The sequence below is a fragment of the Sparus aurata genome, chromosome 13 (assembly GCF_900880675.1).
Source record: "Sparus aurata chromosome 13, fSpaAur1.1, whole genome shotgun sequence".
Taxonomy (NCBI): Eukaryota; Metazoa; Chordata; class Actinopteri; order Spariformes; family Sparidae; genus Sparus; species Sparus aurata.
Window position 1 is genome coordinate 25,687,571 of NC_044199.1, and position 71,646 is coordinate 25,759,216.

Genomic DNA, 71,646 nt, shown 5'->3' on the forward strand with positions numbered 1-71,646 from the left:
TTTTTTCCAAACAAAAAATTGTAGAATAACCAGCAGGAGACCACTGATGTGTGGAGTGATTTTGGTGGCACTACACTCTGAATAATAGTGAAGTTATTGAATTTTTTGTAGTTTCTCTTTTCGGTGTTGCACTTTGGAGACGGTCCCTGTGCCCTCTTCTCACAGACGGCTGACCATACAGACCAGAGTTAATGTCCAGACGCTCGTTTTGATGAAACTACGGTTGTAGCTCGTTGTCCATCATAGTACGGTAGGAAAGAGCCGTCGTTTGTGTTTTAACAAGGTTGCACTTATGAGTTATTGATCCGGGAAGTTCGAATCTTTACCGGACTAAATCCTACCACATAAGTCAGTTACGTATCATCGTTACGCTGCGCTCGCTCGCTGTGCTGTAAGTTTCGTTCTTCTGTTTTGAGACGCTGCTGCTGTGTGAGAGGCTTTCACGTGAGATCATCGTGATGATGAGACTCCACCTGCGCGAACCGCGGACTCACTGAAGTTACTGTGAGTGACTACTGTGCACTCAGGTGGCTGTAATTAAAGGCAAGCTCGCTACGCTGACCGGGCCAGGGGCACAGAGGCCACTGTGGCGCGGGGCAACGGCGGCCATGAAATTCCCTCCCTGCATGCAGTTAATGCACTGTCTTTATACTTAAACGTCATCTGATCGGCCTGATGTGATCTATTTTGAGAACTCCGATCAAAACCGATAGGGACATTATCGGCCGATTGCGATCGGTTGCCGATGGATCGGTGCATCTCTACTTATGACCATGTGATATTTCAGTTTTTCTTTTTTAATAAATTTGCAAAAATTTCTACATTTCTGTTTTTTTCTGTCAAGATGGGGTGCTGAGTGTATATTAATGAGAAATAAAATGAACTTTTTTGATTTTAGCAAATGGCTGCAATGAAACAAAGAGTGAAAATTTTAAAGGGGTCTGAATACTTTCCGTACCCATTGTATGTTTGGGGAGTAGACATGCATCAAGCAAGGGAAGGGAGTAGGAGGCATGAAGGGCATCTCCACCAACCCTGAGCAGGTTGCAGTGTAGATCCAATGTTTCGACACCTGCTCCCATTTTTCCGAGTGGATGAGATGTACAGTGATGCTGAAGAGTTGGAAAAGACAATGAAGCCCAACAGACACAAAGAAGATGGCAGGAGTTGGACACAGAGGACCGGAGAACGCTATGGGAAAACTCTCACTCTCAGTCACCACAGAGACTGCTACCATATCATAAATGGCCAAGTGGCAGATGGAAAGGTAAATGGTCTTGCATTTTTATAGAGCTTTTCCAGTTTACCGACAGCTCAAAGCGCTTTACATGCCACATTCACCCATACACTGATGGAGGAGGCTGCTAAGGCGCCAACTGCTCAATGACACTTCAACATGCAGCTGGGGGAAGCCGGGATTCAAACCAGTGACCTTCCGATCACTAGACGACCACTCTACCTACTGAGCTACAGCCGCCCCCAGGTGAATGGTGAAGGTGAATATGCAAGATGCATTGAAGATCGGGCAGGACATGAGCACACTTTTCTCTTCATCGCTTCCTGGGGGATTTCATGCACCCATCTCAAATAAGGTGGTGACAATGAAATTCAAGACAAAAGGATTGAAGGTCAATGGGAAGATCATATGTGACCTTGTGGCATTGTTTGCTTGGCTGCTGGTGGTGGGGAGCAAGAGAAGAATGGAGCTCTCTACCCTCTTTAACTATGAACTCAGCCCGGTCCCTGCATTCATCATTGATGAGTATGGATGCCTCAGGAAAAAAAGTAACATGTCTGTGATTGTTCAGCATCTTGGAATCCTTGTTCCCAATGCCCACCTACCAGACGTTGTACTCGTTGATGCATCGCAGCTCATCTACCACGTGGTGTGGCCATCGTCAGGCGCTGTGGCTGACCTCGCAGCAAGCTTTGGGCAAATCCCCCCAGCACTGAAGACACCTACTCCTACAGAGTGCAACGTGCACCTCCATGGACGGCGTGCCCATCTACAGGTGCTGTATTGGAAAGCAGCAGACCGCCCTGATCCACCAGCAGTGGACATCACCACACCACTCGTTTGGATGGGAAAAGGTGGAAGGCGAGAAGGAAGAAAAGGAAGTCATCATGCCTGTCCTGGATTCAAGCCCTGTTGCTCCTCGTGACCTGTTGGACATTATCAGCTGTAGCTGCAAAACTGCAGGCCTGCAGGTGCAGCTGCAGAGGCAAAGGTTATGACAGTAAATGTTCCAATCTGCTCACATACTCACAACAACAAGAGCAAGACGCAAAAAATGTAGTCTGAAGAAGAAGATGAAGACACAGCAGACGATGATGTTGATGATGAAGATATGGTTACATAGTGCAGAGTAGCAGAAGTGCAAGGTGCTCTTGCTTGATGAAAGTTTTCTAGTTGTAACACGTTGTGTAACTAGTGCACATAGAGTCTTCTGCTTTTACAATTTTGGCTATACTTGTGTTTCAAAACCTGATCCTGGACTCTTGTGTTCTACCTATGACTTGTATTATACTCCTTACTCTATATTATTTAGCCATAGTCATAGTATTCTAGTTTGATATGGTACTTGCCTTTGTTATCTCCAATGTCACCTCAGAGTGTAACGTTATATGAATTTAAATGTACATATTCTGCATCATTTGGATAATTGTGTTCATAAATGAAAATGTCAGAAATGGATTCAGCATCCTCAAAAACCCCCAAACCATGCCAATATTGTCCAAATGGGCCAAGCAGTTCCTGAAATACTATTGCCCATATAGTCGATTAATGCTAATTAATACTAATAATGCTAATTATGCTAATTGCCCAACATATGCAAGTTAGCATCTGGCAGTTTCTTAATGCTGGGGACCCATACTGTACATTTCTAACATAAAACTTTGGTGTACTCAACATTTCCGGGTTCACATTCCTGGCCAAACGTCCGCTAACCTGAAATCAGCTCTCACAGCCTCAGTACGCCCATTGAAGCAAAGGTCCTCTGGCCAGGATTCCCGAACTAAAACTTTCTCGCGCAGGTGTACCGTCACCTTTCCCTGACCTCATACACAACTTTCAAAGATCAAAGTTCAAACAGTTTCAGACACAACCATCAAGGCCCTGTTTACTAACACTTCTAAATTCAGAGTGTAAACGTGCTGCAGATAACAGAATGCTCAGTTCTCCCTGTGCTGTATAAGAGAGGTCTGGGACAAGTGGGTCATGCGGCTGCTTGTTCTCCTGTAGTGGTCGTGGTCGCCCTCTCAGATTGCCTTGTCTGTTTATGTTGTTTACATTTTTGTGTGTGTGTGTGGCCTGCCAGTGACAATGGACATACGACAGATATTTAAAATGACATGCCTCTGTGTGCCTTTTGATCATACACTGTAAAAAAAATTCCGTAGAATTTACGGTAAAATACTGGCAGCTGTGGTTGCCAGAACTTTACCGTAGAAAATACGGTCACAATGTATGAGACATTACGGTATGCTGTTTTGGCAACTGTAGATTTCACAGTAGAGAACTGTTATTTGTTTACGGTAATTTGCTGTAAAAATAACAGTTATAATATAAACCTGTTTACGGTAAATTCTTTTAAAAATAACATATATACTGTAAAACCTAATTACAGTCCATCAGTGAAAAAACACGGTAAAACTGTAAGATATATTACGGTATTTTATTGCAAAGTTCAACTTTACGGTAAAATACTGGCAGCTGTGGTTGCCAGAATTTCACCGTAAAAAATACGGTACAACAAATATGGAATTACAGGTTGTTGGTGTAGATTTTACAGTCAGCAAATGCAAATGGTAAATTATAAAGGAAATAACCAATTAAGCCCATTGTAAACCAAAGTACAGACTATAATTGATAAACTTTAAGAACCTCTCTTTGCATAAACACATTCTCTTTGAAAAACAGAACTTGTCCAGTATACTCACAAGGCAGTGTTGACATCTTCAAAAGACAGTGTGTGTCCATACATATCCCTCTAAGACCCACTGTTGTAATATTACAACGTTACCTTTAGCCACTCTAAAAAACAATCTGTTATATTTTATCTTGTTTTTTACCACATTTACATAGTCATTGGGTCCTATTGTTCAGTCTCACGATGCTATTGGATAGTACATTTGTTTTTAAGTCCGGCCTCATGGCCCTGAACTCACACAACCTCTCATGGTTTCCTTCGGACAACATTGCTTTGTTTCATTGGACTAAATTCATCAGATTCAAGTAAGTAAAATGTCTTTTATATTTTTTTTTGTTGTTATTACAATGTCTAGAACATGTACATATGTAGTTTTTGTAGAATAGATTCATCAAATTTCATTTAGAGCTTGTTACATATTTGTTGCAATATTACAACGTTGGGTGAGTGTGGTAGTCAAAATAGCAGGCTTGTTGCAGTGGGAACAAACAGGTTGTATTCCCTCCACTACACCACTGTCTGAAATAGAGTGTTTTTTTATACATGGAAAGTATACATACTACCCTAGTGTTGTGTTCTGGTCAAATTTGACTGATTTAAAAGTTTTATCTCTAAAAATTGTAGTTAATTTGATCAGACTGACCTAAAATTCCACGACTTTGTCCACAAAGAGGATATCAACAGACATTCAGTTCTGGGAAAGGTGAACATTTCCTCAATGTGGATGTGCGGATGTAAGTGGGGGTATGCATGTTTTCCCTTTATGATAATTAGAGGGCATTACAAGCAGTATTGTCATGTCAAGGCAGTATTGTGTGACTTAATGGCTGGTGATTGGGATGCACATTTCTTTTAGCATGATAAGTAGAGAGCATTGGCTAAGCCATTTACATTTACATTTAGGGCATTTAGCAGATCATGCTTTTGTCCAAAGTGACTTACAATAAACAGACAGTACTGTCTGCCTGGAAAACATTGGGGAATTCACTACGTGGGAACAGCCAGACAGGTGCGCCTGCCCAACTGTGACCTTGAAGATGAGAAGAGCTTGAAGAAAAAGGGGAGAGGATAGATGACGTCAGAGTGGAGGGGAATCACAACATCTGTGCTGCCAAATGGTCTGACAACAGGGCCATCACACTTGTGTTGTCCTTTGCTGGACCTGAACCTGTGCAGAAGATTCAACGCTGGGACAAAGCCAGCCGAACCTACACTGAAGTTGAGAGGCCTTACAAGTACAAGTACATGGGAGTTGTGGATTTGTTGGACTCATTTACAGCCAAATAGAGGTCCCCCATCAAATCCTGTCGCTGGTACATGTACATTCTCTGGCACACCATCATCCTCTCTCAAGATCTCTAGCAAAGAGACAACAGGAGACAGTTTCAGGCACAGCCAGCATCCTCTCTCATCCTGGTGAACACGCTCCTAACTCCAAAGAGAGGACAACCATCTTCAGGCCAAGGGAGCCCAGCAACAGTGACATCAGGAAGCTCTCTGACTCATCAGAAGAGACCATCCAAGAGAAGTGCACACCTCCCATTGGATGTACGCAAGGACCTAGTTGCGCATTTCCCAGTGAGACAGGGAGAGGACGCTGCAGACACTGCATTAAAGGATACACTAACATGCAATGCAGCAAGTGTGATGTTCACCTTTGCTTTTCAGAGGACAAGAACTGTTTTTGGGACTTTCACTATGAATGAAAGTCAGCCATGAAAAGAAAAAAAGGAATGACGAAGTCAGTAGAAAAAGCTATTTAATTGAAAAAAATATATATATATTTCTTCATAAAAATATGAATGTGTGATTATTATTAAGGTTATATACCTGTTATGGGGCTAAGTAAGCAATCAACTCTGCAAATTAACCCTTAGTTGTTCTGAATTGTTTTTCAGAGAACATGAGTACACATACAGAAATTCTGCTCCCACCTAAGCCCAACGTTGCAATATTACAACATTTCTCTAAAAACTTACAAAAACATTTTTTTTTAAAAAAACTCTTTCATTTCTGCATCAGAGGCCTCCTACAACAACTTCTGAAGAGTCAAAAAATTTTTTTTTAGGTTTTTCTATATTTGGGTCTTACAGGGATATGAAGGATAGTCCATGGTAGAAGAAATAAACGTCATGAAAAAAGGAGCCACTTGCCCTGTGTTGATCAACACTAATGAGTCACTGAGTCCAGACTTGGCTGAAGAGGGCTCTTAACATGGACATGGTGTTCAAGAAACTGGAACTTAAAGCATTCAGCAGTCACCAGTTCTGCTTGAAGACTCATGTGTTGTCCATCTGGTGTCCACTGTAGACTGGCATGATCCTCTCTGCAGCCAGAAAAAAGAAACAAAGCAAAGGTTAGATTGATGCAGTGCCTGAGCATGATGCCTACAGAGATAAATTCAGCCTTCTGCTGTTAAACTGAGCTCCAATGAGCTATACATAGAATGAAACCAGCACTCTGGAATATAGTTTTGCAGGTCATCAGGAGTATTTCATTTATTTTATTGTATTAGTGTAACAGTCACTTTTCAGGACTAAGTGATCATCAGTATTTGTTTCACCCTTGTCGAATTGCAGCCTAAATCCTGAATCCTGTCCATAATACTGATTTTTTTTTTCTACTGTATGTTTGTATGAAGCTGTTGGCACCGTTCACTTGAGGGAGATCGATTGAGTGTAGTTTGAGTGCTTGCATCTACTCATTTGCTACACTGACATAAACCATAGCTTACCTCTAATTAGCCTTGACAAGACTGGTGTTTGAGTCATTGGGTCCAGACTTGACTGAAGACAGGTGGGACAGAGTCTCATACAGACATGTTACAATGTTAAGGAAACTGGAACTTTGGGCAGGTGTTGTCATCATTCCTGCTTGAAAATTCACCAGCAGTCTTCAATCAGGTGTTTACTGTGGACTGGCATGAATCTCTCTGCAACCAGACAAAGAAAGACAACAAAGAAAACATTTTTAATGATAATAATAATAATTATTATTATATAGCACTTACACTGTTGCAAAGTGCTTCCCGCAACAGCAACAACAACAACAAAAAACAAAACATTAATTAAAGAAGTTGGAACAGAAAAAAAATTAAATGGTGAATGAAGAGTAGGTTTAAAAAATCTCATAAAAAGGCCATCCTATAAATTAAAACAGCGCTTAAAACAGTAAGCAGATTTAGCAGATCTAATAGATTGAGAGAGACTGAGGGAGAAACTCTGGAGACTACAGCTGAAAACACACAATCCTTTGGATTTGACATCGAATCAGTGATTTTGATTTTTTTAAGGATAGTTCCGAGGATTTACCCTTAAGGAACTCCAGATAACAGGGTAGTAGACATATATGGGAGACCTAATTATTGATGTGGCCATGTAAGTATTTGACAGGTATGAAGAAACAAAAACATTTAATGGCAGCACCAGTTCAGAAGCCAATCTATTTAAATGTACTCACTGAAGCTGAGTGCTGATAACAATGACGACGAATCAGAGTACTGGCCATACCGCATTCCTGCAAAGTTGATTGCCTTGCATTATCCAGCTGCACCGTGCTGTGGAGAAGGTGAAATTATTTGTTAAAAAATTGTATGGCTAAGGTGTTAAAGGGATCATTCTCACTTGTTATGTTATCTTTGAATTCGCCTAGATCAAGTGTCAATAAATGTTTCCTAATACATCCAAGTCTCCTTGTATCATCTTTTATTAAGAGTAAACCAGTTTCTCCATTATCAAAGTCTTAACCGACTTGCTACAGAAGTTACAGCTAAACATTTTTCTAGCATTAGCAACGTTAGCTGTAGCTAGCGACTTCTCAGAGCCCTTAACCCTCTGGACTCTATGCTGGCCATTTGTGTCCACCTCACTTCCTTTTTGTTGATCATTTTAGCTGTGTTAATGCATATGGAATGATATTTCCCAAGGGTTTGGATTTTTGGCTGATCTTTCAATTTTCAAAACCTGCTCTTTGAATATGTCAATATTATACTGTGTCTACAATTGTACCTTATGGCTCTATCGTGGACACTTTTGGCCAATTGAAACCCATGAAAACCACATTTTTTAATTCCTTGTGATTTACAGTATAAAATCATATAATTTAGGTAAAATGGCTTTCATTCTAAACTCAACACTTGAAAATTTTAGTTTTTAATATTTTTTACCAGATTGTGTCATTTGTCCATTTTTGGGCAAGGGAGCAATTTCAGTTAATATTCTTAGTTTCCACTAGGGGCGTATGATGGCTTCCTGCACTCCAATGGAGCAAATGAATGACACAATTTTGACATAGATGTGATCCTAAGGATGTCAGGTAATGATGTGTGTTTGTGCATGAAAAAAAAATGTTTAGTATTAGCAAGATAAAGTGACATAAATTACAGTGTACACTCTAAAAAATAATACTGCACAATACTTAATTAAATCTGTGAAACATTTTTACACTTAAAAATATTGAGTTGATTTGAAAGCTCTCAAATCTGTTAAAACAAAACATGAGTAATGAGTAAATCTAAGTAATATTTTCAATTAGGTCTGAATGATTTGACTTGGCACGAATACCACATAAATTGAGTAAATGTAACTGAAATACTGTGTAAACCATATAGAAAACGTGAGTAGAAAGCACTCAAGAAACGGAGTAAATATAATTAAAAATATTTGTGGGAGATAATTGCAAATTTGCTACTGACTTACTAAAAATATGTGTTGTACTGACTGATTTTTTAAACTTAATTCACTACATGCTGTATTTGATTTGAGGATATTCAGTACTATATACAAATATGAACAAGATCTCACAAAACATTAAACTTTATTTTAAAACATTTTTCCCACAGAAAATTATTTTTTTCCAGTATATGCACATACCAAATACATAAAAGTGCATTTCAACAAGGCATTTTTAAAAATACTTAGCTTGGCAACTTCTCCACAACAACTGGAGCTGTATCACAACAACAGAGGGGTTCAACTGTTCTTTTCATCTGAACCATCACCAACTAACATTTAACTCATTAACATGTCTGTCTGTCTGTCTTACAACTCAAGTTACTTGGACAAAACCTACAGCAGCACATTCAAAGCTGTTACAGGAAAGGATATTCAGGATACCCAAGATCAAACGCCTCTGAACTACAATTCTTCTTGCCAAATGGCCATGAAAAAAAAAATTAATAAATAAAAAATACATATTAAAGATGTATGTTAATACAAGGGGTAATCTTCACACTAAACACATTGATGACTAGCAGCTGGGCCTATCACAATCTGTGACACAAGGGCAAAATCATCTCCACTGCATATTTGGCTTCACATTTAGATATGACAATACGTGGGTCATCTCTTCTGCCTTTTCAAACACCTGCATTTCTTACAGTTACAGATACTCCAAACTGAAAATACAAAAACGACTTTCTCCTAAGTACAACATTTAAGTCACTGACTCGAAAATTGGATGCCTCATGCCTCACAGGAATGATTAAAAAAACTTATATAAAGAAAAAAATGCATTTTAATGCAAAATGTAAATGTACAATCAAAAAAACATCAGATCGTCTAATCAGTCAGACAACACCTGGAGGTGGTTTGACGAAATGAAGCCATAGACTGTCCAAGTTCCTGTCCAGAAGAACCTCACTAATTACTGCCGGTACAGTCTGACTTACACGCATGGTTCAGTTGGGTATGAGTCTCATCTGTGCTCATCTACCCCACAGACAACTATATCATGACATTGTTTTTCAGTCGTTGCACGTTTGTTGACAGGTTTCCAGCATCCACTTCAACAAGCATCTTTTGAAATACTTCAAAAATGTATTTCAAAGTTTTGGGGTATTCAAGGTCCAAGGCATAAGTTAGTCCAAGCAAGTAGCAGCAGGCTCTGCTGAGATCCCCAAGCTGGTTGAGTTCGATGGAACCCTCAATGACGATCCCTGCGTCCCTGACTTGTCCATCTTCATTACGCACAAGGTACAGAGCCATCGTCTCTGCTGCTAGCTCTTCTTCCACATCGGTGGCTGAATCATCAAAGTTCTGTTGATATTGTAAAGGAAACTGGTTATAGCAGGCAAGATGTCACCAAAATAAATAAATAAAAAAACTAAAAAAAATAACTACATAAATTAGCTATACAAACATCATGTTGTAAGTTATTTTAACTAGTGTATATGACAAATTTGAATGATGTGAACAGACACGTGCAAATAACAACAATAATAATACTGACTTCGCCACTAATAAAAGGTATCCGTGCGTATTCTCATTCATCCAGGTCATAACTGGACTTAGCGATATGTCTGTTGGTACCATAATGTAGTGGGGGGGCCATAAACTAGGTGGGGCCTTATGATAGCAAACAGCATACAGACACAGGTGTTGACCAGTTGTGTGTTTTTTAACCAATAGCAACTATTGAAATGAAACATTATATGTGAAGATAATTCCTCTCTGCAGATTACATCTGTTGTTAAGTGGCACTATATAAACAAAATAGATTTGAACGGAATGTCACGCCAATATGGAATTACATTCAATTTGAATAATATTTGGTCTATTAGGTTTGCAAAATCAAAACTGATTTAGATATGAGCTACATGACTAATGTTGCAGTCCTTCCTATAGACAAAAAAAAAATCAAAGTTGTTATAACTGACTGTATTCAGCGGAAACACTTTCAAATTTACAGATTACTGTAGGGAGAATGCTGAAAGTCATCTATTGCACTCACGTCAAACTCCTTGATTAAGGCACCCACATCTTCGCTGAGGTGATCGATGAGACATCGGATGAAAACTTCTCTGGTTTTCTCTATGGGAATTCCATTCTGTTAAGGACAAAATGTATTTAAACAGCTGACAAGACTCAACAGAGGAGTAAACTGAAATACCTGGAGTAGAATATTCATTTCTGTAAGATGTCTCTCTCCAGCAGCACCTTTCTTGGCTTGGAAGATGGCAAGCAGTTTAGGGGTGTAGTGGTCTAACAGGAACATGAATTTGGCCTCAAGATTTACGGTGGTAATTCGATGGAACTCAGTGTTGACCTGAAGAAAAAAAAAAAGAAAAAAGACAAAAAAGGATTTTTAGATTTAAACAATACAATTTCTGAATTTCAGCCTCTTTCCGCCCAAGGTATATTTGTGTTAAACCATGTTGGAGAAATTTGATTTTCTCACCTGTGAAGAGTGGCTCCCACACTCATTCTGTAACATAGGGACGAAATTTTCAAAACGAGAGCACAATGAAAACATGTTGCCACAGCAAGTTAAGAAACTATAGTCAATATTCCCACAATAAATTTGGAATAAATGTAGGGTATGCTTAGCTATTATTAAACAGAAACAAGTGAGTGAGACAAGAGACCTGCACTGGAAATTAAGACAGAACCCAGCCTGAGACATTCAGGTACATGGCAACTTATTTATTTCCTTGCTCGTGTTTAATCTCAATTACTTACAACTCATGTTTTATAGTATTCTTTACACCATAGAAATATTGTTTTCCTTCCTTAAAGCATATGACATTAAAAACAGAGACACGAGAGCCGAGATGCCTCACAGCAGTCGGAGGGAGGAGGTGGTGTTCATGCCGCAAAGTCAGCTGAGTCCGCACTAGCTGCAAGAATTCATACATTGTTTCACATTTCGGATAGTTTGCGTTTACAAAGCGAAGCCATCAAAACAGGCAAGGAAGCGGTGTGCCTTCTTCGACCGAGACCACCTCGTCCAGGTGGACTAGAGTCCGGTAGTTTGGTCCCTCAGAGAGGACTCGGTCGGCGTTTAGCGCCAAAAGGCAGCCAGCCGGTGTTTCGGATTAACACGCGTCTATGTTAACTGGTGACCGTGAGCCGAATGCGTCTGTGGTCGCCGTAGCTACAACAGATGTTGAAAACGGGAAGAGAAGACGTAGCTGTCCTCTGATCTGCCTCTTTGTTTAGGTTTTCTCTGTGCAAAACATACCTGATACGTGTTTGGGCTCCTGTTTGATTAAACGTGTCTAACCCTCTGTCGCTGTATCAAAGTGTCTGGTTGTTACGGAAGACGTTGTAAACAGGAAAGGGGAGAGTTGCTCTTCCTGTGAATGTGTATCTCTAATAAACCTTTATTAAAAACACCTACTCGTGTCTTCTCCCTGTTTGGGTAAACATGCATCACATAGAGGAACTATGTAACCCTTGTAAACAAAAATAAATAAATAAAAGAATTACGGGACTTGAACTCACATTCACTGAGGGAAAAAAAACACCAACGCGATAATCAATCCACTTTGCCAATCAGATCACGCAGGAGACTCGCGGTATCACCTATTTCTCTCCTCACAGCGGACACATGGCCACCTCTGGGTCGCAGGAGGAGGCCAGATCAACTTGTGACCGCAGTGTCTTTTCACCGCGTCTGTATGTGATGATTTATAACACAAATAAGCATAACCTTTATGAAATGCACATACTCATCTTTGCTGTCTATTTGAGCAAACATTCTTCACACAGAAGAACTATGGAATCCTTTTAAACGAAACAGAGAAAAAAATCAAATAAAACATGGGACTCGAACTTAGACTCAACGAGGAAAAAAAGCAATCTAACGCGTGATAACCAATCCACTATACCAGACTAACCACACTTCGAATGACAGCATAGCGTCTCAGCATAACCACAGACACCTTTTGGACACAGAGGGTGGTCAGGTCAACTTGTGACCACAGTCTCTATGCACCAAAAATATAATCAATTTATGTTAATGTCTGTAAGATTGTGTTATAGGCAGTGGCGGTTCTAGACCAGTTTTAATAGGGGAGCCAGGTTGGGGACGGCTTTTTTGTAAGGGGGCACATACAACCCGGAAAAAAAGATAAATCCCTCATTCAGACAAAACAGTGTTTACAATTTCAGCAATTTTGATTGGGTAGTAAACTGCTGAGACACTTTCATTCTGCCTTTCCCTTCAAAACAAAATCATTGCAAGAAATCTGTCATTGTATTATTGATGCAGACTCCCTGCTGGGGGGGCCACAGGGGGGTCCAGACTCTGAGTTACGGGGGCACTGGTCCCTGTTGGCCCCCCCCCAGAACCGCCCCTGGTTATAGGCCACTTTAAATGTGTAGGAATGACAGTCTTACGGCCCAAAAGATGCAACAACTGGACAATACCAAAATTTATGAAAGTTTTCCTCCTCTTTATCTGCTAAAAATATAAGATAGACCCAGTTATTTTCCATCATTCAAGCATTTTATTTCATTTTACTTCAATATAGAAAGTTTTTACCAAGAAAGACCATATTCTTTTGGAAAATCTTATTTGTGTTATAAATCATCACGGTCGCCAGTTAACATAGACGCGTGTTAATCCGAAACACCGGTGCAGAGCTAGCCTCAATCGCGCAGTCTACAGTTCTCAACGGGCTTGCAAATTAAAACGACCCGACCCGACCAGACCCACGGGTGCTTAAGCCCGGACCCGACGTGGTCTCTCTAGCACTCACTCACAGCCCGCAACCAGCCAAAAAAAAAACAACGCGGTGCAACAGTGCCCTGTGAGCTTTTATGTAAATCCGCTATTTTCGGTGCCAGTCGACACTGCACATTTTGAGCGGTGGTACACCGAGCCCCGACACTAACCCGGGTCGAGTTGGGTCGAGCCAGCCCGGCGCCTTGAGTAACGTTACTCTAACGCGGTCTGAAACCTGCAAAGTCAAGTTAGTGTGTGAAGCATCTTCAAGAGCAAAAAAAAAAAAAGGATAAATTAATTAATTAATTAGATTGTTCTATTATTATTTTTGCCCTCAAAATGAAAGAGAAGTTGCTTAACAACAAACCCACAAACATGATGATGGAAAACACGAACTGTTTATTTTTGGGGTCATGGCCTAATAAGTTTGGGAACCCTTGGCACACAAAGCAAACAGAAACAGAAAAAAAATCAGGAGCTGAGAGCACTTACTATTGGCAAAGTTTGCAAGACTGGTCACTGCATGCCATTCTTCTTGGCTTCTCAAAGAAGATCTCCTGCGCTCTTGCATAATTCATCTCGTCCACTGACCTGTTGCATTCATTTTATGGCATTTTTCTTGACGAGCAGATGTCGCTGTTTAATTTCACTTCTGGTATGTGACGCTGTTACTGTGATGATAAATGATACTTAAATATTGAATCTGTGTCTGTAATAACCACACCCTGACATGTAAATGTGACATCTGTCTTGGTTCATTTATTTTAACTTAAAATTTGGACAACTGACTGCATAATATATGAATCAGAAACAGAAATGCTTTACAGCAGCTCCCATTCAAAGTCAAGAATATGCAGAAAAATAGTAGTCGTAATAAAAATGATAATAATAAAAAAAAAAATAATAATAATAATAATAAACTATATACTGTATATGCCGCATATTTATAATAGAAGTCTACTGCAACTGTACTTTTTTTTTTTTTACCATTAAATGTTATTTTATACATTATCATATTTCATGATGTTCTGTCATGGAGTACATCACTTCACTGCTAACAGAAAAGAAAGCAGCTCACTTCCAGTTGCAGCTTCTTATCGTGATCTGCATTCTTTGTTAATTTTTTGTCATGACTGCTATTATTAGTAGGCTACTTAGACTATCAAAAATCACAGTTACATGTCAGGATGTGGTTATCATAGACAGATTCGATATTTAACTGTCATGTGTCATCACAGTAACAGCGTTACATACATTAGCAGCTGTAAACACATAAAAACATAATAAAACACATCATGTGGTCCCCTGACGCTGCACGATTTTTTTCTTCGCCTTTTTCACGTATCGCGCTTGCTTTCTGTCAGTCATCAGACTGATGATCGCCATGACTCAAGTGCAGCAAACTTTCTGTCTTAAAATATGCAGAGGAAATAGCGGGAGAAGCAGCTTCTAGATGTTTCTCTCTCGACCCCAAGAGAGTGAGAGATTGGCGAAAAAATCAAACGGAGCTTCAGCGTCTGTCCGAGGAGGACAGCAGCAGGGCCAGGCTGCCTGCTGGAGGGAGGAAGAAGGCTAACGAGGAGCCTGAGATAAACATGCGGGAATGAGTTATCAGCAAACGGGCACGCCACCAGAGAGTGTCCCGCAAAATGATCATGGCGATGGAGAAACAAAAGCAAAAGCAGAGATGAGGAGTTTGCAGCGAGTGCTGGTCGGCTGAATCGTTTCCTCCGCCGCAACAACTTCACTCGCAGAAGACAACTATTGCCCTGAAGGATGCCAGAGAATTCACCAAGAAGCTGGAGAAGTGACATTTTCATCCCGGATTTTCTAGACATTCTAGCCCGGGCGCTACAGATTTCAAGCCGGGCGGGGCGCCTGGCCAAATAAGGTCTGCAGGAAACCCTGTCAGTTACACACATTAAATGTTCGAGCTACACGATGTGACAAAGAAGCCTACGACTAACTTGGTGTAACGGCTTGAGTTGTTCATATTATGCTAACAAGGCAAATTAGCTAACTAAGCTAGCTGTAACGTCGAATGGCTTCGTCGCGATAGTAATGTTTGTCAACTGATATTTCATGCTCATGTAAGGCTTCTGTAACTAAGGAGGCTTATGAGAAATTATAAATGTGTTCAAAATTACTTAAGTTACCATCGAGTCAGGTTGAAATTCAATCCGCTGTGCCCGCCAAGCCTGCCTGCCATCATCCTTTTCAGATCTGTCCCAGAACCGTTACAGAATGATGTCAGTTCCGCTCTGTTTACTTGATTTTTTAAGTTGTTAAGTGACGTCTTAAAAAAAATTTAGTTGAGTTCTATAATAATTGCACTTATTAAAACTAATTGCTGTTCGTAGTGTATTCTCAAAAATGTTGTTGAAAAATACAGGGATTATTACAAATATTTAAACCATGTAATCTGTCAGTCAAATAGTAATTTATTTCAAAGAAATAAACTTAATTTACATGTGTATATTTCACACAAAGGTTCCTGTTGGAATTCTACTAATGAATTTTTATGTAGTCAAATCAAATAGTCATCATAATGATATTCAGCAGTTTAATCAAGCATGCATACCTATATATTACTGTCACATTTACTGGGTCCTTGAATTCTTTTTTAGAGTGTAATGAGGCGCGCGTTGATTGAGAGACAGCGAGATCCTCCCAGTGGCACTGGCAGGTAGTGGCACCACAGTGGCAGTCAGTGGCAACCTGTGGCCTGTCCGTGGCATTTCCTGGCACCCGCTCGGTGTCCAGAAACGCCTCCCTTGACTCGCTGCCAATAAGGGCGGGGCAACATTTCCTGGGATAACCCGTGTTTGTTGTTACGACTATCACTTCCGCCATGGAGTCATGATGATTTCAAAATAAAAGCATAAGGGGAAAATCCGCTGCTCGTTTACTTATTTTAGTGTACAACGTTTTGCACAATTTCTCTCTGTTTTGTACTTCTTGATTTTATCTAAATATATATTAATATCTGTTTCATAGCGTAAATGTGAATGTAAAATACTGTACATATTGTACTATTCTTAATCTTATATTTAATCTTTCCCTGTGTTTATATTATTCTTATCCTTTCTTATCTTAAGCAGCGACACAGTGACAATAGACGTGTTGGAAATATTCCTAGTATGAAATACAATTTCAAAAATATATTAATCAACAGTTGCTATGCAGTTCCACAACATGCTATGGGATGCCACAGAATGCCAGAGCCTGCCAGAGCCTGCCACTACATGCCACAGAATGCCAGAGCCTGCCAGAGCCTGCCACTACATGCCACAGAATGCCAGAGCCTGCCAGAGCCTGCCACAACATGCCACAGAATGCCAGAGCCTGCCAGAGCCTGCCACTACATGCCACAGAATGCCAGAGCCTGCCAGAGCCTGCCACTACATGCCACAGAATGCCACAGCCTGCCAGAGCCTGCCACAACATGCCACAGAATGCCACAACATGCCACAGAATGCCACTACATGCCACAGAATGCCAGAGCCTGCCAGAGCCTGCCACTACATGCCACAGAATGCCAGAGCCTGCCACAACATGCCACAGAATGCCAGAGCCTGCCACAACATGCCACAGAATGCCACTACATGCCACAGAATGCCAGAGCCTGCCAGAGCCTGCCACTACATGCCACAGAATGCCAGAGCCTGCCAGAGCCTGCCACTACATGCCACAGAATGCCAGAGCCTGCCAGAGCCTGCCACAACATGCCACAGAATGCCACAGCCTGCCAGAGCCTGCCACAACATGCCACAACATGCCACAGCCTGCCACAACATGCCACAGAATGCCACAGAATGCCAGAGCCTGCCACAACATGCCACAGAATGCCACTACATGCCACAGAATGCCAGAGCCTGCCAGAGCCTGCCACAACATGCCACAGAATGCCACTACATGCCACAGAATGCCAGAGCCTGCCACAACATGCCACAGAATGCCAGAGCCTGCCACAACATGCCACAGAATGCCACAGAATGCCACAGAATGCCAGACCCTGCTTAATACTTATTAAACTTCAGAGAATATACCTGTGTTGCCCTCCCCCCCCCTCTTTTGCACTGGGCACGCAGTGTCAATTGAACGGTGTCAAGAACCCCCTTTATTTCTACTCCAGGTTGTACGTTGGGGCGGGCGGGCGCGGGAGGGGGGTTTGAACTTTAAGTGCGTGTGAATGTATATTTATAGTTATACCCTTTGGATCAAATGCAGTGGTTTTTATGAAGCAGATCTACAACAGACAGATTTTCTTTGAAAGGCATTTACAGACAACATAAATTGGGCAAATGAGAGTGAGAGTGTGGATTCTCAAAATGTAGCTATATTTAAAAATATGTGCAAATACATTAAGTTAAAAGCCATGTTAACGCTGAATGTCATTTACTGTGTTTAGTAATACTCTGATGCAAGGAGTCTCCCTACACCTACAATAAACAACTAGGCTAATTACACTCATCATACCACTACTCAGTGTTGGGGAGTAACGAATTACATGTAACGACGTTACGTAATTTAATTACAAAATGTACGTAATTGTAATCCGTTGCATTACTGGGAGAAAATATGTAATTAAATTACAGTTGCTTTTGGAAATTTCAATGATTACAACTTAAGTTTCATTTGAAAAATCGCCGCAAAAGCTTGGATCTATCAAATAGTTTTTCGCCCCCCTGGATTCATGTCAAACCGCACGGCGGCAGACTCACTCAGCAGCAACAGTGTAGGCGGCACACAATATGTTCCTGGGCTGGAAATACAAAAAACACTTAATACAGACAGAAGTCAGGCTTCCCTGTATAGAAAGCTGGCTCTACCCCGGCTAGACCACCATGGTAACTTATGCTTAGCTCATAACCTGGTCCCGACCAGGTTCTGTTCAGAGTTTAATCATAAAATCGGCTATAAAAGCGCTGCTGTTTCACTATTTAACTCATTTACAGCTGGCGCCACCTTTACTTTGAAAGTCCAGTGGAGCTGGATCAGAACGGAGCATTTGTACGGAGGGAGAGATCGCGCTGATCCGCTGCTGGTTACTTTCTCTCCGCGTCTCCGCCTACAGATGTTCAGCTGAGGGGATACGCTGCTCAGCTGATGATCCGACTCGCGTCAGGAGGTCATTTATAAGACTATAGCCTGTTTACTTTATATACAGTCAGTCACCACTGAAAGAAGTTGTGCGCTCACAGCAGGACAGATAATTTAACTTAATGTGGCCATGAATAAATTAATTGTTTCGCCTGTTATGTGTTGCCCAAACGCAAATCTTGAGTAGGTCTACCAGAGACTTTCTACTAGAAGGACTTTGGGTCTACTCTGTTTTCTTACATTTAAAAAGGTCTTCGTACAGAGACAACATGAGATTTGCTTGTAGCTACAGCACCTAAAAAACCCACTGTAACCTATTTTCATATGCACACCAGCCTCGCTTTCAATAAAACACCACTGGCATTTTATAATTTCGATCAGTGAAATATATGAAAACAATATTTAACGCAGTTTAAAACAGCAGTTGTTGTGGCTCTAAAGCTTCATATTTAAAAGCAGCTCAATGTAGAGCTGTCAGAAATTAAAATCAGCCTCCTCTTGTCATATTTGCAGCAACACTGTTGCTTCAGGCTGTGATCAGGCTTTTTGTATCGCTCATACACTCTTAATTAAAACAATCTGCTCCTCTTGGCTGAAATGAGCCCGTTGTCGCTCCATTTAGTGAGGAAGTGAGCCTCCTTTAGTGCAGGCCTAAGGTCAGACTCATACTATATGGTTAAACCTTTGAACTGAAAGGTTTATCACACTATAGGTCTTAAAATGTGAAAATGGTTAGCAGTTGAGAGATTTCATTCAAAATTAAGAAAAGTAATCAAAATGTAATCAAATGTAATTAGTTACATTACTTTGAGAAAGTAATTGAAATAGTTACACTACTATTACATTTTCAACAGGGTAACTTGTAATTGTAACCAACTACATTTCCAAAGTAATCTTCCCAACACTGCCACTACTAATATAAGGAGAAGCTGATGAACAAGACTAACACAAGTTTTACATTTAATAGTATTATTAATGATAATACAGATGATATTCAATGAACATAAAGAGGAAAATAGCACTTAAGGCAACTGGCTGTGGGATTCTGTGGCAGGCTGTGGCATTCTGTGGCAGGCTGTGGCATGTTGTGGCATGTTGTGGCAGGCTCTGGCAGGCTCTGGCAGGCTGTGGCATTCTGTGGCATGTTGTGGCAGGCTCTGGCATTCTGTGGCATGTAGTGGCAGGCTCTGGCAGGCTCTGGCAGGCTCTGGCATGTAGTGGCAGGCTCTGGCAGGCTCTGGCATTCTGTGGCATGTAGTGGCAGGCTCTGGCAGGCTCTGGCAGGCCCTGGCAGGCTCTGGCATTCTGTGGCATGTAGTGGCAGGCTCTGGCATTCTGTGGCATGTAGTGGCATTCTGTGGCATGTTGTGGCAGGCTCTGGCAGGCTCTGGCAGGCTGTGGCATTCTGTGGCATGTTGTGGCAGGCTCTGGCATTCTGTGGCATGTAGTGGCAGGCTCTGGCAGGCTCTGGCAGGCTCTGGCATGTAGTGGCAGGCTCTGGCAGGCTCTGGCATTCTGTGGCATGTAGTGGCAGGCTCTGGCAGGCTCTGGCAGGCCCTGGCAGGCTCTGGCATTCTGTGGCATGTAGTGGCAGGCTCTGGCAGGCTCTGGCATTCTGTGGCATGTAGTGGCATTCTGTGGCATGTTGTGGCAGGCTCTGGCAGGCTCTGGCATTCTGTGGCATGTTGTGGCAGGCTCTGGCAGGCTCTGGCATTCTGTGGCATGTAGTGGCAGGCTCTGGCAGGCTCTGGCATTCTGTGGCATGTAGTGGCAGGCTCTGGCAGGCTCTGGCATTCTGTGGCATGTTGTGGCAGGCTCTGGCAGGCTCTGGCATTCTGTGGCATGTAGTGGCAGGCTCTGGCAGGCTCTGGCATTCTGTGGCATGTAGTGGCAGGCTCTGGCAGGCTCTGGCATTCTGTGGCATCCCATAGCATGTTGTGGAACTGCATAGCAACTGTTGATTAATATATTTTTGAAATTGTATTTCATACTAGGAATATTTCCAACACGTCTATTGTCACTGTGTCGCTGCTTAAGATAAGAAAGGATAAGAATAATATAAACACAGGGAAAGATTAAATATAAGATTAAGAATAGTACAATATGTACAGTATTTTACATTCACATTTACGCTATGAAACAGATATTAATATATATTTAGATAAAATCAAGAAGTACAAAACAGAGAGAAATTGTGCAAAACGTTGTACACTAAAATAAGTAAACGAGCAGCGGATTTTCCCCTTATGCTTTTATTTTGAAATCATCATGACTCCATGGCGGAAGTGATAGTCGTAACAACAAACACGGGTTATCCCAGGAAATGTTGCCCCGCCCTTATTGGCAGCGAGTCAAGGGAGGCGTTTCTGGACACCGAGCGGGTGCCAGGAAATGCCACGGACAGGCCACAGGTTGCCACTGACTGCCACTGACTGCCACTGTGGTGCCACTACCTGCCAGTGCCACTGGGAGGATCTCGGTGCTGCTGGGTTGATTGGCCGCAGGAAGGACAGAGCCGGAATGGGGGGCGAGCCTGCATGCACACACAGACTCCAAAACATAAACAGCCCCCTGTCATGGTGCATACACTAAATGACGAACCTTACGGAATTCAGGCATTTATGTACGAGCCGAAGTCGGAAACCGAACGGGAGAGAGAAGAGGCAGAGACGGTGGAAGAGACACGTTTACAGCAGGATGTCTCTGAATGGTAAATTCTTTTTTTTCCGTCTTACTTTTCACACTCGTGTTTTACATGTAAGACCTGAGTTTTAATGCTGGCGGTGACGATGTATGGCGTGAAAATGACAGAGAAATAAGCAGATTCGGCGTGCTCACTCTGGCTGAGTGGTAACGTCACCACAGGAGCAGAGTCAAAATCTCGTGCTTTAGGAACGCGCACTACTGTGCGCTATTCCTGTTCGGAAAAAGAGCCAAAGCGAAAAAAATAAGCCACTTTCAAACTCCAGCTTTTCAGGCAAGTTTCAACAGAGGTCCAACACCAATATGCATGACTTGACGAGAGAAATTGCGATTTCCGGGTGATGACTCCTTTAAGAAAAACAAAAAACGACCCCAAATCACAGAGATGCCGATTCGCATGGGACTAATATTATCACATGACCTCTGTGTTTGGCGAAATATGATAGGTAGTTTGAGGTAGAATTTTTACTTTACAAATTACGGACATGGCAGATTCGCACGGGATTTTGATCAGAGAAGACCTCTGCAAATATTACAAATTACTCGAGGTCCCCAGGTTATACTAGTCCTGTGCGAATAGGGCTTTTGTCAATCAGAAAAAGCTGCATTCCATCAATACACAAATTGTCTTTGATGCACGTTACAATATACTGGACATTGTTGTGATGTCAGGATCAACACACGATTCCCAAATTTTAATAGAGAGTGATTTGACGCAGCTTTTCGTGCAATTCACATTTTTCATCGCAATCTTCTAATTTGTATTTTTTTTGGCGGGGGCGGGGGGCGCACTTAATTCTCCTCATAAATACATTTCTTTATCCAATATCTTTTTATAGGCTTTGTCATGGGCTTGTAGGCAACTTTCTTATTTTCACTTCCTGCATTGCGTAACGTAAATGGCCGCGTTTCCCAGATTCGATTCGGTGTGAAGATATATACCCCCATGGAGCACCGGGTGGGACGACCCTCACTCCCGACGAGGAGAAAGTCCTCTCCATCATCAGGAAGACGGCCTCTGAAGGCATTAGTGGGGGCATCGATGTTCAGGGGGACGAGGGGCTCTCAGAAAGTGAGGATGAAGAGGAGCCATCCGGGAGCGGAGCAGGGACGTGCATGCCCCCAGGAGAGATCGACCCCCACAACCGTGCCCTGTCCCTGTGCGCCAACCAGCAGGGCCCGGTGTCCGCATGCGGGGAGGCGTAACAGGGCGGCCCGCAATAACGACCTGCACCTGCAGCGAGACGCTGGTGCGCATGGAGAGGAAGAAGTTGGTGGTGCTGCGGGGGATAGAGGGCCAACTCGAACGACAAACTGCCCTGCAGGAAGAGATGGTCCGGATAAAGCAGGAGAGGTTGGAGCTGCACCGGAGACAGCTGGTGCTTGCCGAGGCGCAGTTCAACCGTCCCTTCATCTCGGTTCCAATCATCCTTCCCCAGGATTCAGGTGTGGGGCATTTCTATTTTTTATCTGCATTACGCAATGTATCCCGTTCAGTTTCATTAATCAATCTCCCTTCATTGCTCCTACCAAACACTCCTCTGCCAGCCTTCTGCCCCACAGCTGAGTTGGCCCACATGAAGCTGTCGTGTGTGCCTCCTGGCCACCTGGCGACGATGTCAGTGATGAGGCCATTGTGGTCCACCACCACCTGGGTGTTGATGGCCGCGTAGTGCTTTCTGCCGATCGAGCACAGATCCACCAGGGAGGGATTGTGGATTGGAATGACGGTGCCATCCACCACACCCGGGGGATCCCAGCCACTGCGTGGAACCCTTGGTGGACCTGGCGGACCTCGTCCCATGTGGAGGGCATCTTTATGTGGGTCCGGGCATGGCGCAGGAGAATCGGTGTCACAGCTGCCACACTCCGTGACACCGATGCCTTGCTGAGGCCGGTGCCGTCCCCCACCACCTCCAGGAAGCTCCCCACTGCGTAAAAACGCAGCACAGCCAGGAGCTGCACCTCCGGGCTAAGGGGAAATTTGCAGCGGGTTGCTCGGTCTGACAGCACGTCCAGTGGGGAGAAGTGCTGACGCACGTATGCATTTATGTAAACTGTCTGGCTTTTTGTATGTGTCGTGCTATAAACTCATATATGCAGATGTGTGTGTGGGAAAACTAAAACGTGTAATTCAATAAAAAGTTTTTTTTTTTTTTCTTCTCTACTATTAGCCTATGTTTCTTGCACCAGTGGTCCGCAGGATATAAATTTCCCTGACGCGGCTTGATCACTGAGCATTTGGTCGCTAAGAAGGCTGTTAAGAGTGGGTCAGCTCGATCTTACATTTCCTTCTTAGTGAAAGATCTTCTTAAGCTAAGAGCGACTCTGGGAAACACATCCTTCTTTCACAGCGTTCTTAAGAGCGCTCCTAAGAAGATCTTAGCACTTAAGGCCCCCACACACCGCCCAGACGTCCAACTGCCTTATCCGACCACTCTGTTGCCTCTTGTCTGACCCGTTCGGCAGAAAAGTTGCATTGAACACACCGCTTCGACGTGCTGCCTCCGCCACAGTAGCGTGTACGTTCTGCGCTTGCGCGAGATGCAATAAGCGGGTGGCGCTTGTGTTGTGAGTTGTAAACGAGAACCTTATGCACGCAACTCTCTTTACTTTCGATCAAAACGAAACTTAACTATTTCCGATAAAAAACAGCTGCATACCAAACATGCAGCGAGGCATTATCCGACGAACAAGAATTAATTCGTCCTGAACGGACGTAACAACTAGTCTGGTGCCACTACTGCAAAACATGAAAACGGGGAATGACGGAACGGAGTACATAGAAAAACAAAGCGCACACAGTAGTCCGTCCCTCCCCTGATTCGCCAGCACACCGCCAATCAGAACGGCCATTCAGCTGGCACACAACCAATCAGAGGATCCAATGGCTCAGACGTCCGACGGCCCTCCTCCTCAGACTTCGCATGCTCAGTCGGATCCGACAACGTCCGCGCGGCTCCGAAAGCTTCCGACGCAGCTGAACACACCAAACATATGTGTTCCCGACCTCGTCCGAGCCTCTCCAAACGCTTCAGACATCCAACGGTTGGGCTGGTGTGTTCCTGCCTTTAAGAGCTTCTTAACGAATCTGGGAAACGCGGCCAATGACTTTTCAATGGGCTGCCCTGTCACTCATCAACCAATCACCGTTGTCAACGCTTCTAAGTGCATCCTTATAAAATGACGTCATCCATAGCAACAGAGAGTTACTTCTAGTTTAGGAGTTCAATGTTTTCATAACTAAAAGTAGGTCTCAGTGGCTTTGTGAATTACTTTTAAGAAACGACTCCTACATAAAAACTTTAAGTCCGATTTAGGAGTACTTCTAACGTTAAGATAAAAGTCTTTGTGAATACGGGTCCAGATTAATACCAAAGGATTAATCCTCCGGATTCCCTACCTTTATTAGTGTGCACGTGTTTTTGAGATGGTACTATCATTTCTCTATAGTTGTTGGGACAGTGGGTAACAGTATCAACTTTACACCATGTTTCCTGTAGAATGATGATATCAGTGACTATAAGGTTTGCTCTAAATTCTGGTGCCAAACTCTTCAGCCCGAAGGTTGAAGATTTTAGGCCCTGTATATTCCACATGCATATTGAAAGGGATTTCATTGTATAAGACAGGTGACGGGAAGAAAAGCAAATAGTTGAAAACAATTGAAAATAATTGGACTGTCAAGAGAGTCAAACACTGAATTGTATAAATGTAACATGTATGTACAATATCTAAGTATTTTTTTCAATAAAATATTTATAGGCATTCTTTACCTCTTCAGAGGTTTTGTGTGTGTGTGTGTGTGCGTGCGTGCGTGTGTGCGTGCGTGCGTGTGTGCGTGCGTGTGCGTGTGTGTCTGGACACTAGTTCAGTTTGTTGCAGATGTACTGAAGGAGTTGTTTAATCTCGTTCATCCCTTCTCGGTCCACTCGTCCTTGGTGATTTGGTAAATATGCCCACTGCCTGCTTTCTCTCTCTCTCTCTCTCTCTCTCTCTCTCTCCCTCTCTCTCTCTCTCTCTCTCTCTCTCCACTTCATGTCGTTTCCTTTTTAAAACGCTGGCACTCGAGGCAGCTCATGTTTGGTAGAGATCAGGTTCTCCCTGCAGGTCCTTAACGAACACATAAATAAATTGAAATAATGTTATTTGTTTAAATCTTAATTTATTTAAAACTGAGTGAGCACTTTCTATCTATTGATCGCGCAGCAGCTGTAGGCCTACACACACAGCGCTGTCCACGGTGTTGTGACCGACTCCTTAACCGACTATAAGCACTGATGCGGAGAGTTTTCTATCATGCTCACGGGCTCAAAGAGAGACAGATGCACACAAGCCCAATGACTGCAGGGTCTCTAAAATATTGGCAAAATGCATTTTTTCCCCATGCATTTCCTTTTTGTTTTGTTTTTTGTTTTTTGGGATTGTCATAATCATGGACCATTTGTAAAATTAGGCTATTTTTAATGTATGATTTGCGCATCACTATTTCACTTTAATAAAGATACCGACCTGCATGCAATTGTTGTCCTCACCAAACTAAAAACGCGCTGGAGCATGCGATGTTTTGCAGTCATCTTATCTAAAAGACAACAGGGAAACCGGAAATTTCGGATTTCAAAAGAGATCGAAGACGAATAACCCTGAGGAGCAGCAAGAGGCGAGTTCTTCGTCAGATTCTAGGATGAGGACCGACACCACCGCTGCACCTGCGGACCTGCGGGGACTGCTGCCGGTGAAAGGCAGCCAACAGCCGGGCCCGGGGTGACCATGATACAGGACGAGCTGACAGAGGCTGGTTAAAGACAGCTCAGAGGCCGCTGATGATGGTGACTCCACCTGCATCTCTCTCCCTGCTAACTGGACCAGCCAGCAGTGGAGAGAATACCTCGCATACCTCATTATGTGTGATGTAAGAGGGAAAGGAGACGTGGACAATGTATTATTAGACATTACAGAACTGAAAAAAGATCCGGAATCCATTTACACCGGTTTGAGACAGAGTTTGCGCCAAGCGGTAAGGGCTAATCTGTATAAACTGTATTATTAATTGTTGGCACTGTGTTGTATGATGTTGCTGAGGATCGGATCTCTGGTAGGCAGCATGTAATGCTCGCCAATGTAATAATGTCCTCAAACGTAATAAACCACAAAAGGTAATACAAATCTGCAGTATTTAATGTAGCCAATAAACCCACAAATGTAATCCATTTTCCACAAACGTAATAGCCGCTGCCTACTACAAACGTAACATGCGATTTCCCACAAATGCAGTTATTACGTTAGACTTGGCAGGTAGTGATGCGTCAGGGCTTCTTTGGTTCAGCACCGCGGACAGCGGAGAGAGAGATGATCCTCATTAACAAGAAGTATTTTGCTTATGCAAAGAAATAAATATGTTTAACACTAGAAGGGCCTGAACTCCAACACTGCTAGAACAGCCGTAAACGGTCATTTTGACCGCTAGATTTAAACTCTATTATCTCTCATGTAAATACCCGAATGAGTGATGAATGCATTCATTGTGTCATGATATTTTTATTAAAAAACGAAAAAAAAAAGAATAGAATTAGCCTACTTTACTTTAAAATGTAAATTTTAACAAGTTTAATTATACATTTATCAATATTAATATCATGCATATAGTAAACCGTAATTATTGCATTTACATAAGATTTTAATAGAGAAAACTCAGAACACAAACGTTTTATTTTAACAATTAATAATATAAATTAAAACAACACGTTTTATTCTGTTTGCAGCTCTTTCGGACCGACACTGTTGATGCGTGTTATAGTATTTCAGAGGTTATTTTGCGCATGTTAATGCGGACTTTATTCCTTGTAGCCAGACTGGTATGTTTTGGTTTCGATTTAGATTTGATGCGTGTGTGGAGGCTGGATGTGATATGTGCTTATCAGGGGCGGCTGGTATGTATGGGCTAACAGGGCTAAGCCCTCCCTACCTTCTACAGTAAAAATGAAAAAATATTATTAAAAACCTTCGAACATATTCATTTTGAATTTTGGTTGAACCCAAAGCAACAACAGCACCAAAAAGTGGCAGAAAAAACCCAGGATATATGATATATCTTGGGTTTTTTCCTGTGAATGGGCTAAATGTATTCAGCCCAAGCACAGTAGCAAGCTTCCATTCACTTTTGATTGACAGGTGTCGTGACACGCCCCCATTTGGGCTAAATTCATTCAGCCCAAACTCAGTAGGGTAAGCTTCCATTGACGTTTGATTGACAGGTGCCCTGCCACGCCCCCTTAATATGCTGCCCATTTGGGCTAAATTAATTCAGCCCAAAGGCTGACCTTCGGCCAATCACAGTGCGGTAGCAACAGTACAGTGACCTTCGACCTATCACAGCAGTACAGTGACCTTCGACCTATCACAGCGGGGTAGCAACAGTACAGTGACCTTCGACCTATCACAGCGGGGTAGCAACAGTACAGTGACCTTCAACCTGTCACAGCGCAGTTCTAGTTCGTAGTAGAAGTTGGAGAGCATGAAGAGAGCAACATGCAATATGGCAGGCATTAGCATGAACATGAACGAAGTGGATTATTAACTTTCTAATCAGTTTTCTTTAATGTCTTTGGAGGAAAAGTTAGAAGTGAAGAGATTGGGAGCACATCATCCAAACGATGTAAAAATAACACAAAAGGACAAACGGCAAAATCGTAACTTTTGTGTTACATGGTTTCAGCGAACGGACTGGCTAACGGCAAGTGTTGCGAGAAATTCACTTTTCTGTTTCCCATGTTTGCTGTTTGGAGGAGACACGGCTTGGACCCAACAAGGAATTGTGGATTTGAAACATTTGTCCGACAAAATAAGGAAACATGAATGCAGCACGAGCCACATTGGAAATGCCGTAAAGTTGTCATTGCTGGGTAAAGTAAACATCGCCTGTCAGCTTAATGAGGGTCACCGCATCGCTGTACAGAGACACAATGAGCTGGTAAAAAAAAAAACAGACATTCACTGTCAAGGATTGTGGACTGTATTAAATTTTGTGGGGGACACGAGCTTGCTCTGCGGGGGTCAGACGAATCTCCCACTTCACTCCAGCGGGGCGTGTTTCTGGACCTCGTCGACCAGTTCTCTTTTTTAGACAGCCAATTAGCCGATCACCTGTCAAACACACAGGTTGCAAAGTACACATCCAAGACCAGCCAAAACGAGTTGCTTGACTGTATGTTAGAGATTTATGGACAAAAACTGGCGGTTGAAATATCCAACACAGTCTCACTCCCGACGCGTCATAAACTGACGCTTGGTCAGGGCCCTTTCGCGTTGTGCACTGACGCCCAAGGTGCCCCTGAGTGCCTTATTTCGACGCAGGGGGATCTCAGTTGATTCCAATGTAATACCCTCCGCGGCGATATGTGACGCACAGAGCAAGTGATCACCGCGGCGTCTAAAGACGCCTTGAGCGCCAGTCCCATTGGATAACTGTCACTCCGACACCCGGAAATAGGTTTTTCAATGATATTCGCCGTATTTTTCCAACACAGAAAACAACCAGTGTGTTTTTGTTAATTGCATAACATGAATGGGTTAATTCTCTGAGAATCAATATTGTTGTTTTCCCCGTCGACTCTAACAAACACGGAGTTTTATTGTCGGACTTACTTCGGACAACTAAATGCACTACACTGTTGCACTACACTACCCACAATTCCTCAAAATATGGGAAAACCGTTTTAGTAGACACTCGACTAATTTTTGTATTTTCTCCTGTTGTTGTTTCTCTTATGTGATCCAACATATAGCATTTATACTCACTAATATAGTGTAATTTCATAAATAAAGATTTTTACGGTAAGTCACACTTTTATGACGTAATCACATGCGACGATCCTGGTGCTTGTTTTGTTTGAAATAAAGTTTATTGAAGAAAAAAAAAGCATTTGTGGTTTTCCTTCATGGCGGTAAGTGAAAAGATTACGAGGGAACAGAGTGAATTTAATCCAAATACATTTCAATCCACAAAAAAGATTGAACCCGCCTAATTTTTGTTCTACATTTAGATACGCTGGGTGAGCTGTATCTTAATCAAAGTGGATTGTTTCAGACATAATTGAAATAAGACAAATGTAAAGTCGGCTAACTTTAGCCACTGGTTGCTAACATTATTGAAGAGTCAAAAGTCTTTAGCTAGTGAAGTTCCTTTTTTGTGCGATTTTACGGATGGATATAAACTTTGTATGGCAGCTGTATAACATAAAGAATATTTGAAATGATGTACCGTAAAATACCAAATAATAGCCGGGCGTTTATTGGTTTCAATCACTGAACAGACAAGGCGTTTATTTGGGACCAGGCGGCTGTATTTTACGACAGACTCGTACTATTTATTTTTTTGCCATGGCGATCATCAATGTGATACTGACTGACAGAAAGCAGCACGATACGTGAAAAAGGCGAAGAAGAAAAACGTGCAGTGTCAGTGGTCACGTCTTCTTCCTTGATTTAGAAAAAATAAATAAATCAGACTCGGCATTTATTTGGAACCGGCGGTTATTTATGAAAATATACACCTGCACCCAGCGTGTAAAGGGGACCCTGCGGTTAATTGAAACCTGGCTATTATTTGGTAATTTACGGTAGCTTCTTTTTATTAGTTGCTGAGTGGGTATGTTGTAATAAACACAAAATACTGGTGCCTTAGCCTATATTGTTCAGTTTTTGAGTTTCTCAATTTTGTAATTTTGTTCTTTTCTCTCAAAAGGTTTTGCAGTTTTCTCTTACCTTTCCTTGCTTTCATTACCTGAACCCCCCCCCATTTGAAAAATCTGATTTCCAGTGTTTCTGTATGTCTGTGTCTTTGATATTCCAATATGAGTGATTCAGAGCTCGAAGAATTACTCAGCATTGCTGATAATAAGGAGGTCATCGATGACCTTGAGAGGGTGGATGACCTGCTCAATGAGCTGCAGAGTGAGGAAGCGGCAGCACCAGTGGTAGTTGCACCAACAGTGAGGTGGAAGAAGAGAGGCAGTGACGGCACCTTGATCCATGCAAGACCACGATCAAGCAGGAATCAGTCAACTGCTCAGGGTCAGTATTGTAATTGTATTCATGATATCTTAAGATCCAGATTATTTAATCACTCGTTTGTATCAAATCAAGTAAAATATAAAGCTTGATATATATGGAAACAAGGGAAACAATCCAGAACCAGTACTTGATCTGATATGCAAATATAATTTCTGTTTTTGTACTTTCTTTTATTACCTCGAAGCAGTAATATTATATTAGATATTAACTGTGGTACTGCAGAAGTTCTTTTTTTTATTGTCACTGTGAGAGTGAATTGAAATCTTGCCAGAAGTCCCAGCTTTACACTTAAATGTTACCTTTATTACATATTTTACACATGCACATGCAAAGAAACTCTCCATACTAATGAATAAACATTGCTGTCCAAAAAATGTGATATTGGAGTACAATTGAGGACTGAAAGGGTCACTGCCTATAGGTTAATGGTAACAAATATTTATTTTTGTTTTGTCAAATGGCAGTAGGGTGAACAGACTCTTAATTGGATGCGGTCTTTGAGTATCCTTTTGGCTTGGCAGACTAATATAACTGACGTAGTGTAGCTGGCTGATACTTACTACTTGGTGGTCACTTGCTGCTTGCTGCAGAAATTTACCATTCTGGATCATACATGAACCATGTTAGTTGGTGATATTTATATCAAGGCTCCGTTTGAGATGTTTTTTTCTGACGAAGTTGCTGGTATTTGCCTTTGCTCCCATTGATGATGTGGGGGGGAAGTCTAGTTGTCCCTTCCACATACCATGTAGTTAAATGTATGACACTGAGGCTGTGCTGTTTCACTCTCTATTAAAAAAGAGAACATTTCAATAATATACATGATTGTTGATGTTGTTGTTGTTGGTACAGCTGTTTACCGCCAGACGACTCATCCAACCAACACTAACTCTGAGGTGGTCTTTGCTCCAGATGTTGGTATGCATGCACTTTTTTTGGTCTCCATTAGCCTTTCAAAGATGTTGACATTTTTACTTGTATCTGTATGGTGTATGCCATACAGAGTGAAGATGTAAATTTCGTCTTTTTATTTCATTACAAGTTTTTGAGTCAGTTAACAGTTGTCTTATTTAAGACTTCTTTTGTACCATTTTATCAGAGGAGCTTCTACAAGATCTCCAGCATGCACTCACAGATACAGGAGATGCAATTCAAGATGAGGTGGAAGCACCAGCATCACTTCAGGCTTCCTCAAGCTGGAGCACTCGAAAGAGTCTCTTTTCAGAGAGCTGGAGGGCAGAGAGACCACGCCTAGTCAACACCACAGTGGCAAAAGAACATGTAAAGAGCAACATCTGTCAACAGTGTTGGAGGCAATCTGCTGTTATTCGTTGTCGTGATTGTCGACCCCGCCCCTTCCTCTGTGCGGGATGTGATGTCAGCATGCACACCAGACACCCCCTTCACAGCAGAGATGCCAGTACAGCAGGATTCTTCCAGCCAATACCCCCAACAACTTTTGTGCTAAATGAGGCCCTTTGTCCCTGTGGTAAGTTCTGGTTTTGTGAGTGTACAAAATGTATTCCTTGCTGGACTTTTTGAGGACATCATGTTGAAAACATTAGTTTTCTCAAGATACAACAGATTCCTAAATCTTGAGTTTGTGTGTTTGTTTTTGTATTTTCTTCCTTCCAGAGCGTTTTGTGCCAGTGGAGATACCTGAAAGAATCTGTGGTTGTCCAGCAGAGTCATTGCAGATCAAAACAGGAAAGACCATCACTGTGATCACAATGAATGGTAGGAGTGCAAATTATCCCTTATCAACAACTCCCGTATTTTCAACAGCCAAGTACTGTATATGAAATTTCAACATAGCTATCAAGTACAACAGTAATACATAAAAAAGATAAATGTATTAAATCCTACATTAACTTTGCGCTTATTGTTTGTTCTTGTGTTTGGTATTTCAAGGACGACATGAGCTCAGTATGCCGGAATTGGCTTGTGAAACTTGCAATGCCAAGTGGACAGCTGGAATCAATGACATTCTGCGAAGTGACTACTGGCCAGCTACGCTTCACTTCGCCACCATTTATGCCACAGATGTTTTCTTTTCATTTGAAGAAATGAAAATGGCTGCTCCTGGTCTCTCTTGTCAGGCATATCTTAGAATGATAGATCAGCGAACTGTCCGCTTTGGCCGTGTGAGTACTGAGGTTGTTTTCTCTTTTTGATTGCTTTTAATTTGTTGTTGAAAAGCTGAGCCTCTAATGATTTATTTTTTAAAATGTCAATAGTTGTTGATATCCTTTTTTGTAATAGACTGGGAGAATCTCAGGAGACAGCTTTCTGAAAAGTTTCTTTGAGTGGGAGGCTGTACAATATGAGGTGGACAGCATCTGCAAGGAGGAGCCCTTCAGCTGTCTTGCATGCAGTCCGGATATGCTTGCAGTGTGCGTTGATGGTAATCGCATGCATTATCGCTTCAAGAGTGCATCACGGTACTATAAAATATTTAGAATGTTATAGTGTTTGAACTGATGACAAAACATAAGTCTATTAATGTGCAGCAATTCACCTTAGAATACGAGATATCATGAAGTGTCCCTTGACTCCATTTGCTGTATTTAGATCTGAGGAACAGCCCATCTTTGATGGTGTCTTCATAGAAAAGGATGAAGACGTCACAAGCTTCGTCAACTGCATACAAAGCAAGACAAAACATGTAATATTGCATACCAAATGTATACAATAATCTCCCTGTACAGTTTGTTAAGATAACTCTGTGTATCATTTCCATTAATCAATTTTCATTTTGTAGGTTTCAGGCAAAGGTATTTGTGGAGGGGAATGGTCTGCTGCCAGGGAGACCTCCCACAGATCAGCCAGCAAGCTGGATGAGGAGGGACTGGAGCTTGCAGTCTGTCGTCATGGAGTGCTGTTCTCTGCCCTAAATATGTACAGGGGAGAAATATTTGCATATCCCCTGTACTTACAACAAAAGCTGGCTAGTAGTAAAAGTGCTAAATTTTTTTGTATGGATGTGATGTGCAAATACTGGCCTTACCTCCAAAGGATGGTAAAAACCTTCCCAGAGCTCGAGCCTCTTCTGAACATGAAGCCCTTCCTTTCAGTGGTACATGCCAAAGCTCATGACTTCAAATGTGAAGTACGTAGTCATTACATGTGACAGAATTACTCCACACTATTCAATCAACATATACAAGTTTCAATATGTTTTGTTTTTAATTTATTTTAAACAGGTGAAATGGAGTGGTGCTTATCAGGAGGGGGCTGGATTAACTCTGGGGGAAGAGGTGGAACAAGTAAATGCCTTCCTGTCTCGCATAGCTGTGACCACAAAACACATGTCAAAAGCAGGTGAGATGGCAAAACATGGAGAATTTACAGAAGGTTTAAGAAATAAGTGGAATAGTGAGAACATATTATTTTCTGGTGCAGGACGCACAGACATGCTGACACTCCTGTCCATGCGCTGGAATAGGCAAAAGAATCAAAGCTTGGCCACTTCTCTGTCCCACAGATTTCTGAAAGTAATAACATCACTCTTTGATTGTGTTAAATAGTCTTTGATACTAGTAGTTAAGAATGCGGACTTAAAAATGTATGTTATTATTTTATTGTCATTGTGATTTGTAGACCACAAAAGCTCTCGAGGACAAGCAGAAGATTTTGGAGTCCTTGAAGGCAGAGTTGTCAGTGACTGGCAGCCAGTTGGAAGACTGGGTCTGTGATGTGAAGGAGTGGGCAGAAGGTGAGACAAAATATGCCTTACTTCATTTATTAATGGTAGCACACAATTTATGTCGACAAATTTAGTCTTTTAGTCACAGAAATAGTGACAACAACTTCTAGTAACATTCATGGCATGTGTTAAGAAGGGACAGTAAGATGAATACAGGGACCTGTTGGGGAGCATTCATGGGCCGGTTCAACAAAAACAGCTAGTTTCTTAATACATCATAGACCAAAAAAATGATTGTTGACTTTGACGGTCTAAGAGATCTTTGCGGCCTGTGACTGTGGATGGGGTGGACATTGAGTGGGTTCAGTCATACAAGTAGCCTACCTTGGAGTACACCAGGTACAGGTTTGATTGGTCTGTATCTGTACACACAAATTCTGTGTACAAAAAGCCACAAAGCAAGCTCCTCTTTTTGAGAAAACTCAGGTTCTTTGATATTTGTGATGTAATGCTGCGCATGTGCCATCACTACATCATTGCAAGTGTTAAATTCTTTGCCACTGGGGTACAGTAACAACAATAGGGTCAGGGACAGGAACAGACGAGACAAGCTCAAAACAAAATCTAGCTCTCTGCTGGGAGAGGGAGTGGAGCTGGTTGAGGGTGGGGTGTAAGCTGAAGGCCATCATCTGTAACCCTGAACACCCTCCATACAGGACGTAATGCATCATACATGTTTCCTCTCTACAGAAGCATCCACAGACACAAATGACGCTGATGCCTTGGCCAACAGGATTGAAGTGCTGGTGGCAAGCATCAAGAGACGCTCACAGCGTCTCTATATGGACACGGACAGCAACAAAGGCCGAGCAAAAATACGCTGCAAGATTAGAAAGGAGAGAGTGATCCTGGCATCATATGTCGAAAAGTACAACAAAATGTTTCCAAGCACAGAAATTCTGTGCTTTGAAACCATTCTGTCAGAAGACACAGCATGGCCATGGCAGCTGCCAAATAGTGGTAGGTACACTAGTCTGTTGAATGTTTTCTGCAAAAAAGTGTGCTAATCCAAAAGACTTAAACGGCCATCGAGGACTTTCCGTGTTTTGCCGGCATGAAGACCTTATTTTCCCATGAGCTGTAGAGCATGACAAAGATACAAGATGCTTATCAGGACCGCTCAGGTTAGTCACATCGAGCTGCTCCGCCTGCCTTGTCTGTCTATGGTAGGAGAAGCTTCTCACTCTGCTTCTTTTCTCCATCTCCATCAAAGATAAAACTACAAAAATATCAAAAATGGCTGAATTAACAAGTGTGGGTAACGAAGATACATCCACATTAATATGATACTTTTTTATAAACTAAAAAATAGTCCTAGGTGGGCTTTTAATAGATTGTTTCAATGTTGACCATCTATCCATGAACTGTTGTTTTGTTACAAATGTTTTCCAGACTCGGTCGACCTCAGGACAAAAAGACCTGATCATGTCTCTAAGGAGGCTTCAGGAGGAGAAAAAGATTCTCATCACAGAGATGAAAAACCACTGGAACTCCTTATCAGCACGTGGTGATTCCCTTCAACAGCTGTCCTGCTTGGTTAGCGGTGCAACAGTGCAAGGTATGTATTTACAATTTTACAGAGCACGACTACAAATCTGTGATGATGAAGTTACTAATACAGATTTATATTATTTGGCCATACACCACAGATTCTCCATGGAACCTAAATGAGGATGGCATGAAAGGTCTGCAGAGCCTCATCAAAAGAAAGCAGCAGAACATCAGGGACATGAGTGCTGATGTGAGAAAGAAATATTTGAAAACTTTGCCAGGAGCAGAGACCAACAACTTATTGAACAGTGCATCTGAGGGAGATTATTCCGACAGTGAGTCGGAGTTTTCTGATGATGAACTGTAACGGACAAGCGGCTACAGCGACACAGCATCAAACATGGTTTGTCTTGTTTATTAAACAATGCCTGACGTGACGTGACGTTAAAACCTCCCGCTTGTCCCTGTGGTTAGCTCTCTCTTGTGTGTGTAAAGAACGTTGTCTGAGGCTGTCGTAGTCTTGCAGCCAACAATATAAATGTTAGCATTTTATTAAAATCATTGAGATAATAGTTATTGCTATCCTATTTATCTTTAATGTCAGTACAATTGAGGAATAAGATCAAAGAAAACTTGTCAACTTGTCATGCTAAAAATAGTATTTTAAGGAGGAAATAAATTGAAATGACTTATTTAAAAACGTGAACATTTCATTTTTAATCTCTGTGAACTGAATTTTTAACCATTTCGTGTCAAGTATGGACTTACACAACACAAAATATTCATTTTGTAATTTGGTGATGTATTCTATATTATATTGATTTGTTTTTCTCTCTCAACAGATAATCTCTCTCACTTCCAACAACCGATTAGCAGCATTTTATAAATAAAAAGGCACTTTTAAGAGCCATGTTTGTCTAGTATCTTGTCAGTCTGTCTCTACTGTTGTATTGCTCTCTCTCTCTCTCTGTCTCTCTCTGTCTCTCTCTCTCCCTCCCCCTCCCTCCCTCCCTTTGCATGGCTGATCCTGAGCCAAACTGGCTCCTGGAGGAGATGAGGGACCTTGTTGATCAGGCTGACTATCAGGCTCACCTCCAAAACCTTCAGCAGCTCATTAGCATCCACCAGTCAGCCTTCCACCAGTCTTTCCGCAAACAGCAAGCAAGGTGTTAGGTGGATTAAGAGGGACAGTGAGGGAAACATTATTTATGGCAGGCCCAGATCTTCCTCGAAAACAAGCAGGTCAGATTTGTTTTACAATCATTTTAATTAAAATGTAGACTTTATCTCCAAATATAGTTAATCTTGGAATGGTATACAACATGATCACAAGTCTTGGGTTTAAATTAGAACATATGTGAGGTTATCATTACATACCTGTGTTGCCATGGGGTTCTCCTTCGTGCCCTCAATATGTTCAGGGGGGAGATTTTTGCCTACCCCCTGTACCTCCAAAGGCAAATTGCCTGTAGGCCAGTGACATTTTTTGCTATGGATGTGGCATGCAAGTACTGGCCTTACCTCCGGAGAGTGACTGAGAAATGCCCTGAGCTTCAGGATCTCCTTACCATGAGGCCATTTCTTTCAGTTTTTCATGCCAAAGATCACGATTTCAAATGTGAGGTAAGAAAAAAATGATTGTCAATGAGAAGTTCTTTCCCTGAAAACCTGCATAAGATTGTTGCCACTTAGGTTTTCTTTTTTTGTTTTCTTTTTAATGGTAAAATGGAGTGGAGCGTATCAGGAGGGGGCTGGTTCGACTCTTGGGGAGGAGGTGGAGCAGTGCAATGCCTTCCTCTCAAGGATTGCTGTGACAACGAAGCACATGTCAAAAGCAGGTATGGTAATCAGTTCATTTTGATCCTGATGAAATGGTGAGCCACTTTGAAATCATGCATACATGCTGAGTCTGAAAATATAAAGCTCAGAATATTCAACAGGGATGGATGGATTGATTACAATATCATCATCCTATTTTATTTGAAGTGAGGATAATGAGGGGCAGTGTGATCAAAAAATGTACTGTACTGTTGTTCACTGGGCATACCATACCATTATCGCCTACTGTTTCACATCAGTACCATTCACCTACATGCTACGTCTGCACTATCCTGTACTATTTACCTACTAGCCCTTTCATGGGACAGTAGTCAAATGGCACAAGACAGCTGGTTAGTACCATAGGACTATACTGTAAGTTATTATCTTAGAAAAGTTTGCACAGTTTGCACAAGTCTGCACAGTTTCTTCTACTAATGCTTTTTGGAAGAAGGGTGATAATGTCATATTTTTGCTGTTTGCAGGACGCATAGACATGCTGACAGTCATGGCCATATGCTGGAACCAACAAAAGTTTGACAACTTGGCTTCCACACTTGCCCACTGATATTGGAAGGTAAAGACACCAGTTTTCCTTTCTGAAACATGCACAGCAATATTATTATTGTAATAATGATATTTATATTGTAAAATAAAGTGGCATATATCACAAAAATATAGGGAAGACTTGCCCGAATAATCTTCAATAAAGTGGAATATACAGATGGTTCCATGTGTTGTATGCTTGATATAGAATATTAATTGTTATTTACACATATTTCATACCACATATATTGATAGTCCACATATATATCAATATACTGTGTATTTAATTAGTGTATGTGGTTTTCTAATAGTGGAGGCGCTTTACAGTCCTTCTCAAGAACATTCATCATGTAGGCAATTCCCTCATTGTTATTTGTGTTTAAAGGCCACAATAACCCTGCAAAGCCAGTTGCAGAACTTGGAGGCAATGAAAACGGAAATGGACATCACAGACAATCAACTGGAGAGCTGGATCATTGATATCAATGAGTGGGCAGAAGGTAGAATATACTGTTTTATACTGTTTGATATGCTGCTTGATGTATCACTTCTGCTTCCTCGTGTAGAATTATGAAAGTAAAGAAAAATATTTGTTTCTGGTCTACTTTTGTATTGTCATTGACACAAGCTTCTTTTAGTATCTCTATCACTTTGAATTTCTTGTCATGCTTTAAATATAGCTTGTAGTAATTGCAGGCCTTGAACCTGTGTTTCAGGTGTACTAAACTGACTAAGCTTGGCTGCAATTCAAAAGAGGCTCATTGTAATCGTAGTCAAAGAGCACATACTCTGATTGCTGATGACTTGTGGAAAGATTATCCCCATGGGTCCAAACAAAGAACCTAACTATAAAATAATATTTTTCATGGAACCAAGAAGCATATTTCTTATCTCTTCATTTCTTCTTCTCAGCAACAGCATCCCCAAATGATGCTGATGTTGCTGCTGTGGCCAGCCGAATCAAGGAGCTTGTGACAAGTGTTAAGAGCGTCTTTATAAAGACAATGATGGATGCAAAGGACGTGCTCGGATCTGCTGGAAGATCAGGGACGAAAAAAAATCCTAAATTCTGTAGTGGAAAAATACAACACCATGGTCCCTATTGCAGAAAACCTGACCTTGGACACCATTCTGTCTGACGACATTGTTGGCCATAGCAGCTTCCACAGGGTGGTATGTACACAATTCTGTTGATTATGTGAAATAGACACATAGTGGCACAAAATCTGTCATGCCTCGATGTAACCCCAGAAAATCTTTCAATACTAATCTTAATTACAACTGACTTTTGTTTTATCTTTGTATTCCAGACTCTGTAGATCTAAGGACAAAGAGAAAGGCGTTTGACCTGGTGATGGCAGTAAGGAGACTTGAGGAGAAGAGGATTCTTGTTGCAGAGATGAACAAGCACTGGAAGTGTCTTTGCACCCGTGCAGACACCCTGACACTGATGTCATCTCAGCTCGCTTATATGACATCAGGCATGTATTTAAGTTATTTAAGTTATACTTGGCATACATTACAATATATCGGAAAGTTTCTAATTAATAAAAAGCTGAATTTGTTTTTACGTGTAAGGTGAGACGTGGGGCCTGCTTCAAGATGGGATCCAAGGTCTGCAGAGCTTGATGTTGAAGAACTTGCAAGCAAGCAACAGCATGGCAAAGCATGCAAAGAACTGTTATGTTCAAGTTCTGACTGAAAAAGAGATCAATTTTGACAGTGATTCTCAGGAGTGAGTGACCTGTAGTGACTCTGAGCAAGACTAGACAGAATTGTCATGGCCAGAGTCCTTGCTGGGAAGGCAGCATTATTCCGGTGTAAGTTTATTCCGAGGTCTCCCTGTTGGCTTGTAGGTGTCTGTTCTATGTATTTTATCGTCTTTGTATTGTAATTGTTAAGCAATTCTATTATGTTCACACTCACAGTCATATCTAACAACATACACAGCTTTGCACTGATTAAATCCCTGCATTGTTTACTTTTGCACTACCGCCACTGCAAAACACTCCATAGCTCCCCCTGGAGGTCAGTGTATCACAGAGTCAATCCCTACCAGGCCTTTGTAATCACTCGACATGCTCTTCACTTTTTACATTTTTCTGAGTTATTTTTGTGATGTGATCCTGTGGTTGGTATGTCAGACGCTTCATATGTTGTTTTGTATCCTGACTCTGTGTCCATGTAGTGACTTTCATAATATAATGAGGCCTTACTTTAATGCTGTGCCCTGAAGATCTTGCCAGTTTATTAATCTTATGTAATAAATGAATACCTCCACATCTTTACTGCTGATAGACTCTGTTTTCCTGGGATGGTCACAAACTCATGTTGCAAGTAAATCTACTTGGCTTTTAAATATTCCTTGTTTTGACTTTCATTGCACATCCATAACAGTGTCTCAGTGAGCTGAAGTCCGGAAAAGAGGAAGAGTACACCCACACACCTACACACAGATAATTAAGTGTTAAATATATTCACACTCATGCTCACCTACTGTCACATAATTGATCAATCATGCTTGGTCTGTGGAATAACACCTATAAGAACAAGGTAAGATAATGTCAAAGAGGGGGATCAACCAAATACTACTGCAATCCCCATGAGCCCACATTCAATATCTTTTAGCTTAACATCTATAATAATAATGTATTTGGGACAATAGACGAGTATATATTGGCTTTTTTGCAAACATCTAAGGCTGGTAGATCCTTTCTATACGTAAGATATTACTTAACATTTATTTAAACAAAGCAACAATTATATTATCATTGTGTATATCATGTATTATGTAGGCTATTATTAACCTATTGCTATTGGAGAACGGAGGAGCCGCTGTCCGGAAGTATTTTCCTCACGTCTTTTAATGATATCCTCCACATACCTCAACACAAAAACACTACAGTGTCCTTGATTATTAAACAATGCGATGGATTAATGCTCTTGCCATCAGTTTAATTATTTGTCCTTCGATTATGAGAAATTAGTTATTTTTGTCAGTTTTGGACAGGGAAGGCTAAATTACCCATGAGCCTCAGCCACCATTGCTATGGAGACGAACGCGTTCCGCGACTCCGCTATGTGTTAACGTTACCATAGACTGTATAAAACAGTGCGTTAACTGTTACAAAATCACTGCCTGATATCAGTCTTTTTATTTCAAAGTTATCAAGATTGTGTGTGTGTTCATGAAGTCGCCCCCTTCACACACACACGCACGCACGCACGTAGAAGGCTCCACGCCCAGCGGTGTCTGCACACGAGACGACAGCCGACAGCGGTCACTCGGCCGTTTGCCCGGATCTCCCGCCCCCGCCCGCGTTCGACTATTGTTTTGGCTTAAATATCTAAAATAAAACAACATATAGACTTTTTGTTAACATGTATCATCTAAATGCAGTGTAATTACTAGTTCGGCTGTACTAGCTATTTCATATATTCAGTAGATATGTCATTATACGACCCTATCTACAACCCTACTTCAGAAACCGGAAGTACTACAACTATGATGCTGATTCGTATCAAACTAAATGGCGGGCCTCTATGGAATTGTAGTTTTTTTTCAATATTAGTGTTTTTCCAATAATTGGAAGTTGTAAATACTGATTTGATAGTATATTAAGCAGTTTAAGGGGGTGGGAAACACATATGTGGAATCACATTTTAAATATGTAATTGTTAAATGGGTGAAAATTAATTTCAACCATATTTGAGAGTGCCCCCAATTGGTGACTATACTCACATGATAGCTGAGATCAAGACTTCTCTAGAACAGTTTCTCTTATGTCTGTAGCCCCTTTTTTTGCTGAATTATAAACATTCAAATTTGCACCAAGGTCAAGGTTGAAAGGTCAGCATTTCAAAGCAGGAGCTTTCATGAACCTTGATACTGACATATGTTACTCTCCAGGTCGAGACCTTTCCAATGATGTATTTGGTTTAGCTCCACGTGAAAGTTTTAATTTTTTCGTTTCATGGACACACACCATCCCAGGCCTAGTGTCAGAGAGCACTTTGAAGGCCCTGTATATTAAATGAAGCTGTTTGTTTGTTTGTTTGTTTGTTTGTTTTTTCTTTTTTAGTGTAAATAGTGACCAACAGGAGTCACTTTAAGAGCTTATAATACTGCTGAGAATCTAGGGCATTACTACTGGCTTAGAGAAAGGAGGGTTTCCATGGCTGAGCAGCTGCATCTAAGCCATACTTCAGCAAGTGCAAAGCAAAGCATCAGATGCAGTGGTGTAAAGCACGCCGCCACTGGACTCTAGAGCAGTGGAGACGCGTTCTCTGGAGTGACGAATCACATTTCTCCATTTGGCAATCTGATGGATGTGTCTGGGTATGGCGTTTTTCAAGAGAATGGTACTTGTCTGACTGCCTTGTGCCAAGTGCAACGTTTGGTGGAGGGGGATTATGGTGTGGGGGTGTTTTTCAGGAGCCGGAGGAACTCTGAATGCTTCAGCATACCAAGAGATGTCGGACAATTCCATGCTTTGTGGGAACAGTTTGGGGATGGCCATTTCCTGTTCCAACATGACTGTGCACCAGTGCACAAAGCAGCTCCATAAAGACATGGAGGAGACAGTTTGGTGTAGATGAACGTGACTAGCCTGCACAGACTCCTGACCTCAACCCGATAGAACACCTTTGGGATGAATTAGAGAGGAGACTGAGAACCAGGCCTTCCTGTCCAACATCAGTGTGTGACCTCACAAATGTGCTTCAGGAAGAATGGACAAAAATTCCCATAAACACTCCTAAACCTTGTGAAAAGCCTTCCCAGAAGAGTTGAAGCTGTTATAGCTGCAAAGGGTGGACTGACCTCATATTAAACCCTATGGATTAAGAGTGGGATGTCACGTAAATTCATTTGCGATTCAGGACAGGTGAGCGAATACTTTTGGCAATATAGTGTAGCTCACTCTGTTTTTGTATGGAAGCGTATTGCTGCGATGTCAGAAAAAGAAATACAGACTAACAGCACAGCCTGGGTTAGGGGGCATACTATTCCAGTGCTGCCACAAGCTTCATGCCTGGCACCCTTGCAAGCAGTCCGTGAGAGGTCATAGGCTGGGGGTAGGAAACCTTTTTATATGAAGAACTACACTGGGTTAAAAAATCACTGACGGGCCAGGCAGCCTGAGTTATGCTAACTCATAGTTAGTATGCTTGGAGAATAAGTGGGGGCTGTGTATTTCATGGATAATACAACAATTTGATGACAAATCCAACCTGAGGCCTTTGATCATGAACACATTGGCTGGATTAAACAGGTCACATGTGACCTACCTTGCAGGACCAGGTCTTAGATTTCCCACCACTGTCATAGGCCTTAGTAAACCACCCACCTGTTAAGTCATTCCAGGGTGACCAGATAGATGTCCTCAGTGTCTGGGCACATTCCCTATTGTACGGGAAAACATAGGAAACCTACCTCTGTCATTGGTTTTATGACATGAAATGTTTACATTTTTAAATTATATTGATGGCCAAGCTGGAAATATTCCCGGCTGTCTCAGGCTCATGTCTCCGGTTTTGATCTCTGAAGTCTGATCACCTTATGTCATGCACATACTGTATGTTGACACAGAGGATGAGAAAATTATTTATGAAACTTGACACAGATCAGTCTGTGTATGAGGCAAAGAAGATGAAAAAAAAGGCCTCTCTGAAACGCTGTGTGATTTCAATTCACTTCCATATTCGTCCATATAATATTTCCTATTATCCAATTACTGTCAAATTTGGTTCTTGTTCTGTCACTGCATGAGACTTTCTGCTAGCTCACTTTTGCTATCAAATACAGCACAAAAGATGTAAAGGATACAGCCAAACAGGTTACAGAACAAAGGGGGCAAACAAAGATTTTTCAAGGAATAATCAACATAATGCTTCATTATTCATCCAAAATTTAATCAAATTGTGCACAAATATACATACATACAAAACAAACAATAGAAAAAATAATGTAGCAAAACACTAGACACTCAGCGCTTGGCCAGTCATGACACCTTTGAAGTTCTGTGTCGGGTTAACCATGTCGCTATGTAATTCATCGCCACGACGGTAGGGGGCACAGAAATGTGGTAGGTGGACCCTTACAATAGTATCTGTCTGGCACCACAGAGCCCTCTGCACTCTGCCTCAACATGTAACCCTGAATTGGGCTAAAGACCCCAATCAGAGCTTAAGTGGACTAGCAAGTGATCTGAGTCCTCTTTATGTGAAGTCATTATGTGAACACAAGGGGACCTGAGTTATTTTTCTTCAATCCACTACACGGCCCATTTTAAGAGGACTGAGTTTGGTTAATTATGGGTACAGCAGTTTTCAATTTGAACAAAATGACTGCACCCAAATCCCAGACACACACACACATACTTTATCAATTTAGTGAAGTTACTGTAAAGATTTTACCATTCAATTAATGGTTTTCACACTTGGCTCTCTACACTGGCTTGAAAGCTCAATAATAATAATAAAAATAACATCTGTTGTGGCATTCCATTTGCATTGTTCTTGGCAAGTATTTACTGTATGTAATACTTGTGAGAGGGTCGAGATTTGAAATTGGTTTATAACCTCCTGCTTCAGTGTCATTGTACTGTCAGATGTGGAATGACAGTTGAGCCACACAAGAGTCAAGAGAATATAAGACAGCCTAATGAAAAATATGGTTCTACATCTTACCCCATTCATCCGTCTTGCGATTATCTGGTCATACGGAAAGACCGTCTGTCGCACACATTTTTTGCAACCTTAAATGACAAAAACAAAAAACAGTTTGTCGAACAACAGATCAACAAGTAGCAGATGTTGGTGGTCCTGTGGGTATTCCAAAGAGTGGTGGAGCAGAGTCATGCTAGGTAGCAGAAGCGCAGGCAGACAGAGCAATACAACAAGAGAGCTAGGGAGCAGCTGGCTACTGGCTAACAAGGGGGGAAGAGGTAAGAAGAAGCTGGCAGAGAAGTTGGATGGGACAATGTACACTGTTGTTTCTGTGAATGACACTACTCACACAAACAAGATCAGAAGTCACTCGGGCAACATCAAGGCTTTAACAGTCACTGAAACAGTTTCTTAGAGTAGCCTCATGTAGTCTTGTGTACTTTTGTAATGCCTTTAATGTAACAATGCCTATGCCATAAAGTGCCCACAAGTACACAGTGAAGTTTGAGTCCAGCCTAAGGTCATTTCACAATCTCAAGTCCCAAGGGGCAAGTACATGCACATTGTCTGTCGTGACTTTAAAATGCTGAGCTGACACAAAAAGCTTAACCTTAAACCATAAGCTAGTATTGCTTACTTTATATTTATTTGCAGCCTTAGTGCATTATCATAAACATTCACCTTAAGGTGAACCAAACTAATACCCTTTAAAGTGGACCAAAACTAAAAGTACTCCATTCTATTTGTGCACACATGATGAGTTCATCTCAAAGAGGAGGACTCAGATCTCTTCCTGGTACACCTAAGCTCTGATGGGGCCTCAGTTCTCTAGTGCTTTGTGGGCTGTGTAGTTGCTCTGCGTTGATTGTATCATCAACGTCCTTATATGCATGTTATGAACTCTCTGGTATTAGGCCATCATTCATTATGAGCTTACCGTATTTTCTGGACTATAAGTCGCAGTTTTTTTCATAGTTTGGCTGGTCCTGCGACTTGTAGTCAGGTGAGACTTATATATCAAAATATACATAAGGAGTAAACACTACAAAGAATAAATGGAGCGCATGGATGGAATAGCACCGTCCGTATCAAAGTTGCGTCTGGAGGCCCCGTGCACACAGCGGGGCGACGCAGGAGACCAGGAGATACAATCTCACCGATGGAGCTTGGGGTGAAGTGACAGCAGAGGTCCAGGAGCTCCTGCGCTGAACACCTGAAGAACCCGCCTGTGGAGAAGCGACCATCCAACATCGCCGCAGCCGGGGGAGACCACAGCAGCAAAGGAGAGCGACAAAGAAGCCAGGCGGTTAATAACCCCCGAGGTTGGGGTGGAAGGACGACCAACGGAGCAACGATGGACAGCCCACAGTGTATTGAGTACGTCGGTTTGAAAGTTAGCGTTGCAAGGCTATGCTAACAGCTGATGACGGGGCTGACAGCTGTTACGTTAACTGGACACCAATTAAGTCTGTTGTTCTGTGTGCTGTTGTGTAGTTGAATAACTTGCCTTTCCAGATTAAATGTCTGTCATTGGTCTTGGATTTTGTGAAAATTAACTTCTAAATAGATGTGACTTATATATGTTTTTTTTCTCTTCATGATGCATTTTTTGACTGATGCGACTTATAGTCCGGAAAATACAGTAATTATGATGATGACAATATATTATGTTTAGTATTCTTTTTGCTTGTTTCACAAACATAAAAATATGTATACTATTAATGTTTGGGTGTTTTCAAATATAGTCCCCTTTAACTGAACCAAACCTAGTCCTTTTAAACTGAACTAAGTAGTGGACCAAAACAAAAAGAACTCAACAATCTTTATGTTCACATTATGAGTTCTCTAAAAGAGGAGTCAGGTCTCTTTCAGCTCAAATGGGATCTCATCCTATGTCTGTTCACACTCACCTGCAGCTGGAGCTGAGGGTCCACAGGATAAAGGATTATAAATTCTTGGGCTAGTGGCTGGTGTTCGGGGTGGTGGTGGTCATCTCATTTTAAAGTCCAGCCTCTATGGTTTCTTGTTCCATGCTGGACTTGAACTTCTTACCCTCAGATTTCCAAGTCAAGTCCTTCTGGAAAAAGCTACTGCCAATTCCAAATAAAAATGACAAACGTACTACAGATAAACAATTTCTTTTTCAGTTTCTTTATTGTAATATTTTTTTGTGAGTGAAAAAGACCAGAACAAACAACATTAAATAAAATAGAACACAATTTTTCAAGTTTTTAGAAAAAAAATAACAATAAAAATAACACTCAAAAACACTCAAACTAAATGCAACAGTAGGAAACAGCAGATGTTCATTATATTGGGCAGCTATACTGCTCAGCTGGCTCCCACGTGTCATCCCACTCCTTGCCACTGAAGGATATTGAAAGGAAAACATACACAAACAGAAATTGGAGGTTAAAGGATGACCTTGCCTTATACAAAATTGGACACACCTTCCAGTTTAGTAAATAATGCTATATTTATCCTGAAAATTATTTGAAGTCTGTGTGATCACTTACTTTGCCAAAAATGTGACATTTAAACCATTTAGTGCCAAAAACGAGTTTCGACAAGTTTTTGTTTTTTCCACTGTTAATGCTACAATGTGCCCTTCTCCACCCTATGAAAAATTTTGGTGTCCCTGTGATGAAATGAAGCCGTGTGCTCACCTATCATGTGACCAGTGACCCCAACAAACTCATACTTCGTTCCAACCCCCCCGCAGCCGTGAGAGCGGCTGTTGGAGCTGAACGCGGCTCCCCACCCCCCGCGACCAGAGCGGAGCTGCAGTCGCTCTGCATCCAGTAGAACTGCTCTGTACACCGGCCATGACCGGACCAAGCCACCAGACGTGAACGCACAGCCGGCTTGGTCCGTTCTGACGCACAGCACAGATGTCTGATGCACCACTGCAGTCAAAAAGAATTTAATTGAAAATACTTTATTTATCTTTTGCAGGAAATTCTTCTGCCACAGCGCTCCAGTTTACAGAAATACAATAGAAAAAATAAAATAAAGTTACAATTTAATTTAATTTTTTACTATTTTTACTATTGTAAAAGGTTCAAAAGAGAGTTCAGCTTGAGAATGTCTCCATAACTTTAAACCTGTTTTTCTCAGAATTATCCTTCCAGAATGCTGAATTTGGAGAAAACACGCTGTATTGAAATGAAGCTGGAGAAAAATGGGAACATGCTACGAACCAATTTTTTTCCTGGTGAAAGTAGAGAGTCTCCCCTGTCATTTTTTGTCATAGCACAACATCGTCTGTGGCTGTTTTGAAAAGTAGTAGAAATGCTCAAAAATGCTGGCACTTGCTGCACTCTGAGGGAAAAAAACTCTGGCACTGAATGAGTTAAATTAGGATGGCAACCACTGTATCCCTGTATTGCTTTGTGTAGGAAGAACTTACCATTTGGGGCACGGTGTCCACCGTACTTTGACTTCTTCTTTTCCCTTAAAGACATTAAAAAGGATTTTTCTTTATAAAATAAACAAGTATTTCTTGTAGATTATTCTTAAAGTAGCATTATCGCAAATTCAGACAGACAGACAACCCTGTCTACACCTTTGGAGCCGAGGTGGAGGAAGTTCATGGTTTTAGTTTTCCTTTCTAAGAAAAGTTTACAGGGCTTTACTGTATTTTAGGTGTAAATTATTATTGACTTTTTTCGAGTAACAATAGAAAACGTCCTGACTGGAAAATTCACAATTGGGCATGTCTTCTAAATTGTGCAGGACAGGAAGGCTCTATGGCGGGTGATTTAAACTTGAATCAGCTTGAACTGAAGATCACAAGAGTGCCAAATGACACTGACACACAACAGGCTGTCTGTTATGACTTTTGCGATCTGATTATATTGTGAAGCATAATGGCCCAGTCGCAATGCCCGCGGAATGGAAGCGCAGCACCCTGGAGCGGAGCCAGTTTCAGATCTGTGTACATGTTAACCGATCTGATGGTCGCACATCTCGCGCTGTGAAGCGGAGCGCGCGTGGCTACAGTGCTTCAGTTCGGCGTCTGGCCCCGAGCGCTGCTGTCAAGCTGGGTAGAACAGATCGTGCCAGATAGGAAGTCGGGCACAGAAAGCACGAGGGAATCCGGCTAATTTTTTAAAATAAAATAAATAAAATGATAATTAATGACGTTGTTGCTTGTCCGTCTATAAATATTTGTCCGCTAACATACACCGGAAAGAGAGACGGTAGAAAGAGGTGGGAGGGGCAAGGGCTTTCCGGAGGACGGCAATAACAACACACACACATCCATACATAGACTACAGATGTTTAGAATGACCTGTGTGTGTGGGAAAACCGAGTACAGACGGGTACAGACGAGTAGAGTCGATGTTTGACCGGCACATGGAGAGCAGGAGAAATACACTCCCTGTGTGACCAGCCAAGTGCCTACAAGGGCGCGTGTAGCGCTCCCGCTCCGCTTCCACAGGCAGTGCCTCTTGGTGTAAGACGAAGTAGAATCTTTATTTGTCAGACATGAAACACACCTGAAATTTGTCCTCTGCATTTAACCCATCACTAGCTGCACATTCTAAGTATACACATACATACAGACACAAGCTAGGAGCAGTGGGCTGCTATGTCAGCGCCCAGGGAGCACACATGGGGTGTTCTGTGCCTTGCTCAAGGGCACCTTGGCAGTAACCTAGGAAGTGGACTTGCACCTCTTCAGCTACCAGTCCACTTCCATATTGTGGTCTGTAGCTGGACTTGAACCGGCCAACCTCCACTCCCCAAGCCATGTCTCTACTGACTGAGCTACTGCCGTAAATGGAGTACTCATTGTGTTTCATTATACAACCATGTGTTGTAGAATCACCAATACATATACTGTAAGCCTAAAAAGCTTTTTTCCCAATGTGTTATACAAGAAAAAAAATAGGAAGAATGGAAAATATACTTACGTTGAAAACTCTTTTGTCCACAACACCTTCATATAAAAACACCCTCTGGTTCCTATGTTTTCTGCATTCTAGAAAAAACAGTACAATATAAATAAACAAGTATTCTGAAGTAGTAGCCTACCGAACTGAAAACATTTTTACTACATTCATGTAGTATAGAGGAAATCTAACCTGTCAGTTTGGGTCGTTTATTTTTTTTGAAAGAGGGAGCAGGACACTGAGAGGAGACTGAAGATGGAGTAGAGGGTGTCTGACAGGAGAGAGAAGATGGGCGAGGACGTCGAGAGGAGAGGGAGGATGTTGAAGGAAGCAGGGAGGAGAGAGAGGATGGAGGAGGAAGCAGGGAGGAGATGGGAGATGGGGGAGGAGGCTGAGAGGAGATGGGGGATGAGGGAGGAAGCAGGGAGGAGATGGGAGATGGGGGAGGAGGCTGAGAGGAGATGGGGGATGGGGGAGGAAGCAGGGAGGAGGTGGGAGATGGGGGAGGAAGCTGAGATGAGATGGAGGTTGGGGCAGGAAGCAGGGAGGAGGTGGGAGATGGGGGAGGAAGCAGGGAGGAGAGGGAGGATGGGGGAGGAAGCTGAGAGGAGAGAGAGGATGAAGGAGGAAGCAGGGAGGAGGTGGGAGATGGGGGAGGAGGCTGAGAGGAGATGGGGATGGGGGAGGAAGCAGGGAGGAGGTGGGATATGGGGGAGGAAGCAGGGAGGAGAGGGAGGATGGGGGAGGAAGCTGAGAGGAGAGAGAGGATGAAGGAGGAAGCAGGGAGGAGGTGGGAGATGGGGGAGGAGGCTGAGAGGAGATGGGGGATGGGGGAGGAAGCAGGGAGGAGGTGGGAGATGGGGAAGGAGGCTGAGAGGAGATGGAGGTTGGGGCAGGAAGCAGGGAGGAGGTGGGATATGGGGGAGGAAGCAGGGAGGAGAGGGAGGATGGGGGAGGAAGCTGAGAGGAGAGAGAGGATGAAGGAGGAAGCAGGGAGGAGGTGGGAGATGGGGAGGAGGCTGAGAGGAGATGGGGGATGGGGGAGGAAGCAGGGAGGATGTGGGAGATGGGGGAGGAGGCTGAGAGGAGATGGAGGTTGGGGCAGGAAGCAGGGAGGAGGTGGGATATGGGGGAAGAAGCAGGGAGGAGAGGGAGGATGGGGGGGGAGCTGAGAGGAGAGAGAGGATGAAGGAGGAAGCAGGGAGGAGGTGGGAGATGGGGGAGGAGGCTGAGAGGAGATGGAGGTTGGGGCAGGAAGCTGGGAGGAGGTGGGAGATGGGGAAGGAAGATGTGTAGAGAATGGTGGAGGTTCAGAAGATGGTGAATCGACCGGTTCAAGGTGAAGAATGAATTCATCCTCTGGTCCCATTCCAGGCTGACTGTCCACAGAGGGGGGGGGCACAGGTGTCCACTAGAGGTGAGGGACTAGGAACAGTTGCTGGAGCTGCTTGTGGAGCCAACACCTCTGCAAATATTGCAGATAAGATAAAACATGTTTAGAAACAACTAGCAGTGGAGTGATTTCATAAATAGCACCTTCGACAATTTGGTTGATTTATTACAGGCCATCTTCATCAATGGAAATGTAGATACTGTCACTTAAAACTTGTTTAAATGTATAAATGATAGCACTACCATTACTGTGGTATGCTCATGACACTGTTTTGGTTTCCACAATAGCTATACATCCATCTAAAATTTTTAAGAAGAAGAAATACCTTATGAATACGGTAAAATCAGATTTAATTTTGTAAGTATCAAGTCAAAGTTTATACAGTAAATGACATCAGATTCTCCCTTAATTCTTAACTCTTCTAATTTGACATTTAGTCTGAAAAATAACTGGATGCACCTGAAAAAGTCTCAAATGTATTGCAAATAACATATGCATAAAAATGTAATGGCAAAATAGCATGTAACCTGTAAGATAGATAGATAGATAAGCTTTATTTCAGACTCAGGGTCCATACAAAAAGTAAAAGCAAGACACTGTAACTGTATAAAAACATGGACATAACACCCGTGACATCACCCATTGGTTTGGGGGAGTCCGTTTTTTGACTCGACTACGGCCATTTGAACTGCGCCATCTTGGGTTTTAGTGGGAGTGTACTTTTCATATTTGGAGGAGAGACGGTAACTCTACAGGTCAGCCGGCTGATAACCTGCCCACTGAACTAAGTAACCAGCTCAACTGTCTATGGACCTGTCACTCAACCCAGCACGCCCTAATTTATGTGAGAATTTTGAGCCTAAATAACACAAAAACAGTTGTGGTTCAAAAAAGTTCACCCCCCTCACAGTGTTCACAGAGGTGAGAGTAGAGACCAAAAACGTAAAATGAACCAGGCTGTAAATATGTATTTTTTTTAAAGATGTAAAATCTGAGATTTTAACATGGGGGTCTATGGAGAATGCTCACTTCTTGTCCCAGCCCCCAGCGGCAGGTTTTCGAACATGGAAGAGGGCTTCACTTCTCAGACCCACAACTCCCCCCTTGCATGTGACATCATTCAGCACAAGTTTTAATTTACTTAAAATCCACAAAATGGAAACACTTTTTTACCAGCTTTATTTGCATAAAGCTTCTCGCTAAATTCTGGTAATTTGATTGATACGTGAATGGAAAGATAGCCATTAATTAAAAAGGCTATAGCTGAAGTTTTAAATTCTAAAAAGGCTCAGGGTGGATAGGGTTTAAATGTTGGAATGAGCAACCTGCATATTTACACATCTATTGACACAGAGTCCATGAAGATCTACACTATACGACAGTATAGTGTAAAATAATTATTTTGGACATCTCACTTTTCAGAAGGTGTTCATAGAGTTTCCCCATTTTTTGGAGGATCTCTCCGACAACCCCATCCGGTTCTTGGACATGGTGCATCACGTCAGCCTGCAGCTGCCCATTGCGCCCCGATGCCCCAGAAACAAGACCGGGCAATATCCAAGAGCATTTAATTTAAACACCTGCAAGAATTACAGTGAAGAAAAATATATGTTGTTACAACTTGGTATGACAGGAGTAAGGCTATCAGCAACAGCTCAAGAGTAACTTCACTGCTTTGACGGATGTTTAGTTGACTTTTTTGCTCAGCTGTCAGCAGCTACTGTAAGCTTTGTCCATATTGTAATAATATTTATGTATTTCATACATAATATTAAGTGAAGTTTAACAATCATATTGATCAATGATAACAAATCACGGTTTGTTACAGCCCTAAGGTTGGTTTCACATTACCTAAAAAGCAAGACTGACTGACAAATAAGATGTAGTTGTCTGAGAGACCAACCCTTTTGTTAAATCAGAGTGATTAACTCACAGACAGCTGGGCCGACTTTATGGTCCTGCTTGAATTTCTATTGGTCTTTACTGAGGATGCCCAGTGTCATGACCGGCTCAAAAAGCCATGACAAAAGATAGTGAGACGGGGTAAGCGCAACAATTAACAATATTTATTTAAATAAAGTACATAAATCATAATAATGCTATGAGGTGTGAACGTATGGTTATCAGTGTGTCTGCCGATGAGTGCTGGTGAGTGATGAGTGCGAAGTGTTGTAAAGTGTAAAAACCAGGCCACAGCCAACAAAACAAGACAATGGCGCCGGAGGAAAAACCAGGTCCTTCTGGTGAGAGAGAGAAAGATCGACTGAGACGGCCGCTCTTAACACTTCCAGGAGACTGGCCAGGTGCTCCTAGTTTCAAGCCCCGCCCACTGAGATACCTGCAAACAGGAAGGAAGGGACACACAAAGCAGGCCATAGAACAGCAGGGGGCCGTCACACCCCCCTCCATAAGAAGGTGGCCCGACCTCAGAGCCACAAAGTAATGTAATCACCAAACCCACACCAATACCCATCTTGGCTAATAGTGCCATACATTCACAATCATAAAACATTCCATATAACTATACATGTCATACCTTACCATTTGGGCTTAACTCTCTTAACCAATGAACTATGTTTCATCTTACCTGCTGCCGGCTATTTACCTCTGGTGCTCCTCACCATCACCATGCCCTCCCTCTGAGCAACCTGGTACCAAGGAAGCAATTTTAAGAGGGGAAAGGAGAGACAGGGAAACCAAGTGGCAAACACACCCCAGCAGCTTAAGTTTAACACAGAAAATGTTACAGACAAGGTGCTCTGGACAATGCGTCTGCAACCACATTGTCAGAACCTTTAATGTGCCGGATGTCTAACCAGTATGACTGTAGTAACAGAGACCACCGGATTAATCTCTGGTTGGGACCTTTTAGAGAGTTGAGAAAGGTCAAGGGGTTGTGGTCGGTGTAGACCACCACAGGCACAACACCAGAACCCACATATACATCAAAGTGTTTTAAAGCCCACACCAAGGCCAGTGCTTCCTTCTCTATTGTTGAGTAATTGAGTTGATAGGAGTTGAATTTCTTAGAAAAGAAGCTCAGAGGTTTTGCAACACCAAAGTCATCCTCCTGCAGGAGAACAGCTCCCGCCCCCACATGGCTGGCGTCCACCTGCAGGGAGAACGAACGATCGAACCGTGGGGCTGCAAGAACCGGTGCATCACACATCAGCATCTTTACCCGTTCAAAAGCCTGCTGACACACAGGGGACCAGACAAAGGTTACTTTTGCCTTCAACAAGTCAGTAAGGGGCGCAACTACTTCAGAGAAGTTCCTACAGAAGCTCCTATAGTAGCCCACTAAACCAAGAAAACGCATTAACTCTTTCTTTGTGACTGGAACAGGATAACATGCGACCGCTTGAACTTTCTCATTCAGAGGACGGACGGTACCCTGCCCAACCACCCGACCTAGATAAGTCACCGTCGCCCTCGCGAACTCACACTTCGCAAGGTTGACGGTGAGTCGCGCCTCAGCCAAGCGGGTAAACAGGGACCGGATGCGCTCCAGATGTTGAGACCAGGTGTCAGAAAACACGACCACATCATCTAAATATACAGCACACCCTTCCAGGTCACCCAAAACTTTAGTCATCAACCTCTGAAAGGTTGCGGGAGCATTCCGCAACCCAAAAGGCATGACTTGATATGAAAACAGACCGTTAGGTGTTATGAACGCTGAAATGTCCCGTGCCCGCTGAGATAAAGGAACCTGCCAGTAACCCTTTAATAAATCAAATTTACTAACAAAGGTTGCCTGTCCTACCAGATCAAGACAATCTTCCATTCGCGGAAGCGGAAAGGAATCAGGCCGAGTGACAGCATTCACCTTTCGAAAATCAGTACAGAACCTGAAGGTGTTATCGGGCTTGGGCACCAGAATACAAGGTGAGGCCCAACTTGATGAGGAGGGCTCAGCAATACCATGATCCAACATATACTGCAATTCAGTTTCCAGGTATTTACGCTTTTCAGGGTTTACACGATAAAACCTTTGTGTTATTGTCTGGGCCTCCCCCACATCTATATCGTGCTCTATGAAATGTGTCTGTGTAGGAGTGTCACTGAACAAACAAGGATACAATGCAATCAGCTCTGATAAATCTGCCTGTTTGGACTCTGACAGATGCCCCAACAACACATGTAAATTACACAGGGACTCCGAATTCTTCAGACGACCCTGCACCAGAGTGGGGTCCAAAACTGGCAACCCATCCTCAACCTCAGCTGCCACAATCTGAGGGACATGGACAGTGGACACCCTACCTGTTGAACAAACCGGCCGCGGGCCCTCCAGCGAGACCGGAGCCTCCGCCGTATGAGAGTCCAAGGAAGCACGAGCATAATAAGGCTTTAACAGATTTACATGACACATCTGTGTCTTTTTCCTGCGCTCAGGGGTGGAAATTATGTAGTTCAGCTCAGACACCTGTTGCACCACCTCATAGGGACCCGAGAATTTGGCTTGCAAAGGAGAAGTGACTATTGGCAGCAAAGCCAAAACCCGGTCCCCCACACTGAACTCCCGACTCTCAGCACGCCGATCAAACACTCTCTTCATTTTGCACTGTGCCGACGACAGTTTTTGATTGGCCAGCACGCCAGCTGCATACAGTCGGTGGCGAAACCCATTCACATAGTCGATTAAATTTTTTGGAATCTCAGTTACTTTCCATTGATCACAAAGCAGAGCCAGCGGCCCGCGCACCTTGTGTCCAAACACTAAATCATTCGGGCTAAAACCAGTGCTTTCCTGTGTAACACCCCGAGCAGCCAACAACAGCCAGGGCAGACCCTCTTCCCAGTCTCCCTTCATCTCAGTGCAGTATGAACGCAGCAGTGATTTGAGCGTCTGATGGAACCGCTCTAGGGCCCCTTGGCTCTGCGCATGGTACGCGGACGCTTTATTATGTTTAACATGCAGCTGCTTCAAGACTTGGTAGAACAAATGGGAGGAGAAATTTGACCCCTGATCTGACTGAATCACTTTCGGAATCCCAAAAACCGAAATGAATTGGCTGAGCGCGCGTACAACAGACCGCGTCGTTATCGTGCGTAATGGGTATGCAGCGGGGTAGCGCGTAGTTTGACACATTACAGTTAGGAGGTACACAGCACCAGACCGAGAAGGAGGCAACGGCCCCACACAATCAATGATCAAGTGTTCGAAAGGCTGACTGACAGCTGGAATAGGGAACAAGGGCGCAGGCGCAATTCCCTGGTTAGGTTTACCTGTAAGTTGGCACGTGTGACAGGTCTTGATGTACCCAGCAACATCCCGCTTCAGACGCGGCCAAAAAAAATGTCGCAAGACCTGGTCATATGTTTTTCTGACCCCCCAATGGCCAGCATCATCATGTGCCAACCTCAGCACAGCATCCCGAAACTTAAATGGTACCACGACCTGGAAGACCGGGTCGGCAACAAAATCATCACAGTGGAGAACCCATTTTCTCAAAAGAATATTGTTGTCAACAACATAACCCCGAGAGCTCTCACTCGCGGCTTCTGGCGAAAGCACTTATTCAAAAAGAACTGCTAAAGAAGGGTCAGCTTTTTGTTCAGTCTTCAGATCCTCCAGGGAAACTGAGAGGGGAACATCTGACATCGAAAATGCAACCAACTCCGACGCGTCGTGCCTCTCACCTTTCGACGCGCGGACATGAACAGCCGCATCAGCATGCGCCATGGCGCGCGTCACCGCGCAGGCTGTGAAAACCTCCGGAAAGTTCACTTCACATTCGTCCGGATGTGTACTGACCAAAGGGACAGAGGAAACAACAAGGGGCGGCGGTGAATCATCAGCCCAAACACGGGACCCGGCCACGCCGTTACCCAAAATAAGAGTAATCCCCCCAATCGGCAGTGCTGGACGCACGCCAACCGCCACCTGACCCTGAACTAGGTCCGAAAACAACTGAATGTTATGCAGCGGGACCTGCAAAATCTGCATGCCTACCCCCAACACAGGAATAGTGAGCCCAGTATCACTCTTCTCTGAAAAAGGCAACACCGAAGCCTGGATAAAAGAGTCAAACGCAGCCGTGTCACGCAGGATTTTAACTGGCACTTTCTCATCACTTCCCACCAAAGAGACAAATCCACTAGACACAAAAGGTAAGAAAGCATTAAGCTCACCAGCTGCAACATCTCGCTGCAACACCCCGTTATTCAAATGAACCCCATGTACCTCGGGCGCAGACACCGCCATACACGCACCCTTCACATGCGTCATGGGCTGCTTAGCCTTAGCTTTCAACACATAACAGTCAACTTTCCAGTGACCTTTCTTATGGCAGAAGTTACAAATCTTCTCGGCACCTCTCACGCCACGAAACCTCATATCAGCTCTAGCCGGATAAACAGGAGGATAATCACCCACCCCGACACTCTCAACAGAACCAGAGCCGCGAGCGCGCCCCTCTCCAAACGCACGCCTGTGCGTCAGGACATAATCATCTGCCAGCGCAGCCGCTTCTATGGCAGTGTTTACCTTTTGATCGCCGATGTGGGTAGCAATATTGTCAGGAATAGAGTTCTTAAATTGCTCCAACACTATTAGATCACATAAATCTTCAAAATTCTCTACCGCCAGTGCAGCGCACCAGCGCGTAAAATGAACCGACAGGTCGCGGGCAAACTCCAGGTGCGTCTGCTTCTCAGCTTTCCGCCACGTCCGAAACCGTTGACGGTAAGCCTCGGGGACCAGCTCATAAACCTTGAGAACAGCAGACTTTACCACCGAATAACTCTGACTGTCAACAAAGGATAGGGATGAATAGGCCTCTTGAGCTCTCCCTGTCAAAACGCATTGTAACATTAACGTGCGCGCCGACTCCGGCCACTTTCTCGATGCAGCCACTCGTTCAAATAGAGAAAAGAACGTCTCCGGATCCTTCTCATTGAATTTCGGGAGCAATCGCAAATTGCCAAGCACATCAAAACCGTCACCCCCGCCACCGGGATGAACGGAGGAACTCTCTTGTTCTCCAGAAACGCCAGCAACAGAGCTTCCACCTTTCAACAACTCCAACCGGGACTGCTCCAAAGACAGCTTTGTTTGCTCCGTTTGGTAGCGGAGCTTTTCCACTGCAATCTGCTTGTCCATCTCGGCCGTTTTCATTATTTTGTCATGCTCCAACTGCAACAACAGCAATTCTCTCTGTTGCTCAAATGTGAGACTACTAAGCCCACCAACCGTAACCACCGGCGAAGCCAAACCCTCCACCTTGTCTAAGCCAAGAGGCTGCGCACCGCCTGTCAACACACCCATCTCACTCAGATTAGCGCGCAGAATACTTTTAACAGTATCTTTCAACCGTTTATCAGAGATGTCAATATCATAATGCTCCGCTATTTTCAATAGCTGCTCCTTCGTGCACTTATCCAACAACTCCTCTGCTGGAGCCTTAACAAACTCGGCCACCTCAGCCATGGCACACAAACTAGAAAAAAGACCAAAAGTTACACCTCTCAACACCAGGAAAAAACGAGTGACAGCTTCGTGATCACGCGGCCCAACAGGACCTCAGCCGGAGCGCATAATCCCCACTAACTAAACTGCCTAACAAAACTACATAAACTAACTCACCCCTAGTCTTCATGCGGCTTTGCGGCGGGTATTTACGCACTAGAGACCGCTGGCCTGGGAAAGCGACCAATTTCTGGCAACCATCCCACAACCACGGCCATGCTCCCGAGACAAGCTCTAACCGCTTTTACCGCAGCACTAGAGAAGAAAACAAACCCAGCAAAGCCCAAAGGAGCAACGCTGCTACAGCCTACCAGGGGAAAATGGCTCCGTTACGATGTGAACACCAGCAGACACTCACTTTACCTTCAGTTTCACTGATGACCTCACAAGCCACTTAACACAACTTACCACACATCTCACTCGATGAAACCATAGGTCCACAATCTCGCAACTCAAAACGCAGATAACTACACACAAAAGCCTACTACAAACGCTGACGTCACCCGCTCAGCGGCAGTCGACGAGTCCATTCATAAATCTACCGATCAAAAATCATGAATGAACATGAATGAAAACACGAGTCAAATCCCCGGGACCTCGTGTACGGACGAGCCCCCACTTTGTCATGACCGGCTCAAAAAGCCATGACAAAAGATAGTGAGACGGGGTAAGCGCAACAATTAACAATATTTATTTAAATAAAGTACATAAATCATAATAATGCTATGAGGTGTGAACGTATGGTTATCAGTGTGTCTGCCGATGAGTGCTGGTGAGTGATGAGTGCGAAGTGTTGTAAAGTGTAAAAACCAGGCCACAGCCAACAAAACAAGACAATGGCGCCGGAGGAAAAACCAGGTCCTTCTGGTGAGAGAGAGAAAGATCGACTGAGACGGCCGCTCTTAACACTTCCAGGAGACTGGCCAGGTGCTCCTAGTTTCAAGCCCCGCCCACTGAGATACCTGCAAACAGGAAGGAAGGGACACACAAAGCAGGCCATAGAACAGCAGGGGGCCGTCACACCAGCAATCTTCCGTCAGCTGGTCCTGTTTTTTTATTTAGTTTCCCGTCGACAGGGAAAGGGCCCAAACATGCGCTGCATGTTTTCCTTGCCAGAGAATTAGAGGTCTGGCAGGTGGGGCACAGCTTCTTTTGAGGCTTTGTCATTCTGCATAAGAGTGAAACATATATAGATCAGATATGTTTGCTGTAAGGTGATTACAGTATTAACTCATGGGGAAAAACACAAGTACAGTATTTTATCATGTTCATATATAATAGTCCAAATGCAAAAGAAGTGATATAAAATAATATTACATGTTGTCAATACTGGCATAGTATGTAAACTTCCACTGGCTTAAATAGGATTACTTTATTCATGCACACTATTAACATACACTCAAATAGATGAAGCTGCTATTTATTTACAGGTTTACATCAAGATTGCAAAGGCATTTCTTGTTCAAAACACTAATATACTATACCTACATATACCACATATAACTTACAACAATGTATAATACGTACTGTCATCAATTTATTACCAGAGACATCTGTGTGTTTTTTTGTCTTTTCTTTTTTTTTCCACATCTTCTTTAACTGTTTCTCAGATCGGGATAAACTAATCCGCCACGTGCTTTTCACACAGCAGGCCATAGCCAACTTTACCACATTCACATAATTATTTTAGCTATTCATATTCATGAATCATTTCTATTAGTGTAAGAAATTAGTTATACTGATAAGTAAATAGGGCACAATTTACTGGATTGCCCTGATTCAGCTACAGTGAAAAAGTTAAAGCATACTTTGAGCTAACGTTACGACTAGGCTACATAATTATTCTGCACTGACCTTGTAAGCTAGCAGGCCACACTACACATTTTTAAGTGATTAACGTTAACTAGAAAAGCAAAAAAAGTTTCTTTCTGACTTTTACACATACTGCTGTTTTGGACGTAGGTTTTAGGACGATAGATTTGTCATATTCTTTTATTTTCACCGACATTTAATTGATGAGGAGTGTTACTTTGAACTTACCTGGGTCTGGTATGGGACGGTGTGTCAATTGAAGATCTCCCTCATGTCCGACTGAACTACAAGTCACATGATGCATTGCAAATAAAACATCCAATCACCGAGCCTGAAAGCTGTTGATGTCTATCACTCACAGAGAGCTGAAATCAAATATAGACTTTAGCTTAAGTAATTATGAATTTTGAATTTGAGATTTATTTCATTTTGAAAATAAATTGTGTCAAAATGGTTTCCAGATTACTTCCCATATTTTGAAGAGTGTAGTGTCAGTTGTAGTGCAATAGTGTAGTGCATTTAGTTGTCCGAAGAAGTGAAAATGCCATTCATATTCTGCATATAGATTTTGATTATTGGCCATAATGTCTTAACCATCCAAAGTAGACTTACCATGAGTTATCAGATTGTCAAACGATGGTATATGATCCTGTAGAAGCCACAAGTCCGTATGATATCAATCGTGTTTTGAGAAAAACAAGTTTTATTCGCGATGTCATGGAGAAGGACTACACTACCCACAATCCTATAGTGTAACAGCGACGTCTATGATTGGTGGAGCTCGCTGTTACCATGGAAATGTTTACCAAACCCGCGAATTTCATGTTAGCTAGTTACTGCTAACACTGAACTCTACGATCGTTTACCACAGAGCGACCATGATTTCACTTTCTGACCTGCTGCGTCTATTTAGTGATGAGGAGAAGAGTTTATTAAGGGTTCAGCCGGACATGATATTTGCGGGTTCGGTAAGCATTTACATGGTAACAGCGTCCCTCTTTAGACGCCGCGGTGATCACTTGCTCTGTGCGTCACATATCGCCGCGGAGGGTATTGCATTGGAATCAACTGAGATCCCCCTGCGTCGAAATAAGGCGCTCAGGGGCACCTTGGGCGTCAGTGCACAACGCGAAAGGGCCCTGACCAAGCGTCAGTTTATGACGCGTCGGGAGTGAGACTGTGTTGAAATATCGCAGGCATCTTTTGTGGCTGTGCAAGCTGACGAGACAACAGATGTGGCCTGTGTAAACCAGTGCGTGATTGTGCTCAGGTACATCACTGAAGCCTCCATGGTGGTGGAAAGATTCCTCACTTTCTCCCCGTTAGTGGACAGAACTGCGGCGGGACTCGAGACACTGCTGCTGGAGAAGCTGCAGCCATGTAAGTTGGAGAACAAACTGATCGCACAGACATATGACGGGGCAGCTGTAATGAGCGGTGCATCATCCGGCCTGCAGGCCAGGTTAAAGGAAACGTTTCCTCACGCACACTTTGTGCACTGCTATGCCCACCAGTTAAACCTCATCATGATGCAGGCCTGCTCATCTCACACACCCGTCAGAATATTTTTTGCCAACGTCTCAGCTTTTGCGACGTTTTTCTCCAAGTCCCCAAAGAGAACTGCAGTCCTGGATGAAGTGTGTGGCAAGAGGATCCCAGCGTCAGGACAGACACGGTGGAACTTTAAAAGCCGCACCGTCCACACCGTGTTTGACCACCAGGACACTTTAAAAGTGTGCTTTGGAAAAATACGGGATGATCAGTCTTGGGACAGCGTGTCAGTCCAACAAGCGCACGGCCTGTCCGCACTTCTGGGGGACGATAGCTTTCTTTTCTTTTTATCTTTTTTCCACTCTGCCCTCATGCATGTAGATATTCTCTACAACATTCTTCAGAAACGGACCACAGATTCTCTCAAAACGAGACAGGCCCTGGAGAATTTTTCGTGCTCCATACCGGAGCTGAAGGACAAGCTGACCACAGACGACAATCAGCCGCATCCAGATGCGGACACTGCTGCAGCCGCTGCAACGGGCGCGGCGCTCTGACAATGTGTCAGTAGCCACACAGTGCTGTGACATATAGTACAGGCATTATACGACATGGCCCCACACAAATTGCAACAGAAACTCTTTCAATTGTTCTAGTCTCATAAATATGTCATTTATAACATATCAAAAGTCCTAAGGAATCCAAGTGGTGGAAAGTATTGAAAAATACTGAAATCGGGGATGCCAAAATTTCCCATTGCCGCCCATGTTAAAAAATAGATTTATGCATGTCTTCTTGTCTGATGTCCACACAAAGGGTTTAATAATGTCCACAATCAACCAGAAACTGTTTTGTCTTTCATAAGTGGGTATCTCTTTGGAACCTTTGATTCTTATCAACTGTAACTGTCAGGTAACCATGGTTACTAAGGCCCACATATCAGTAGTGTCACGGAGCTCACAACAAGATACATGTAAGTATTATCTCTCTTACTTCGGAACATTGTTGATGTCACCAAATTGATATATGTCCACAACATATTTGCACATTCATTACTATTGTATGAAAGAGTATGTTATTATTATCAGTATAATAATGAACCATCAAATTAGCCTACTTTATAGTTAGCTAACAGTAGCTAGCCAACAGTTTGTGTTGTTGACAATCGTTTAGCTTGATGTGCGTAACATGTAGAGACAGACTCTTACTATGATATGTCTAGCTTAGCTAGCTTACTAAGTGAGCTAACATTCCTGTAGCGTATGTGTTGTCGATGTGTTGTTGACATAATTGGGTAGCATGATGTGCTTAACATGGAGAAACAGGCGCTTACTATGATATTTCTAGCTTGCTTGTAATGACATCTACCATCTGTTAGGTAGTCAAGTATCCTAGTAATGTTAAAAAATAAACATATTTAAAACATGAAATCATTCATGTGTGGACCAACATGTCATACAAATCATTATTCTTACCCAAAATTATGAAAATGGCATGCCTTTACTCTATGAAACATACTGATTCTAATATGGGTATTTTTTTTACCCATATTTTCCAATTAATGAAGTTTATTAGTGGCTATGTGTTAGTTATTGTACTGTAAAAAGTTAATATTCATCTTCTGCTAATGATTTTAGCACCATGAGTGCAACAATGAGTGACCCTCTGAGATGTGCCATCTGTAAGGAGCCCGCAGAGGGAGAAGTACAGCCACTGTCCACCCTTACTGAAAAGGGGAGTGACACCATCAACCGAGCAAGTACATCTCGAGAGGATGACATCCATACATCACCTGGGGAACTGGTTCATCAAGTCTGCCGCAAGAAATATATCAACAAACAACAAATAGTGAAAGCGCTGAAGGAGAAGCAACAAGAAAAAGAACATTATATGGAACACAGCCGTGTTCTACGCTCAGCTGAGATGGAGTTCCTTTATGACAGAGACTGTCTGTTCTGTGGGAGGTCAGTTAATGTTGGGACCAAGAGGAAAAGTTCTGATATGCCTGTATTCCCAGTGAGAACGGTTGAGTTCAAGGACACAGTCTTGATATCTTGTGATGAGAGAGGAGATGCCTGGGCAGCCACAGTGAAAGCTCGTGTGCTGCATGTGCATGACTTGCATGCTGCAGATGCAGTCTATCACCAAGTGTGCAGCATTAATTTCCGTACCAAGAAGCAAATGCCAGCAGATCATCAGACCAGCGAAACAGGGGCCAAAAAACCAAAACTGGGTAGACCACAAGAAAAAGAAAGACTTAAAGCCTTTCTAGAAGTTGTGAACTTCCTTGAAGAAAATGATGATGAACAGATCACAATCAATGACCTTGTTAGACGGATGGAGGACAATCTCCAAGGCTCAGAACATGAAGCATATGGCTACACACACATGAAGTCAAAACTTAAGGAACATTTCGGTGACAGAATAATTGAAACCAACATTAATGGGAAGCCAAATGTGGTTACCTTCAGGAGCACAGCCAAAGCAATCCTTCAGGACTTTTATTCTAACAGGGAAGCTGATCCAGAAGCAGAGAAGATGAGGATAATTGAAACTGCTGCCAAACTTATCAAAGATGACATCAAATTGGTTGAAACATCCCATGATGTATATCCTGACTGTGACTCACTTAAGTCTGAAGAGGATGCCAAGAACTTTCTTCCAGAAAGCCTCAGGGTTCTACTGAAAGGGTTGCTTGTGGGCAAAAATATTGGCATGAAAACTGCCTCCATCGGACAGACAATCATGCAGGCAACCAGACCAAGAGTTATTCTGGCGCCACTGCAGATTGGGCTTGGTGTCCAGCTCCACCACCATTTTGCATCTCGCTTCCTAATCGATACTCTTCACCAGCTTGGATTCTGCTGCTCGTACCAGGAGGTGCAAAGATTTCTGAGTAATGCTGTGATGTCGCATGGAACTGATATTCCTGGCTTCTCTGGTGGGTTTATCCAATATGCTGCAGACAATGTTGACCACAACATTAGAACCTTGGATGGCAACAACACCTTCCATGGCATGGGGATGATTGCTGCCATAACACCAGCTACCAAGACCAGTAATCCAATCCTCAGAGCCAAGGTCACCCCAAGTGACATGTCCAGGATGGGGAGAGTTCCAATCCTGTTCCACAGGGAAGAAAGTCATGCAACAACTGCAGTGACATACCAGAAGCTTGTCACCATGACAGCACAGAACCCAACAGCAGACCTTGACCTTATATGGAAGACATCTATCCTGTTTGCCTCACCAAGGCCAGCATGGTCTGGAATGATGCAGTTTGTACAGCATGGCAATCACCCAGGGAAATCATCCTTTGTCTTTCTTCCAATGATTGACATGAGCCCCAGTGATGCCACATGCATCTACTCCACACTCAAGTTTCTATGTGAGCATGCCCGCCGCCACGATGCCATCCCCATCATCACTTTTGATCAACCCCTCTGGTGGAAGGCCCTGCTGATCATCGAATCTGAGCCAGAAGGAAGTGACTTGAGTAACATAGTCCTGCGACTTGGGGGCTTCCACACTGAGATGAGTTTTGTGGGGTCCATTGGGCATCTCATGGCTGATACTGGGTTGCAGGAAGTGATGGAGCTTGTCTATGCAGCCAATGCTGTGGTGTACATGATGACCGGGAAGGCGATAGCACGGGCTGTGCGTGCACACCTCCTTATTGATGGCGTCCTCAATGGCCTGATTCTGTCTGATGCACTTGGTGTGGCTCCCTTTCAGCAGCCAGGAGCACCAAAAAAATTGGCTCCCCCTAAACTGTCAGGAGATACAGAAGATTGTGATGCACAGATGTCATCAGAGGAAGATACCCCAGCTGGAGATGGAACGGGAAACTCTGATCTGGATGAAGTTGCTGTCCTCTATGCACAGTTGATGGAGGGATCAGTGTCTGCAGAGAAGGCTTGTAATGCAGATGTGATGCTCAGAATAAAGGAACTACTCAAAAGCAAAACTGAATCCTTGAAATCATCTAGCAGGACTGCTGCCCTCTGGTTGCAGTACATGGATATGGTAGACATACTTCGCAAGTTTCTGAGAGCTGAACGTACTGGGAATTGGGCACTGCACCTTGAGGCAATATCAGAAATGCTTCCTTTCATGGCAGCATCTGGGCACAATCTTTACACAAAATCAGCTCGGATCTATGTGCAGCGGATGTGCAAGCTCCAGGTGGAACATCCAGATGTCTACCAGAGATTTGGAGAGGGATTCCATGTGGTCAGACGAAGTGATCGCCTATGGGCTGGCCTGTCCGTAGATCTCATCATTGAGCAGGTGCTGATGAGAAGTATGAAAACCAGTGGTGGTCTCACGAGAGGGCGAGGGATGATGGAGCTGCAACGATTGACATGGCTGCTCTCCATGCCAGCTTGCGCTGAAGTCAACAATGCCATGCAAGAGCTGACAGGGGTGAACCACAACACTGGCGAGCAGAACAAGGACATGACAGATGCAAGACAAGCACGTGACAAGAAGGACACGCTCACAGTTCTGAACTATCTCCAAGAAAGACACCCCTTCTGCTCAGATCCAAGCTTGCGCAGTGTCTCCACTGGGGTCCATGCACACCCTTCTGTGAATGTTGATAAGGCAAAGGCCATAGGAAAGACCATCTTGGCCAGCATGGATGGACAGACTACTGCTGAGTACACATTCAAGAAGAGGGATCAGGCAATCACCATGAGTACGAAATCCTCAGTGAAGATTGATGGTGAAGCAGTGCAGGTGGATCCCCAACTACTTTTCCAGCGACTAACAATAGCTGCAAAAGCTTCACAAAACCTAGCATCAGTATTCAAGTATGAGCTGTGTAGTTATCCTCCAGCACTGTTTGACACCTTCCTGCTGCTTCGGCAGCCACAGAAGCCAGTGCTAGCAGATGCCATCTGGGCGCTCCACACACCTGACCTTTCAGGAGTCATAGGCCATGTTCAGTATGTGCTGGATGGTGGAGCACTTGTTCAGCGCATCCCGTGGACACGTGGATCCACATATAAAGACATCTGCAAGCTGTACACTGAATATGTCATAAGGAAGTTTGGAGAGGCAATTGTCGTCTTCGACGGTTATCAAGGCACATCCACCAAAGACATGACACACAGTAGACGAGCAGGTGGGAGAACTGGAGCAACCATAAGCATGGATGAGGACATGCCTGTTACAATGACTAAAGATGAGTTCCTTGCAAACCGCACAAACAAGCAGCAGTTCATCAACATGCTCAGTGGTCACCTACAGAAGAAGAACTGTCAGACGTACCATGCCCCAGGTGATGCTGATCTCCTCATAGTGCAAAAAGCAGTGGAGTCTGCCACCACAACAAACACTGTACTCATTGGCGATGATACAGATCTGCTCGTTCTCCTCATCTACCACACCAACCTCAAGTCACATGACCTCTTCTTCAAACCTGAGATGAAGAAGAGCACGAAGAAGCCACGTGTCTGGAATATCAAGGCTGTCAAGCAGCAGCTGGGTCCCTGTGTGTGCACTCACATCCTCTTCATCCATGCAATAGCCGGATGTGACACTACCTCCCGCCTTTATGGCATTGGGAAAGGAGCTCCCCTCAAGAAATTCACAACCAGCGCTGACTTTCGTGGCCATGCTACAGTATTCAACACACAGTCAGCTTCCACTACAGATGTTGTGTCAGCAGGAGAGGGTGCTTTGCTGTGCCTGTACAATGGGAAGCCTGGGGAGGGACTCGACTCACTACGACACAACCGCTTTTGTGAGAAGGTGGCTACTAGCACTTCTCATGTACAGCCACAGAGTTTGCCACCTACGTCTGCAGCAGCAAAGTACCACAGTCTTCGTGTGTACTACCAGGTGCAGCAGTGGAAGGGCACCGTAGATGAACTCCTGCCACAAGAATGGGGATGGAAAGAGAGTAATGGGGAGCTTGTCCCTGTCCAAACTGATTTACCACCAGCTCCACAGGAACTCCTACGGGCCATCAGATGCACCTGTAAGACAGACTGCAGCAGCCTGAGATGCACATGCAAGAAGCATGACATTGACTGCTCTGTTGCGTGTGGCCACTGTAAAGGATCAGGGTGTGCAAATTCATCTCAGGCTGCATGTGATGATGATGAAGATGATGGAGATGAGCCAGACAACTTAGACTGATGATGACCAGCAATGTTGAAGTTCAAGCTCAAGTTAACATGTTTAAGTTTATGTTCATCAGTGGCAACATTTATGTTGTGCCAATTTTGAAGTATTTTGAAATTAATATAAAAGTGCCATGTTGAGTGATATTAAGATAATTTTGTTTTAAATTGAAGTTGATCAATCAATAAATTAATCAAACATTTATATGGATTAGTGCAAATGTATGTTGCCTTGTATACAAGTATACAGTATATAGTGATGTTGCTTTAAAATATCATTTTCTGAAGCAAAAAAGTGGTTCCAGGGTATCGTTAATAAACACCTTTGAAAAGTATTTTCCACCACTTGGATTTCTTAGGACTTTTTATATGTTATAGAGGAGACTTTTATGAGTAATAAACATTTGTTAGATATTCTGTTGCAATTTGTGTGAGGTTTGCCCCTTTTTTCTCATAAAATGCCTGTACTAATAATGATTGAGCAGTCAAAGGCTCGCTTTGAGAAAGCCAGGCACTTGGTGTATATGAAGAGAAGGAGAGACAAGCTGCACAACACCACCTGACAAGTAATATAGTGTTTTTTATTATTGCCATTAATGTTATTGTTATTATTATCATTATTATTGTTAATACTTGTTCTGTAATCCTGTATGCCTTGGCAATATTGTGAACCAGAGAGAGAGAGAGAGAGAGATTATCGGCATCAGGCCATTCTTATATGTCTCCCCAGTGTTGCCATAGAGCACTTCCTAAGTAATAAGCAAGTAATTTCCCCCTGGGATTATTAAAGTATTTGTGATTCCGATTCTGATTCTGTTTCTGATTCTGATTCTATAACAAAGTATACACTGTTGTTGCTGCAACTTGATATGATGCTACTGTTGCTGCTGTGTGAAGTATTGATAAATGTAATGTCACGCGCAAGCGTCATTCGGCCCCCCCCCCCCCCCCCCCCCAAAGAAAACAAAAAAAACAACAACAACAAACCAACAAAAAAGCCGCGGTATAGTTTGCACACTGACCGACAGTCATTAAAGTTTAGAGCCGCACAAGAATCCCCACGGCCCCCCACCTCTAAAATTAATCCGGCGCCGCTGGTTAGAGTACTAATGCGTTACCAAAAATTAAAAGCCGTTTGCAGCGCCTCGCACATGCTGCAACTTAACTGACACACACAGCCTCCTTTAAATGCACCGAGAAGTCGTGATTTTTTGCGGTCGACAGAAGCTTTTCACCAACGCAGAGTGTGCATTTTACCGTTATGTTCTTGTCCTTTTCGCTGGCGAATTGAAAATAATGTGCGTACTTCCACGATGCAAAAGCCGTCCTCTCTGCCATCTTGCCGGGGGTTTGAAAACACTCACTCACACTCACACACACACACAGGGACGTGCATGATTATAGAGGGGCAGGGGCTCAAAGTCAGAAAAGGGCAGTATGTGCGTGCGCAGTTTTTTTCAGGCCTTAATAACACAATATGTAGATCAATTTAAAATTAATGAACAAAGTACTTATAGAAAGCTAACTACTTAGTTGTGTATCCTGTGTAGCTGTGAGTGATATGCAATTGCCATTTCTTTTGTGTCAACAAATTATTGTCAACATGAGTTTATTCACATTATCATAATACTGAGGTCTGGTAGACATGCAATTCAGCTGCGGTTCTTAAAAAGCAATAAAACACTGGTTTATTATTAGGCTATTTATTGTAGGGCAAGTGCAAACTAGAAATACAGGCTACACATCAAAAAATGTGACAAAACCAATAAATTACTACTGTGACTGCTACTGTGGATGTTAGTAGGAACAGCAATGTTTACAACAACAAAGTCACAATAAACTCAATATCTGGAAGAACTGAAGATTTGTGGCAAGATAAACAGCCGACACAAACAGCTGTCAGATTATTCTTAACTGTCATTAACAAGCAGTTAGTTTAACAAGCACAAATGGACACTCTTCTGAAATATGACTCATATTTAAGCACGTTGAATAAGTGAAAGACGACTTGTTAGCCCCCACAAGGAAGTTATGTTAATGGATTTATAACTAAAGGTTCAAGTCACTCCACTGTCACGTCTCATCTATGTGCATGGTAGAGTTCTGATGAGGCAGCGGCTTCTCTCTCTCTCTCTCTCTCTCTCTCTCTCTCTCTCTCTCTCTCTCTCTCTCTCTCAATTCAATTCAATTCAATTCAATTGGCTTTATTTGGGGTATGAGGTGAGGAAGTGCAGTTCTGACTCGACCTGTTGTCAGTCACAGTGGGAGCAGAGTCTCTCCTCCTCTGGCAGCCAGCTCTGTCTGTGCCGACCCTTCTCTACAGCCAGGCTGTGTTCACTGAGTCTGTACATAGTCAAGGCTTTTCTTAATTTAGGATCTGTTACTGTGCTCAGATAATTTGCTAATGTGAAGTTTATTTTTAGGGTCAGATAACATTTTAATTTACTCTGTGTTTTAGTTGTTTCCTTCCAGTATGTGATATAGATTTCTTTTTGTTGGTTGATAATTTGGTTTGGTCTGATTGGCTTGGTGTTGTGGTCCCGAGGCTGTCTGGGCCATGTTGGGTTGCCTGGACAGAACCTCAGGACCAGCTGGCTGTGAGGGGACTCTTCTCTGGCTTCAGCTCTTGGCAGGTTAGGGCTTTGTGATGGTATGTATGGGGGTCACTAGATTTTAGTTGATTGTAAAATTTAATTGCTCTTTTTTGTATTTTCAATATGAGGGGGAATTGGCCGAGCTCTGCTCTACATTTTGTATTGCCAATTGATCTTGTATATTGTTTAGAGTGTTCCACTTCTGCCAGAACTTGCAGTGGCGGTTCTAGACCAGTTTTAATAGGGGGGCCAGGTTGGGGCCGGCTTTTTTGTTAGGGGGCACATACAACCCGGAAAAAAGGATAAATCCCTCATTCAGACAAAGCAGTGTTTACAATTTCAGCAATTTTGATTGGGTAGTAAACTGCTGAGACACTTTATTTCTGCCTTTCCCCAAGAAATCTGTCATTGTATTATTAATGCAGACTCCCTGTCAGGGGGGCCACAGGGGGGTCCAGTCTCAGAGTTACAGGGGCACTGGCCCCTGTTTTGTGTGTTTGTTTTGGTTAATGATTAGATGTTTTCAAGTGTGATAACTTTGCCAATTTATCAAAAATTGCATTAATTTTGCCCACAGCAGTGTTTACACCAACATTATTATGGGGAAATATTTAAGAAATAAATAAATCGATTGAATACTGGATTTTGGAATTTTCAAATGCCTTTTGGTAGCTCTCTATGCTGTCTGATTTCCATCTGTACACTCAAAATAAGGAAACGGGTGGGCTGTTATGTTAACTAAAGTGTAACATGTGTTATGTAAGCTATAATTTCATGTTTCAAAGGTGAACATGATTAAATCATGTTGTCTTGGCATGAAATCAAACAACTAAACATTCATTAGATTCATTCATGTTGCCAGACAGTGAGGCAATTGAGTTTCTACAGGTAGGCGGGAAAAGCAAAGCGACATCGCGAGAATCGCGCAAGGAGACTTGGGAAGAAGATCCTCATCGTCCTTCGCCATGCACATGGAAAAGGTAAGCAGAAATCAATTATCGTCCATCTAAATTCAAACGAAATACTATGCATACATGTCATCAGCAGTTAGTCCATCATTTTTGAGTGAGTGTATGGGTTTGTTTAAGCTGCAGATAAAGCTAAAGGAAAGGAGAAAAGAGGGAGGAAATGAGAAGAAGTGGCAGCTAAAGTGACGGTGAACGTGTGGAGCGCCGAGGTCCGGTCAATTCACCTGTGTCGGGTCGTCGGTTACGTGTTTGAAGCCTCGCACCGGAGGAGAAAACTCCGAGTTTCAAAACGCTGAGGTGCTTGTGTCGTTTATTTTGCGGTAAGCTGTCTCATACGTGACGGTGTGTCCCCGACGAGTGTGTGTCTGTGTGTGTCAGTGCTGTATACACACAGACAC

General features: G+C 42.9%; 3 protein-coding genes and 3 long non-coding RNA genes across 18 annotated transcripts in view; 3 read left to right on the forward strand and 3 right to left on the reverse strand.

Annotated features, from left to right (window-relative positions):
* Positions 1-8,730: 8,730 nt before the first annotated feature.
* Positions 8,731-15,952, reverse strand: LOC115594294 (uncharacterized). Of its 2 annotated transcripts, none has more exons than XR_003986452.1 (6): positions 15,536-15,952; positions 13,872-13,970; positions 11,109-11,135; positions 10,868-10,976; positions 10,662-10,757; positions 8,731-9,967 (listed from the first exon to the last, which is right to left on the reverse strand). It is a non-coding gene; the product is annotated as an uncharacterized LOC115594294 (long non-coding RNA). The 2 variants fall into 2 exon arrangements; XR_003986451.1 differs by having other exon boundaries at positions 13,872-14,050.
* Positions 15,122-23,657, forward strand: LOC115594287 (collagen alpha-2(I) chain-like). 3 transcript variants are annotated; one of them, XM_030438267.1, is made up of 3 exons: positions 15,122-15,270; positions 22,102-22,631; positions 22,734-23,657. In XM_030438267.1, exons 2-3 carry the CDS (start codon positions 22,376-22,378, stop codon positions 22,856-22,858), a joined length of 381 nt encoding a protein of 126 aa, XP_030294127.1. In that variant the 5' UTR covers positions 15,122-15,270; positions 22,102-22,375; the 3' UTR covers positions 22,859-23,657. The 3 variants fall into 3 exon arrangements, with proteins under 3 accessions (XP_030294127.1, XP_030294126.1, XP_030294128.1); XM_030438266.1 differs by lacking the exon at positions 15,122-15,270 and adding an exon at positions 21,168-21,192; XM_030438268.1 differs by lacking the exon at positions 15,122-15,270 and adding an exon at positions 21,174-21,192 and having other exon boundaries at positions 22,102-23,657.
* Positions 23,658-29,715: 6,058 nt separating this feature from the next.
* On the forward strand, positions 29,716-39,295 carry LOC115594270 (uncharacterized). Of its 9 annotated transcripts, XM_030438237.1 has the most exons (20): positions 29,716-30,257; positions 31,110-31,175; positions 31,357-31,746; positions 31,893-31,994; positions 32,169-32,401; positions 32,520-32,698; positions 32,829-32,922; positions 33,019-33,366; positions 33,461-33,578; positions 33,660-33,751; positions 33,858-33,972; positions 34,654-34,923; positions 35,356-35,521; positions 35,613-36,696; positions 37,043-37,077; positions 37,186-37,292; positions 37,758-37,849; positions 38,204-38,318; positions 38,731-38,991; positions 39,129-39,295. In XM_030438237.1, exons 1-13 carry the CDS (start codon positions 30,038-30,040, stop codon positions 35,472-35,474), a joined length of 2,346 nt encoding a protein of 781 aa, XP_030294097.1. In that variant the 5' UTR covers positions 29,716-30,037; the 3' UTR covers positions 35,475-35,521; positions 35,613-36,696; positions 37,043-37,077; positions 37,186-37,292; positions 37,758-37,849; positions 38,204-38,318; positions 38,731-38,991; positions 39,129-39,295. The 9 variants fall into 9 exon arrangements, with proteins under 9 accessions (XP_030294097.1, XP_030294091.1, XP_030294094.1 ...); XM_030438231.1 differs by having other exon boundaries at positions 35,613-37,077; XM_030438234.1 differs by having other exon boundaries at positions 36,876-37,292.
* A 7,348-nt stretch (positions 39,296-46,643) lies between these two features.
* On the reverse strand, positions 46,644-49,785 carry LOC115594295 (uncharacterized). Its single transcript, XR_003986453.1, has 4 exons — positions 49,578-49,785; positions 49,407-49,474; positions 47,897-47,940; positions 46,644-46,854 (listed from the first exon to the last, which is right to left on the reverse strand). It is a non-coding gene; the product is annotated as an uncharacterized LOC115594295 (long non-coding RNA).
* Positions 49,786-52,822: 3,037 nt separating this feature from the next.
* On the reverse strand, positions 52,823-60,698 carry LOC115594274 (uncharacterized). Its single transcript, XM_030438245.1, has 4 exons — positions 60,677-60,698; positions 60,293-60,429; positions 56,011-59,420; positions 52,823-53,426 (listed from the first exon to the last, which is right to left on the reverse strand). The coding sequence occupies exon 3, from the start codon at positions 58,211-58,213 to the stop codon at positions 56,300-56,302; it is 1,914 nt and encodes a 637-aa protein (XP_030294105.1). The 5' UTR covers positions 58,214-59,420; positions 60,293-60,429; positions 60,677-60,698; the 3' UTR covers positions 52,823-53,426; positions 56,011-56,299.
* Positions 60,699-71,204: 10,506 nt separating this feature from the next.
* LOC115594297 (uncharacterized) overlaps positions 71,205-71,646 on the forward strand; it is a 4,351-nt gene continuing 3,909 nt past the window's right edge. Inside the window, exon 1 of one of the 2 annotated variants that reach the window (XR_003986455.1) lies at positions 71,205-71,260. This is a non-coding gene — a long non-coding RNA (uncharacterized LOC115594297). Of the gene's footprint in view, positions 71,261-71,371; positions 71,546-71,646 lie in introns of those variants that run through there. The other variant, XR_003986456.1, reaches the window with a different exon arrangement.

Coding starts and splice junctions, on each gene's coding strand:
- LOC115594270 (XM_030438230.1), top strand. CDS start 30,038: ATGAGTGATTCAGAGCTCGAAGAATTACTCAGCATTGCTGATAATAAG. Junction 33,579..33,659: donor AAAACACATGTCAAAAGCAG/GTGAGATGGCAA, acceptor TTTCTGGTGCAG/GACGCACAGACATGCTGACA. Junction 33,973..34,653: donor TGTGAAGGAGTGGGCAGAAG/GTGAGACAAAAT, acceptor TCCTCTCTACAG/AAGCATCCACAGACACAAAT.
- LOC115594274 (XM_030438245.1), bottom strand. CDS start 58,213: ATGGCTGAGGTGGCCGAGTTTGTTAAGGCTCCAGCAGAGGAGTTGTTG.